Genomic DNA, 72,089 nt, shown 5'->3' with positions numbered 1-72,089 from the left:
GGAACGGCACCAGTAATCTTCCCTGATGGTGCCTAGCCCCCTAAACCCCCTGCCCAACCACTGCCTCGCCGTAATCGCTCGCCGGAGAAATCCCGTTCACGGCCACCCCCTCAAATCGCCTATAAATAGAGGCCCCGAGCTCAAACACGAACTCACACCACCCCTACGCACCACCAATACCACGCCAAGCCACTGGTAGAGCCACGAGGGAGCCTTCTTCCCCAACTCCGGCCGCCTCGACCCGCCACGGGACCCAGCTCGATTCGCTCCCATGCGTGCACCTCTACCCCTCATCTCTTGCCAGTAGCATCCTTATGCATCCCCTCTGCTGACCCGCGCTTCAATTTGGAGATTGCAGCACCCACCGGAGTTCTCCACCATCGCCCGAACCACCGTCCGCCGGAGAAAGTGTCGCCGTCGACGTGGTGCTCTCCGTCGGCCAAGTCCACCACCCACCGACGCGGAAGAACACACTGAACCTCTTGGTACCCTCCGATCTCCCTGCCTCGCCGTGGTTCGACGCCGGCGACCACCGCAGCCTTCGGGCGCCGGCGAAGTTTTAAACCTGACATGTGGGACCCCCCAGTCAGCCTCTCTTCTGTTTCCCTCTCGAACCGTTTTCTGTTGGCGCCTTCGGGCAAATGCGCTTTCCCTTCGGGCTGGCGCATTTCTTTCCGAACCGTTTTCTGTTTTCTCAGTTAAGTCCCTGGATCTTTTCTGTTTCATCACAGATTAGTCCCTGGACTAAAACCCTTATAACTTTTTAATAAAAGATGATTTTTGATTGATTCTTTTTCTGACAGTCTTATATTTTTGTCTAGTTTTTTATGGTATTTATTTGGAAAAATTTTGGAACAAGTTTTATGCACGCGACGATTTTCACGTTACTGTACGTTTTCGCTATACCGTTGGTTCCGGAGGAGGTGACGGAGCCGCGAACTTCGCCGAGCTAGACTCCGACTTCTCCGAACCAGGCAAGCATGTTTGAACCTTTGATATGATAGGTGTTTTGCATGTTTGCTTGAATGGTTGTGCATGGCATATGAGCATCGGTGAGTATCTCGTTGCATGCAAGGCAACTATCCGTGTGTTCCGAAGTTACCGTGATCTTTGATGAGAGATGACCTGATCATGTGGTGACATGAAAGGTAGTGAGGTGGTATTGTTGTAGCATGCCAGCCTTACGTCATCCGTTAAACTCCGACGTTAACGTGGACTGAGTCACGTTACCGTTCTTCCCCTTTCGTGCTACCACATGTTTTCTACAGAGAATACAGTTTAGTAAGTTGATAACCTCTTTCCGTGTACACACCAAATAGAGGGGCCGGGATGAGGGTTCCATGGCCCTGGATTAAAGCCAGTCATCCGGTCAGGGGGCATGGGTGTTTCCGGTTGGGACCGAGAGGGGGGCACCCCTTAGAGCGCGCGTATATAAATTTGATCCCATGCTACGCGAGGTTGTAGCCTCCCCGTCTCAAGGTTTTTCTTGAACGTTGCCGAGGGTGATTCCTGGCATCGGAATGTTGAATGGGTGTGTACTGGTTAGATGTGTTTCTCCTAAAACACCGTAAACGGAACTAGTCCCCGTGACTACTGAAATCCGTTGGCTGTGGTTAAAGTGCAAACTCTGCAGAGTCAAATCCTTCCAAGTCATCGTGTCCATGGTCAAGGACCATGGCCAGTATATCCATATCTATGTCAATCCTCGAGGTAAATCCCCGGTGAACAAGCTTAAGTGGTATACCCATTTGAATTGTTATTCCTGTGGATGGACTAACCTTTATTTTATCTCGTACTTAAATATTTCTGTGAACCGAATTAAATTCATGAGCTACTGAATTATTGAGTTGTGAAATATAAGCCCTTTATGTGATGTCGCTCAGACGTCCGACTGTGGCACTCTTGTCATTTACTTTCAATATAAGCCCTTTATGAGATGTCGCTCAGACGTCCGACTGTGGCATGTCCATTATTTACTTTTGATATAAGCCCTTTATGTGATGTCGCTTCAGACGTCCGACTGTGGCACGCACTGTCTTTTATATTCTATTATAAGCCCTTTATGTGGTGTCGCCTTGACGCCCGACTGCGGCATTGTTATTTCATTTTTTTTACCCTTCCGAGGAGTCTTTCAAACACTCGATTGGCCCTCAGTATTTTCTTTGAGATTTCGGGAGGACAACCGCCCGACTTCCCTTTTATTCTCCATGCATTGCTATCTCATTGTCTGAGTGCGCTTGTTAATCAGTTCATATGCATCATGTTTACATTTGTTATATCTTATGTCCGAACTGTCTTGCGAGTACTTTCATAGTACTCACCTGGCTTGTTGATTTGGCCAGATGTTGACGAAGGCGATCTCATGGATGAAGAGTTTGATAGTGAGTCCGACGCCTAGAGGAGTCCCAGTCAGTCCCGTGCGATCCTGGATATTGGTCACTTGTATTATATACGCTTCCGCCACCCACAATAAGTATCCTCGAGCCTCACTCCGACGCTCGAAGAGCTGTTAGATTCAGGAGCCATGTCACCCACTTCGCTGTGACTTTTCCACCACCGCTTTTATCGTGAGTTAGTAGTTATGCCACCCCATCCGCCTTTATGTATTATTGGCGTGTTTGTAATAAATTGTTGAGCAGTCGCCGCTCAACGTTGTATTATATTCAGTACTCTTGGTATTTTCTTCTGTGATCAAGATTTTGTCTACCAGTAAGAAGGATTCTTCTCTACTGGTCCGTAAAAGGGATCGATTTCTCAATAAATATTTTTATTGGAAAACCGGTCGTGACAACTCTTTGAAGTACTTTGTGTTGGTTTGAATAGATGAATCTGAGATTGTGTGATACATATCGTATAATCATACCCACGGATACTTTAGGTGACATTGGAGTATCTAGGTGACATTAGGGTTTTGGTTGATATGTGTCTTAAGGTGTTATTCTAGTACGAACTCTTGAGTAGATCGATCCGAAAGAATAACTTTGAGGTGGTTTCATACCCTAAAATAATCTCTTCGTTTGTTCTCCGCTATTAGTGACTTTGGAGTGACTCTTTGGTGCATGTTGAGGGATAGTTATATGATCCAATTATGTTATAATTGTTGAGAGAACTTGCACTAGTGAAAGTATGAACCCTAGGCCTTGTTTCCTAGCATTGCAATACCGTTTGTGCTCACTTTTATCATTAGTTACCTTGCTGTTTTTATATTTTCAGATTACAAAAACCTATATCTACCATCCATATTGCACTTGTATCACCATCTCTTCGCCGAACTAGTGCACCTATCCAATTTACCATTGTATTGGGTGTGTTGGGGACACAAGAGACTCTTTGTTATTTGGTGGCAGGGTTGCCTGAGAGAGACCATCTTCATCCTACGCCTCCCACGGATTGATAAACCATAGGTCATCCACTTGAGGGAAACTTGCTACTGTCCTACAAACCTCTGCACTTGGAGGCACAACAACGTCTACAAGAAGAAGGTTGCGTAGTAAACATCAAGCTCTTTTCTGGCGCCGTTGCCGGGGAGGTGAGTGCTTGAAGGTATATCTTTAGATCTTGCAATCGAATCTTTTTGTTTCTTGTTTTATCACTAGTTTAGTCTATAAAAGAAAACTACAAAAAATTGGAATTCAGGGTGCCTCATATGCTTCATCTTTTTAATATCTTTCATGAAAATAAGGACTCCGATAATTGTGCTCAATTGCTAGAGGAAGAATGCATTAGAATGTTTGGCACTAAATCTTTGAATGATGAGCATGATTGCAATGTTGTTAGTATGAACTCTTTGAATATCCATAATACTAATGATGATTGCAGTAGTCATGATGAAAATGTCTCTTATAAGCATGTCAACTTTTGTGGAATACATAGAGCTTGCAAGTACACACAAAATAGGGAAGATAGATTTTGCAAGAGGCATAAGTATTTGGAAACTAAATGGTTGCAAGAAAGGCTAGATGGTTGTGCTGAAAGATTCAATATTTATCGCCATCCTTGTGAACTTTGCAATGAACATGGTCATTTAAAGCTCCAATGCTATTTGTGTCATGATCAAATCGTGTCCAAAAATTGTGATAACTTGATTACCCTTGAGCATAATAAAGAGCTTAGTCTTCTTTTGGGGTATGAATAAATGAAACGTATAACTGAGGGTATTCCAAAATTTAATCTTGATAGATTTGTTGATTTTGATCTGGAAGAAATTTTTATGTATTGTGCGGTGAATTGCATTGAAAATCCTTATATTGACAATTACATAAAGAAAAGAAAACAAATAGAAGATGAAGAGAATACTAATGAAAGGGAAGAGACTTCCCAATATCCTCCTATTATTTCTTATGATGAATCAGGTAACGAGGAGGAGCTTTCTATTCAACCAATCTCATTAATAAGGAGCTCAAAAAAGAGGGTTAAACCCACACATAATGTGAAGAAGAAAAAGAAAAGACAGAGAAGCAAAGGTGAAAAGGTATCCCTCCCAAATGATGTTGCTCCTATTACTCATTGTGATGATGATAATTGCTATACTATTGGTGCTATCCATACTATTAATGATGAGAGTGATTATGCTTATGATATGAAAAGGCCCAAGCTTGGGGATGCTATGTTTGATGAGAATGACAAGTTTGAGAATATATTTGCTGAAATTAATGCTCGTCCCAAGCTTGGGGATGCTATGTTTAATGAAGATGATATTTTTAGCCTCCCAAGTTTTGATGAGCAAATTTATTATGATGACAGCATGCCTCCTACTTATGATGATTATATTGATGAAAGTGGGTTTGGAAGAGTGTCAGCTTTAGGAAGTAATGATCCCACTATTTTGGAGGATGTTGAATCTTATTGTGATAATTATAAAAGTGGATTTGGAGAAGTCATGACTTTATTTAGTGATGAATCCACTATTTTGGAAGAGGTTTCAATTGATTATGATGAGAACAAAGTTGCTACTTATGATGATTATTGTGATGAAACTTATGCTATAAAAAGTAGTGATGATTATATTTATAAAACTTGTCATGCTTATGATTACCATTTTTCTGAACATTACCCTTTTAATGTGGAAACAATTTATAGTATTCGAGTTTCTTATGATACTCCCACTATTCCGAATGAGAAGAATTTTGCTTATGTGGAGAGTAGTAAAAATTCTATGCTTGTAGATCATGAAAATAATGCTTTATGTGATGGTTATATTGTTGAATTCATTCATGATGCTACTGAAAATTATTATGAGGGAGGAATATATGCTTGTAGGGATTGCAATAATATCAAGTTTCCTCTCTATGTGCTTAAAGTTTTAAAGTTATGCTTGTTTTACCTTCCTATGCAAGTTGATTCTTGTTACCATAAGTTGTTTGCTCACAAAATCCCTATGCATAGGAAGTGGGTTAGACTTAAATGTGCTAGTCATATTCTTCATGATGCTCTCTTTATATTTCAATTCTTATGTCTTATGTGAGCATCATTGAAATCATCATGCCTAGCTAGGGGCGTTAAACGATAGCGCTTGTTGGGAGGCAACCCAATTTTATTTTAGTTTCTTGATTTTTGGTTCTGTTTACGAATAAATAATCTATCTAGCCTCTTGTTAGATGTGGTTTTATGTTTTAATTAGTGTTTATGCCAAGTAGAACATTTGGGAAGACTTGGGTGAAGTCTTTATGATCTTGCTGTAAAAAACAGAAACTTTAGCGCTCACGAGATTAGCTAAAACGTTTTACTGGAGAGTGATATTTAGTTGATTCTTTTTGCAGATGATTACTAGACAAATTCCTCAGGTCCACCAATTTATTTCAGAATTTTTGGAGTTAAATAAGTATTCGAATGATGCAGATTACTACAGACTGTTTTGTTTTTGACAGATTGTGTTTTCTATGCGATGTTTGCTTATTTTGATGAATCTATGAGTAGTATCGGACGGTATGAACCATAGAGAAGTTGGGATACAGTAGATATTACACCAATATGAATTTAGAATGAGTTCACAACAGTACCTAAGTGGTGATTTATTTTCTTATACTAACGGAGCTTACGAGTTTTCTGTTAAGTTTTGTGTTGTGAAGTTTTCAGGTTTTGGGTAAAGATTCGATGGACTATGGAATAAGGAGTGGCAAGAGCCTAAGCTAGGGGATGCCCAAGGCACCCCAAGTTAATATTCAAGGATAACCAAGCGTCTAAGCTTGGGGATGCCCCGGAAGGCATCCCCTCTTTCGTCTTCGTTCATTAGTAACTTTACTTGGAGCTATATTTTTATTCACCACATGATATGAGTTTTGCTTGGAGCGTCATTTTATTTTATTTTGTTTTGCTTTCTGCTTGAATAAAATACCAAGATCTGAAATTCTTAAATGTTAGAGAGTCTTCACATAGTTGCACAATTATTCGACTACTCATTGATCTTCACTTATATCTTTTGGAGTAGTTTGTCATTTGCTCTAGTGCTTCACTTATATCCTTTTAGAGCACGGCGGTGGTTTTATTTTGAAGAAATGGATGAAACTCATGCTTCACTTATATTATTTTAAGAGTCCTAAACATCATGGTAATTTTCTTTGGTTATGAAATTAGTCATAAATATGATAGGCATCCAAGATTAGTAAAAACTTTCTTATAAGTGCGTTGAATACTAAGAAAAGTTTGATGCTTGATGATTGTTTTGAGATATGGAGGTAGTAATATTAAAGTTGCCAGTTGAGTAATTGTGAATTTGAGAAATACTTGTGTTGAAGTTTGCAAGTCCCATAGCATGCATGTATGGTAAACGTTGTGTAACAAATTTGAAACATGAGGTGTTCTTTGATTGTCCTCCTTATGAGTGGCGGTCGGGGACGAGCGATGGTCTTTTCCTACCAATCTATCCCCCTAGGAGCATGCGCGTAGTGCTTGGTTTTTGATGACTTGTAGATTTTTGCAATAAGTATGTGAGTTCTTTATGACTAATGTTGAGTCCATGGATTATACGCACTCTCACCTTTCCATCATTGCTAGCCTCTTCGGTACCGTGCATTGAGATTTCTCACCTTGAGAGTTGGTGCAAACTTCACCAGTGCATCCAAACCCCGTGATACGATATGCTCTATCACACATAAACCTCCTTATATCTTCCTCAAAACAGCCACCATACCTACCTATTATGGCATTTCCATAGCCATTCCGAGATATATTGCCATGCAACTTTCCACCGTTCCGTTTATCATGACACGTTTCATCGTTGTCATATTGCCTTGCATGATCATGTAGTTGACATCGTATTTGTGGCAAAGCCACCATGCATATTATTTCATACATGTCACTCTTGATTCATTGCCCATCCCGGTACACCGCCGGAGGCGTTCATATAGAGTCATACTTTGTTCTAGTATCAAGTTGTAATCATTGAGTTGTAAATAAATAGAAGTGTGATGATCATCATTCATAGAGCATTGTCCCAAATAAAAACAAATAGAAAAAGAGAAAGGCCAAATAAAAAAAGAGGAAAGGCCCAAAAAAAAGAAAAAAAAGGGGACAATGCTACTATCCTTTCTTCCATACTTGTGCTTCAAAGTAGCACCATGATCTTTATGATAGAGAGTCTCTTGTTTTGTCACTTTCATATACTAGTGGGAATTTTGCATTATAGAAATTGGCTTGTATATTCCAACAATGGGCTTCCTCAAATGTCCCAGGTCTTCGTGAGCAAGCAAGTTGGATGCACACCCACTTAGTTTCTTTTGTTGAGCTTTCATGCATTTATAGCTCTAGTGCATCTGTTGCATGGCAATCCCTACTCCTTGCATTGACATCAATTGATGGGCATCTCCCTAGCTCGTTGATTTGCCGCGTCAATGTGAGACTTTCTCCTTTTTTGTCTTCTCCACATAACCCCCTTCATCATATTCTATTCCACCCATAGTGCTATATCCATGGCTCACGCTCATATATTGCGTGAAAGTTGAAAAAAGCTTGAGATTACTAAAGTATGAAACAATTTCTTGGCTTGTCATCGAGGTTGTGCATGATGAGAGCATTCTTGTGTGACGAAAATGGAGCATGACCAAACTATATGATTTTGTAGGGATGAACTTTCTTTGGCCATGTTATTTTGAGAAGACATAATTGCTTAGTTAGTATGCTTGAAGTATTATTACTTTTATGTCAATATTAAACTTTTATCTTGAATCTTTCGGATCTGAATATTCATGTCACAAATAAGAGAATTAAATTGAAAAGTATGCCAAGTAGCATTCCACATCAAAAATTCTGTTTTTATCATTTACCTACTCGAGGACGAGCAGGAATTAAGCTTGGGGATGCTTGATACGTCTCCAACGTATCTATAATTTTTGATTGTTCCATGCTATTATATATTCTGTTTTGGACATTTAATGGGCTTTATTATACACTTTTATATTATTTTTGGGACTAACCTATTAACCGGAGGCCCAACCCAAATTGCTGTTTTTTTGCCTATTTCAGTGTTTCAAAGGAAAAGGATATCAAATGGAGTCCAAACGGAATGAAACCTTCGGGAACGTGATTTTCGGAACAAACGTGATCCAGAGGACTTGGAGTGGACGTCAAGCAACCGACGAGGAAGCCACGAGGCAGGGGGTGCGCCCTCGACCCTCATGGGCCCCTCGTAGCTCTCCTGACCGAGTTCTTTCGCCTATATATATCCATATACCCAAAAACATCAGAGAACATAATAGATCGGGAGTTCCGCCGCCGGAAGCCTCTGTAGCCACCAAAAACCAATCGGGGCCCTGTTCCGGCACCCTGCCGGAGGGGGGATCCATCACCGGTGGCCATCTTCATCATCCCGGTGCTCTCCCATGACGAGGAGGGAGTAGTTCACCCTCGGGGCTGAGGGTATGTACCAGTAGCTATGTGTTTGATCTCTCTCTCTCTCTCTCTCGTGTTCTTGAGGTGATACGATCTTGATGTATCGCGAGCTTTGCTATTATAGTTGGATCTTATGATGTTTCTCCCCCTCTACTCTCTTGTAATGGATTGAGTTTTCCCTTCAAAGTTATCTTATCGGATTGAGTCTTGAAGGATTTGAGGACACTTGATGTATGTCTTGCGTGGGATACCCGTGGTGACAATGGGGTATTCTATTGATTCACTTGATGTATGTTTTGGTGATCAACTTGCGGGTTCCATGACCTTGGGTATCTATGCATAGGGGTTGGCACACGTTTTCGTCTTGACTCTCCGGTAGAAACTTTGGGGCACTCTTTGAAGTACTTTGTGTTGGTTTGGATAGATGAGTCTGAGATTGTGTGATGCATATCGTATAATCATACCCACGGATACTTTAGGTGACATTGGAATATCTAGGTGACATTAGGGTTTTGGTTGATATGTGTCTTAAGGTGTTATTCTAGTACGAACTCTTGAATAGATCGATCCGAAAGAATAACTTTGAGGTGGTTTCGTACCCTACAATAATCTCTTCATTTGTTCTCCGCTATTAGTGACTTTGGAGTGACTCTTTGGTGCATGTTGAGGGATAGTTATATGATCCAATTATGTTATTATTGTTGAGAGAACTTGCACTAGTGAAAGTATGAACCATAGGCCTTGTTTCCTAGCATTGCAATACCGTTTGTGCTCACTTTTATCATTAGTTACCTTGCTGTTTTTATATTTTCAGATTACAAAAACCTATATCTACCATCCATATTGCACTTGTATCACCATCTCTTCGCCGAACTAGTGCACCTATACAATTTACCATTGTATTGGGTGTGTTGGGGACACAAGAGACTCTTTGTTATTTGGTTGCAGGGTTGCCTGAGAGAGACCATCTTCATCCTATGCCTCCCACGGATTGATAAACCTTAGGTCATCCACTTGAGGGAAACTTGCTACTGTCCTACAAACCTCTGCACTTGGAGGTCCAACAACGTCTACAAGAAGAAGGTTGCGTAGTAGACATCAATACTACAGGGGTGTTTGGAATAACGTGTAATCACTCTTGACCCAACGTCTTTGTCCATAAAGGAGGTGACTTCTGTAGCGAACCAGGCAACCAGACTATGTGGCTTTAGCGCTTTCACTTAACCAGAGGAGTTTGACAGTGGGGCTAGGAACTAGCCCCTGGTGCACATGCGGCTGTCCCAGCTGGGATACTTGAGGCGTGTGACTGAACCGAAGCCAGTCCTTTGTATAAAACAGGAAAAATTGCTAAAGATTTAGTGAGTCACCGAATTGCTGACCAGCTCTCGCCGCATCATGATAGTCAGTTTTCAGCTTTCTCTACTGAGGTGCTTGACCGGATGAACCGGAAACACAATCGCAGTAGTTCTCCCTTTACTACCTTAGCCGAACAAGCGGAATGTAAGGTGGTAACCACAGGAGCCGGGCAACCCAACTATTGACCAAAGACATGATTCGGAGCCGATGCATATAATGCCATGTTCGGGACGCTGAAGTGTACTTTTAAAAGTGTTCGGACTTCTTTTGTTTGAAAAATATATGTGGCCTGATGGAGCCCCTGGCATTTTAAATCGTGCCGAGGTGTATAGGTCAATATGACGTACAGAAGGAAGACAGATTTAAGAAATAAGCCAATACCGAACAAGGTTGGGTGGAACTGTTTCCATTATAGTCTGAGTGATATGTCAAAACGTATTTTTACAGATGGTGCCATGGGCATCGAGGCTATTTTACATGCCAAGGACAAGGGAAAGCTGTATATAGGTCCTTAAAAAGGAAAAGATGATCTTGAGGATCCCTTGTACGTTCTGCCGCACGTCTGCGCCGCTTTTCACCTTGGTGTATGATCCTTTGAAGGGATTCACAATCGGGTATAGATAAGGGGCCTGGAAAAGGGGCCCTTGGTACCATCGAAAAGTGATGTGGGTTGAAAAGAACCTGAAAAAATAAGAAGAAAAGAGAAAGAAAATATGAAGGTCCGAATAGGATCGAGCCGTATTGCCGGACTTTATTTTTAGTGTGCCTCCGTCCTTGCCCATGGTATCTTTAGCGCGTAGTTATGTACGAGCCGCAATCGGGCTGGGATTTTTATGGAGGCCGAATTGCTAATCGAGCTCTGGACGAGCCAGACTGTCATTCTGCAAGGTAGACCGGACTCGTTTGACAGTGTCTGAGGGCGTGACTGTCGAGGTAGTGTTCGGCTTGATAAGGCCCTGTACTTCAGCTACGAGGGCCGCGGTATGCTCCTCAGTACGGAGGGAGCGCTCCGTATTTCCATTGACTGTTATGATGCCGCGAGGTCCGGGCATTTTGAGCTTTAAGTAAGCATAATGCAGGACCACATTGAAGTGGGCGAAAGCGGTTCTTCCGAGCAGTGTGTGGTAACAACTACGGAAGGGGACGATGTCGAAGATCAAGTCTTTGCTTCAGAAGTTGTCCGGTGAGCCAAAGACCACTTCCAATGTTATGGAGCCTGTGCAATGGGCTTCCACACTAGGGATTACTCCTTTAAAGCTGGTTTTAGTGGGCTTGATTCTTGACGGATGAATACCCATTTTGTGGACTGTGTCCTGATAGAGCAGATTAAGACTGCTACCGCCGTCCATAAGGACTCATGTGAGATGGAATTCATCGATGATTAGATCGAGGACCAAGGCCACCGAACCTCCGTGATGGGTACTGGTTGGGTGATCCTGACGATCAAAGGTGATCGGACAGGCCGACCAGGGGTTGAATTTTGGGGCGACCGGCTCTACGGCGTAGACATCCCTTAGCGCACGCTTGCGCTCACTCTTTGGGATATGCGTAACATATATCATATTCACCATTTTTACCTCGGGGGGAAATTTCTTCTGTCCCCCTGTGTTCGGTGGGTGAGGCTCTTCATCCTTATCCTTGTTGGGTGCCCCTTTCCCCTTATTTTCGGTGTTTATCTTACCGGCCTGTTTGAAAACCCATCAATTTCTGTTGGTGTGATTGGCAGGCTTGTCAGGGGAGCCATGAATCAGGCAAGGCCGATCGAGTATCCTATCCAACTGGATGGGCTATCCTTGTTTCCTTTGAATGGCTTCTTCCGCTAACTAGGTTTGGAGCCACTGAATCCGGCGTTGACCATCGTCTCTTCGGTATTTTTATTGTTGTTTCGACGCTTGTTTTTGTTGCGTCGTGGCCTACCGTTGTCGTCCCTGGTTTCGGAGGTGCCGGGGTCGCTGGTGTTGTTGCTTCTATGAGCTAGCCAGCTATCATCTCCCGCGCAAAAGCGGGTCATGAGTGTGGTGAGGGCTGCCATGGACTTTGGCTTTTCTTGGCCGAGGTGTCGGGCAAGCCACTCGTCCCGGACGCTGTGTTTAAAGGCCGCGAGGGCTTCGACGTCTGGACAATCGACAATTTGGTTCTTTTTGATTAAGAACCTGGTCCAGAGCTTCTAGGTTGCTGGACTATGTGACTAATGTCATCGGCGTCCGGAGGCCGGACATAGGTGTCGGTGTCAAAACCGGCGGATCTCGGGTAGGGGGTCCCGAACTGTGCGTCCGAGGATCGAAGGTAACAGGAGACTGGGACACGATGTTTACCCAGGTTCGGTTCCTCTCTATGGAGGTAATACCCTACTTCCTGCCTGATTATCTTGGATGAATATGGGGTTACAAGAGTTGATCTACCTCGAGATCGTAATGGCTAAACCCTAGATGTCTAGCCTGTATGGTTATGATCCTGATTGCCTCTACGGACTACGCCCTCCGGTTTATATAGACACCGGAGGGACCTAGGGTTATACGGAGTCGGTTTACAGAGGAAGGAATCTTCATATCCGAACGCCAAGCTTGCCTTCCACACCAAGGAGAGTCCCATACGGACACGGGAAGAAGTCTTCTGTCTTATATCTTCATGGCCCATTAGTCCAGTCCATGTCACATAGCCCGGACGCCCGAGGACCCCTTAGTCCAGGACTCCCTCAGTAGCCCCTGAACCAGGCTTCAATGACGATGTGTCCGGCGTGCAGATTGTCTTCAGCATTGCAAGGTGGGTTCCTCCTCCGAATACTCCAAAAATAATCCTCGAACATAGAAAAACGTGTCCGGCTCTGCAAAACAGGCACCATACATAGCCGCAAAGACTATAATATTTCACAAGTCCCGTCTACTGACAACTTTTTGTAGCGAGACGTTACGTCCCTGCCCGGTCATTATTTCGAACCATTTTTTAGCCTCCCGCTCCATGTTTCGAGATGCGGTTTTCATTGGCGCGTCTTGTCGAAGCAGAGATCGTGTCCCCTTATTGTGGGATTCTCATCAATACGGGTGTGGGTAATCCAACCGTGCCGTCTACGCGACCCTTGGGGAATATGTAACGCCCCGAGACCGACGCTTCTGAAGACTTCCTTATTTTCGTGATCTCCGCGTGTTTCTTTTGGTGCTTGCTCTTTTATTTTTGCATTGCATCATGTCATCATGTCATTAATCTTTGCATCAAAACTCAACTAAATAAATTGCATGGATCTTCGATCCATTTAAATCGAGGGAATTCACATGGTGATTTCTCTTTATAACATATCCTCCTAATATTTATGGAGCTATTATAAATATTCCATTAATTGGAGTTCACCTTAACACACGTGCAAAATTAATCCTATGCCTTTTCTGCTTTGAGTCGATCTCTCTAACCTTGCCAAATAATTCTTTTCCCATTTGTTGAGGCTCTTCCTAAATTCCCAACATTTTTGGCCACTCCTAAACCTTGTCCTAGTTCAAATCATTTGAATTTAAATCAAATGAGTTTGAATTTAAATCTTTCAATCTTGGCCTTTTCTATTTTCTCGGAACAAGCACATTTTTATGAGTCCGGGAAAATTAGCCTCTTGCCCAAATCCTTCCCCTAACCCCTTTCTTTTCTCTCATTTCTTTCATTGCGATTTTCTGTTTTTCGGAAAGGTTTTTGAAAGAATTAAGGGGGAGAGTGAGATCCAGCGCAGCCCAACTCCTCCTGACCTTTTCCCCGCTTCACCGAGATGGCCCAAGGCCCAGCCGCCGCACCCCTACCTAACCCTAGCCCGACCATCGCTCGATCCCCATCTCTCCCTTCGTTCTCCTCCTGCGCCGCCACACACCCATCGCCCGATCCCCATCTCCCTCTCGTCTCCTCCCTCGCGCTGCCTCCCACACAGAAAGAGAGAGGAGCAGAGCCTCGCGCTCCTCCCTCCTCTCGATCTCTCCCTCCACTCTCTCCCTCGTGCCCGACCCCCTCTCAGCCTCCCACGCGCCTCCCTCTGCAGCACCATGCCGCGACCGTGCCTCCTCGCCATCCCTGTTGCCCGAGCGCCCGAGGAGAGGAGCTCCTTGAGCTCCCGCAAGCCGCGACCTCCTCTGCCCAGCAGACCAACCGTACTGCGCCCTGGCCTTCTTCCCTGCCTCCTTGCCATGGCCGCGTGCCACTCAACCCAGCAGGCCGCTGCCCTGCGTCGTCGCGCCCGAGCCTCCTCGTGGCTTGCTGCAACCGCGCAAGTAGAGGAGCTCACGCCCGAGCTCCCTGCTTCCTCCCTCCATGGCGCGCGGCCTCCCGCGCCTCTGCCGAAGCAGTCTTCCCCGCCCACAAGCCGTCCGGCCGTCGCGTTGCCATCTTCCAGCGACCTCGCCGCCTTCCTGCACACGCATGCCCGCTGCTGGTCTCGTGTGAGAGCCCCTCCTCACGGTCATGGCATCCATCGTGGTTGTTCAGTGCCCGCATGTTGCTGCTGTTTCGCCGCCCGCCTCTTCGTTGACCACCAAGACCCAGACATTGTGCTGCTTCGTTTGGCTCATCCCAAGCCTCGATAGACCCGGGGCCTCACTGCACTTGACCGTCGTCGTTCTGTTGCTTCTCCGTGAAGACCGAGACTGCAAGTACATGGATACGCCAAGTTTCGCTCCGAACATGTACGACTACACCTGCTGATGCGTCAAGTACCTTGGAACGTCTATGACTACGCGGACTCGCCAAGTACCTCTTCGAAAACGAACGTGTGCCACTACTTCCACTACCGTCGCCGAAGACCCGTGTAACGGAACCGTCAAGTTCGACTACCTTCGTGTGTACCACTACTTCCCTCGGCGACACGTGAACAACTACTTCCACTACCGTCGAACCCGATCCACTCCGAAAATGCACGCTTCAAAGGTATAACCGCCGAGAACGACCGCCCGTGAACGAATGCAGGTGTTGTATGAGTTGCGCATGTGTGCACCGTTTCTGAGAGAGGACTTTGCACGTTCCTCGTTCGCCATGCCGCCGCTCCGTGGGAATCCGGAATCCGGGAGCACCCCACCATCCTTGCATGACACGCTCACGCCCACTTCTGTTGCACCGGTATCTCCGTGAGCTATCGGAACCGATATGTTGCCGTGGCATCATTTTCGTTATCGTTGCCGTGGCACCCTTTTCGTGCCGCCATGGTAACAAATGCTTCATAACATGCTCATGTCAACATTTTCACAAACTTGCTTAAAAACTTGCATATGTCATCCGCATCATGATAACAACATTTAAAATGTCTACAATTGTTGTTTGCATTAAAATTGTTAAACGACATGAGGATTTTCCGGAATTATTGTTTGTTGTTCCGGCCTCATTTAAATTGCCTAGATAGTTAGTTTACTTATGCTTCACCTCTTGCCATGTTAATCAACATTTAATATTGTTGGGTTCATAAATGAGAGAGAACTAAATAATTGATGTGGTGTTTCGTCAATATGCAACTCGTTGCATATTGAGCTCCACTTAATTTGTAGTGTTGTTTGTTGCACTTTGCCATGCCATGCCTCATTAAACCGGACATGCATCATACTTGATTGTGCATCATGCCATGTTTATGTGGTGGTTGTTTACTATGTTGTTTGTTTCTTTCCGGGTTGCTTCTCTCGTTACCTTCAGCTTTGTTCCGGAAGTTGTGAGGATTCGTTCGACTTCATCCGTTTGTTTTCTTCATGGACTCGTTCTTCTTCCTTGCGGGATCTCAGGCAAGATGACCATACCCTCGAAATCACTTCTATCTTTGCTTGCTAGTTGTTCGCTCTATTGCTATGCCGCGCTACCTACCACTTGCTTTTCAAGCCTCCCAAATTGCCATGAACCTCTAACCTTTGTCACCCTTCCTAGCAAACCGTTGTTTGGCTATGTTACCGCTTTTGCTCAGCCCCTCTTATAGCGTTGCTAGTTGCAGGAGAAGATGAAGTTTGCCCCATGTTGGATTATGTTTATGTTGGGATATCACAGTATCCCTTATCTTTTAATTAATGCATCTATATACTTGGTAAAGGGTGGAAGGCTCGGCCTTATGCCTGGTGTTTTGTTCCACTCTTGCCGCCTCTAGTTTCCGTCATACCGGTGTTATGTTCCTTGATTTTGCGTTCCTTACACGGTTGGGTGATTTATGGGACCCCCTTGACTGTTCGCTTTGAATAAAACTCCTCCAGCAAGGCCCAACCTTGGTTTTACCATTTGCCTACCTAAGCCTTTTTCCCTTGGGTTCTGCAGACTCAAGGGTCATCTTTATTTTAAACCCCCGGGCCAGTGTTCCTCTGAGTGCTGGTCCAAACTAGAGCCACTTGCAGCGCCACCTCGGGGAAACTCGAGGTCTGGTTTTAGTTGTACGTAGTGTTCATCCAGTGTGCCCTGAGAACGAGATATGTGCAGCTCCTATCGGGATTTGTCGGCACATCGGGCGGCTTTGCTGGTCTTGTTTTACCATTGTCGAAATGTCTTGTAAACCGGGATTTCGAGACTGATCGGGTCTTCCTGGGAGAAGGTTTATCCTTCGTTGACCGTGAGAGCTTATAATGGGCTAAGTTGGGACACCCCTGCAGGGTATTAACTTTCGAAAGCCGTGCCCGCGGTTATGTGGCAGATGGGAATTTGTTAATATCCGGTTGTAGAGAACTTGACACTTGACCTTAATTAAAACGCATCAACCGCGTGTGTAGCCGTGATGGTCTCCTCCGGCGGAGTCCGGGAAGTGAACACGGTTCTTGGGTTATGTTTGACGTAAGTAGGAGTTCAGGATCACTTCTTGATCATTACTAGTTGACGACCGTTCCGTTGCTTCTCTTCTCGCTCTCTTTTGCGTATGTTAGCCACCATATATGCTTAGTGCTTGCTGCAGCTCCACCTCACCACCCCTTTTCCTTCCTATAAGTTTAAATAGTCTTGATCTCGCGGGTGTGAGATTGCTGAGTCCTCGTGACTCACAGATACTTCCAAAACAGTTGCAGGTGCCGACGATGCCAGTGCAGGTGACGCAACTGAGCTCAAGTGGGAGCTCGATGAAGATCTTGTTCGTTGTGTTGTTTCTTTCATGTTGATCAGTAGTGGAGCCCAGTTGGGACGATCAGGGATCTAGCAGTTGGGTTGTCTTCTTTTCTTTTGGTTCCGTAGTCGGACCTATGTGTGTACTCTGAATGATGTATGATTTATTTATGTATTGTGTGAAGTGGCGATTGTAAGCCAACTCTTTATCCCATTCTTGTTCATTACATGGGATTGTGTGAAGATGACCCTTCTTGCGACAAAACCACAATGCGGTTATGCCTCTAAGTCGTGCCTCGACACGTGGGAGATATAGCCGCATTGTGGGCGTTACAGAATAGGCGAGTTTTAAGGCGAGTGGGGGGGGTGCTTGACATTCGCGGCCTTTATAATAGGATAAAGATCCATTCTTTCCCCCACCCCTTCTTCTTCTCTGCCCATCCGTTCTCGAGCTCCAGCGTCCAAGCTTCCATCCTTTTCGCCTCAAAAAGCAGTCCGACCATGTCCGGATCTGGAGCGCAGGGCAAGTCGATGGCCTCCTCCATCACAGAGGAGAACATCACGGAGCTCCGGGAAGCGGGGTAATTGTCCCAGGAAATCGCGCACCGGCTTCCGGCCAAGGGTAGATCGTCCCCACCCCGGAGCCCCACGAGAGGGTGGTAGTCATCCCCCACTTCATCCGAGGGTTAGGGTTTCCTCTCCACCCCTTCGTCCGCGGACTCATGTTCTACTACGTTCTAGATTTCCACGATCTAGCCCCAAAATCTTTCCTCAACATCTCGGCATTCATTTTCGTGTGCGAGGCCTTCCTTCGCATCCCACCCCACTTCGGATTATGGCTGAAGATCTTCAATGTGAAGCCGAAGGTGGTGGATGGTCAACACGCAGAGCGCAGGGGCGCTATGGTGAGCAAACTATCCAACGTCACATGGCCCAAAGGCACCTTTGTGGAGACCGTTAAAGGGTGGCAACAGCAGTGGTTCTACGTCACAGAGCCCCGTGACACCACCTGGGCCGCGGCTCCCGAATTCAAGTCTAGGGCCCCAATGCGGCTTACCTCCTGGCTAAAAAAGAGCCTGGACTGGGCATCATCGGACGAGGTGTCGGCGCTGCAGACGCGCATCAAGAGCATGGTGGACAAGAACATCAAGCTTGTCAATGTGATCCAGGTGATGCTTTTTCGCTGGATCCTTCCTTGCGAAAGCCGGACTTGCCCTTTATGGGAGTTCGATCCGGCCAAGCACCAGACCTTACAACAGTTCTTGGATGCTACGCATGAAGGTATCTGGAAGGTGCTTTTCAAGGCCAACGAGACGTGGCCGAAGACAACCGAGAACCATGGGTATAACCTGACCCATCCAGCCAGTCCGGTACGTTTTTCGTATTTTCAGGTGTATATTCTACCTGTGCTTTCAAGGAAGATGTCTAAGCTTCTCCATTCATCTTTTCAGGGCTGGACAAAGAAGGCGGAGCAGATCCAGTGTCTGGCTCCGTTGCCTGAAAACCCAGCTATCCCACTTCTAACGAAGATGCTGGTCCCGGCGCCTTACCAGGCGCCGAAGAAGAAGGCCAAGAAGAAGGGCCAGGCGGCAAGAAGCGGCCTTCGCCGCAAAGGCACTTCGGACGCAACGTCCGAAGATGCCGAAACCCACTCCTCCCCCGCCGAGAACGACGGAGTGGAGGAGGAAAGCAATTCTCCCCCCAAGGGGGGAAGGAAGAAAAGGGTGGCCTCAACAGACCTGGAGGCAGAGGTGGAGGCGTCCAAGAAAAGGAGGGTCTGTCGTGCGGACAATCCTGAATCGGACTCCGATAGCAGTTCCGAGTGGCGGCCCAGGGAGAAGCCCCTGGCCTAATCGTAAGTACTCAAAGGCACTTCCGCACACATATATCCAGCTCCTTTACTTCATGGTTTTAACGTGTTGAATCATGCGCTGCAGCCCGGCTCATTCCCACCTCCAGCGATCCTCCTCTTCGGGGAATTTGCTGGATCCAAATGTGATGGACAGCGGGTCTCTTCCGCCGGCCTCCTCCCCCAAGACTATGGACGACGCCAAAGTGTTGTCCCGAAGGACCCTCCCAGGCCAGGGAGACGTACAGGAGGCTGTCCAGGTGGCGCCAGAGGGTGATGCCTCAGCCGCCGGACACATGGGGGAGCAGATCCCCATGGAAACTGGCGATGGGGGCCATACCCACTTTGGCCCCCAGCCGAATACTATTCCAGAGGCCCATACGGCTCCAGAATCAGGTAAGCAGCCTCCTTAGAAAGAAGGAGGTGCACCTATTCCACCGGTGACCTCTGTCCATCCAGAGGCACCGGATACTCTACTGGAAGCGCTGCGAGGTGTTTCCATTGTGGAGGAACACCGTATCCTTATGGGTACGGTGGTTGAAAGGGTTCAGTCTGCCAAGAGCGGATTGACCGAAGCCTGCGCCAGCCTTCTAACAGACTTTGAGGTATGCAATGTAATTATGCAAAAAGAATGTTGTAGTATAGACAGTAGCCCTTGAGACTCTGTCCGGTGTTCGGAAAGAAAGGCCGGACAGAGGATCGAATAATTTTCGGAGGAGACTAATCATATGTGTCTATAAGAATAAGCAGGCGTCGGTGCTTTCTGCGACCTCCCATTCTGCCGAAGTCTCCAAACTGAAGTAGAGTCTGGAGCAGGCCAACGAAGAGCTCAGACGTGTCAAGAAACAACTGGACGATAAGCAAGGTATGCAATGGCCTGTCCAGATCTAAAATGATATGAATTGTTTGTGTTGATCCTGTCATTGTGATGTTTCAGAGGAGCTGCGGCCGAGGTGGAGTCCCTCAAGAACGCTCTAGCCGAGGTTCAGAAGAAAGCGGAGAAGGAGCAAGCCACCCGCAAAAAACACGAGTCAAGGGTCAGGGAGGTTCAGCAGGAGCTCAAGGATGCCATACAGAAATGTGAGTCCTTAGAGCGCAAGATTGCGGACCAAGAGTCCGAACTTGCCAAGGCATGCCAAAGCGTGCAAGATGCCCGGGTTGAAGCCCAGGGCGCCCTCCGGGAAATTCAGGAGGCCAAGCAGATTGCGGCGGGTAAGGCCTTTATTATGCAGAGCAAATTTGTGAAGAAAAGGTACCTCTTAATGACCCAGATTTGGAGTTCTCTAGGAGCGTTTGCGGATCTGCCACGTAGTGTTGCTGATGCCGCGGAGTTCTTTCGAGTCGAAGAGGGGAGCTCAACGGAGAAGCTGTTCTAGTCGCAATACCTTGCGCCAGAGCATCCGGTGCCCTTTAGCGATCAGCTGAAACAGCTGACCGAACTGCATAGGGTGGCTGAATTGGCCATGAAGGATTTGATAATCCATTTATGCCCTGCCAAAGCCATGCCCAGCAGCTACTTCGGGCTCGTGAAGCGGCTGTTCGATGCCTGCCCTTGGCTTGATGCCATAAAGCGGTCGGTCTGCATCGAAGGTGCGCAGATGGCCTTCGCCCGTGTCAAAGTACAGTGGGCGAAGATGAACGCCGTCAAGCTTGCGACCGGGGGACCGCCTGTGGGAAAAGAGCGCCGCAAGCCCAAGCTATATTTTGATGATGTCCTGGAAGGATCCCGCATTGTAGCAAGTCTGTGCGCGAAGGACATTATCTTTGAATAAATGTATTCAGGTTTATCCAGTCATGTATTATGAAACAAAGCCTATATGTAATATATTGCTTGTTGTTGTTGAAATTTTTTCCTCCTGTGCGGCCGTTTATTAAATCTGAGACTTGGCCAGTCGTCGGCTTCAGCCCCCACATAGGTAGTACGGGGGTCTTCGGGTTGGAACCTAAACACACTTGACCCAAGAGTTTGGTCCTTGAAGGAGGTGTTTAGCGCAGCGAACCAGGCAATCGGACTATGTGGCTTTAACACCCTCACTTAGCCATAGGAGTTTGACAATAGGAGTGTAGGCCTAGCCCCTAGTTAGTATTTGTTTATCCAGACAAGGGTGCTATGGACACCTGATCGGGTAAAGGCCGATCCATCACATAATGCGGAAAAAATCGCAAGAGATTTATGTTTAGCCTCCGAATAGCTGACCAGCTCTCGCCGCATCATGAAGGTTAGTTTTCGGCTTTCTCTACTGAGGTGTTTATCCGGATGAATCAGAAACACAATCGCAGTAGTTCTCCCTTTACTACCCTAGCCGATAAGACGGAACATAAGGTAGCAAGCACAGGAGCCGGGCAACCCAACTATTGACCAAAGACATGATTCAGAGCCGATGCATATAATGCTATATTCGGGGCGCCAAACTATACTGTAAAAAGTGTTCAGGCTTGTTGCAAACTAATGGAGCGTAATTGAGCCCCTGGCGATTTAAGTCAAACCAAGGTGAACGAGTGGAATCGACAATAAGAGTGAATTATAATGAAGGAGTAAGCCAGTGCCACGTATGTTGGGCCGAAGACTATTTCCATTACAGTCTGATTGATACGTCAAAGCGTATTTGTACAAATAATGCGATAAGCAACAAGGCTATTTAACATGCCGAGGCCAAGGGGAAGCTGTGCGCGGGTCTTGAAAACAGGCAAAGTGATCATCAAAAAGATCATCTAGGTATGCCGCCATGCGTCTATGCTGCTTGCCGCCTTGGTATGTTCATCCTTCGAAAGGATCAATGATCAGGTTGTCGCGAGGGACCTGTGGGAAAGAAACCTGAAAAGGATAGAAAGAAAAGGGAAAGCATGAGTGCCCGGATGAGGTCGAGCCGTATTGTGGACCGTGATCAAGTAATGCCTCCGTCTTTGCACATGGTATTTCTAATGCGTAGTTATGTACGCGCGGGACGTACGCTGCAATTTGGTCGGGACTGAGACGGAGGCTGAATTGCTAGTCGAACTCCTGATGAGCTGAACTGTCATGCTGCGGAGTAGTCCGGACTCGTTTAATAGTGTCTGGGGGCTTGGCCGCCGAATTGATGTTCTGCTTGATAAGGACGCCCTGTACTTCCGCTGCCAGGGCCGCGGTGTGCTCCTTGGTACGAAGGGAGCGTTCCATGTTTTCGTTGATTGTTATGGCACCACGTGGTCCGGGCATCTTAAGTTTGAGATAGGCATAGTGCGGCACCGCATTGAAGCAAGCAAATGCGGTTCGTACGAGCAGTGCGTGATAACCACTGCGGAAGGGGACGATGTCGAAGATCAGGTCTCTGCTTCGGAAGTTGTCCGGCGATCCGAAGACGACTTCCAATGTGATTGAGCCCGTGCAATGGGCCTCTACACCTGGTATTACTCCCTTAAAGGTAGTTCTTGTGGGACTGATCCTTGACGGATTGATGCCCATCTTGCAGACTCTATCCTGATAGAGCAGGTTAAGTGCTGCCACCGTCCATGAGGACTCGCGTGAGGTGGAATCTATCAATGATTGGGTCGAGTACCAGTGCGGCTGAGCTGCCATGACGGATACTGGTCGGATGGTCCCTACGATCGAAAGTGATCGGGCAGGATGACCATGGATTAAATTTTGGGGCAATTGGCTCGATCGCATAGACGTCCGTAAGTGTGCGTTTGCGCTCCCTTTTGGGGATATGAGTAACGTATATCATGTTCACCGTTTTGACTTGGGGAGGAAATTTCTTCTGTCCCCCTGTGTTCGGTGGACGGGGCTCCTCGCCGTCGTCCTCACTTGGCGGCCCCTTCTCCTTATTCTCGGTATTTAACTTACCGACTTGTTTAAAGACCCAACAACTTCTGTTGGTATGATTGGCGGGTTTATCGGGGGTGCCGTGGATCTGACATGGTCGATCGAGGATTCGGTCCAAGCTGGATGAGCCCGGATTACTTCTTTTAAATGGCGATCTGGTTCTTTTTAGTTAGGAACCTAGTCCAGAATTTTCTGGCTGGCTCGCCGGGCTATTGAACGATGTGACTCAAATCATCGGCATCCGGAGGTTGGACGTATGTACCCCGGAAGTTGTCGCGGAAGGCGTCTTACAAGTCCTCCCAGCTGCCAATGGAGTTTTCTGGTAGGCTGTTTAACCAGTGCCGAGCTGGTCCCTTGAGCTTCAGTGGGAGGTATTTGATGGCATGAAGATCATCACTACGGGCCATATGAATATGGCGGAGGAAGTCCTCGATCCATACTGCGGGATCTGTTGTTCCATCATAAGATTCTATATTCACAGGTTTAAACCCTTTAGGGAATTCATGTTCCATTACTTCGTCAGTGAAGCAGAGGGGGTGTGCGGCGCCTCTATATCGGGCCACGTCGCGACGCAGTTCAAATGGAGTCCGTCTGCGGTTTTCGGCCCGGACGTGGTGATGCTTGTCGCGCCCGGCTAGGTAGTTGTCCTCGCGCGTCGGGGCACGCCCCCGCGATCCGTAGATCGATCTGGTCTGACCTGATCGATTCTCCAAGTCCTATCGTAGGTCGTACGTATATCCTTGAGCTGTTGTGTCTGCTTTTACTGCGAGGTAGTATGGGCTGGTGTTCGGCTTGATTTGTCGTTTTGTCACGGCCACGTGGTGGCCGATCGGCCGCGTTATGTGCTGATGATACGGGCTCCAGCGCCTCGTCGTTGAATTGAGGTAGCAGCTTACACTTTGGGTAACTCTTGGTTGGGCGCCTGAGGCCGTATTCCTCGGCTGCCAGGGCATTAGTCCACCTGTCATTGAGCAGATCTTGGTCAGCTTGAAGCTGCTGCTGTTTCTTTTTTAGGCTCCTTGAAGTGGCTATTAGCCGGCGCTTAAAGCGCTCCTGCTCAAGGGGTTCCTCATGCACAATAAAGTCTTCGTCGCCTAGGCTCGCCTCCTCCTCGGAGAGTTGAAGATAGTTACTATCCTCCGAGTCTTTGTTTTCCACCTGTTCATCAGGGCCAATTTTCCCGTCTTCCCAATCGTCCTGTTCGGAGGTTGGCTTGATGGGGTCTTCTTGGTCTTCGGCGTCATCCGGAGTATTGTTATCTCCGGTGCCGGTATTGCTGTCTCTTCCATGGCGTGATTTAGAGCGGCGCTGCTGACGTTGGCGCTTTGGTTGTTTCTCAGGAGGTTTATCCTCAACAGGATCTTTCTCGTTGTCGATGTTACCCTCTTTGGGTGTATCCAGCATGTACACGTAATATGAAGAGGTGGCCGTCCAGCATCCGGTAAACGGCGGGTCTTCGGCCTGCTCTTCTCCGGCATCGTCGTTCATACCGTCGATGTCTTCAGAGCCGTAATCGAGCATGTCTGTTAAGTCTTCGACAATGGCTATGAAGTGGGTGGTGGGTGGGACGTAAAGTTCCCCGCACTCAGCCCTAGTCCTGGCTGGGTGTAGTTCGGATGTTGCCCCTCTGTAATAACGAGGGACCGCATTAAGTCTAGAGCCTCTCTTAAAGGCGAGGTTTGGCCAGGGGAGAAGAGTCCGTGGAGTACAGCGGGAAGAAAACTCCTCGGCCGAACTCACACGATGTTGACTCCGAGGGTTCGGAGCTAGTGTTCGGAGAAGAGTCCGGCTTCATGATGATCGCCGGTGGCGCTGCTTCCTCCGGCTCTCCCGTACTAGGCTCAATAGCCGCAGAGAGTCCGGCGGGCCCCAAAATCCCGTCTTCGGACCCGGTGATGAGCTCCGGCTCTAAGGCCAGAGCAGAGGTTGGGGTCGCGAACCCTTGGAAGATCAAGTCTCCTCGGATATCGGCGACATAATCCAGATTTCCAAAACTAATCTGGTGACTTGGGGCGTAGTTGTCGATCTTCTCTAGATGGCCACGCGAGTTGGCCCGCAGTACGAAGCCGCCGAACACAAAGATCTGGCCGGGGAGAAAGATCTCCCTCAGGGCAGCATTGTTGTAGATGATAGACGGAGCCATCGAACCTTTTGGCGACGACACAGCAGAACTCTCAATGAAAGCACCAATGTCGGTGTCAAAACCGGCGGATCTCGGGTAGGGGGTCCCGAACTGTGCGTCTGAGGATTGAAGGTAACAGGAGACGGGGACATGATGTTTACCCAGGTTCGGGCCCTCTCTATGGAGGTAATACCCTACTTCCTGCTTGATTATCTTGGATGAATATGGGGTTACAAGACTTGATCTACCACGAGATTGTAATGGCTAAACCCTAGATGTCTAGCCTGTATGGTTATGATTCTGATTGCCTCTACGGACTACACCCTCCGGTTTATATAGACAACGGAGGGACCTAGGGTTATACAGAGTCGGTTTATAGAGGAAGGAATCTTCATATCCGAACACCAAGCTTGCCTTCCATGCCAAGGAGAGTCCCATATGGACACGGGAAGAAGTCTTCTGTCTTATATCTTCATGGCCCATTAGTCCGGTCCATGTCACATAGCTCGGACGCCCGAGGACCCCTTAGTCCAGGACTGCCTCAATAGGTGCCTTGGAAGTTGTCTCCAAAGGCATCCTCCAAATCTTCCCAGCTAGCAATAGAGTTTTCTGGGAGGCTATTTAACCAATGCCGTGCTGGTCCCTTGAGCTTCAGGGGGAGGTACTTGATGGCGTGGTGAACATCACCGCGAGCCATGTGGATATGGAGAAGAAAATCTTCGATCCATACTGCGGTATCTGTCGTTCCATCGTATGATTCAATGTTTACGGGTTTGAACCCTTCTGGGAACTGGTGCCCCATTACCTCATCGGTGAAGCATAAGAGGTGTGCGGCGCCTCTGTATCGGGCGACATCACGAAGGAGTTCTGATGACGTCTGTATGCGGTTTTCGGCCCGGATGAGGTTGTGCTTATTGCGCCAGGCCTGATGGCCGTCCTCTCTCATTGTGGCGCGCCCGCTTGATCCATAGATTGATCTGGTCTGACCGGCTCTATTGTCCAGGTCCTGCCATAGGTCGTAGGTATATCCTGGAGCCCATGTCTCTCTGCCTCTAAGGCGAGGTGGTGCGGGCTGGTGTTCGGCCTGGGTAGCCGCTCTGTCCCGTTCGCACGGTGGCCGGTCTGGTTCATCAGCGCGGTCGTGTCTTGATGGTATTGGCTCAAGGGCCTTGTCGTCGAATTGTGGTAGTAACTGACCCTTCGGATAACTTCTTGGTGGGCGTTGAAGACCATACTCTTCGGCAACTAGGACCTGTGTCCATCTGTCGTTGAGTGTATCCTGTTCGGCTTGGAGCTGTTGTTGCTTCTTTTTTAGGCTTCTCGCCGTGGCAATTAGCTGGCGCTTAAAGGGATCCTGCTCAAGTGGCTCCTCTAGCACGATGAAATCTTCGTCACCGAGGCTTACGTCATCCTCGGAGGGTGGTAAATAGTTGTTGTCCTCCGAGTCCTCGTTTCCGATCGGATCGTCAGGGTTAACTTGCCCATCCTCCCAATCATCATGTTCGGATGTTGGTTCGATGGGGGCTTCGAGGTCTTTGGCATTATCCGTAGTGTTATTGTCCCCGGTGCCGGTATTACTGTCTTTTTTGTGACACGATTTTGAACGGCGCCGCTGACGTCGACGCTTTGATGGTGCCTCGACAGGATCGTCTTCGACCGGATCCTTCTTGCCGTCGTCGTCATCTTCTTTGGGTGTGTCCACCATATACACGTCATATGAGAAGGTGGCCGTCCAACGTCCGGTAAACGGCGGGTCTTGGCCTTGTTCATCTCCAGCATCGACATTCATACCATCGATGTCTTCGGAGGCGTAGTCCAGCATGTCGGTTAAGTCCTCGACAGTGGCTATGAAGTGGGTGGTGGGTGGGACGTAAAATTCCCCGCTCTCAGCCCCTAGTCCGGGTTGGGCGTAGTTCGGCAGTGATTCCTCTGTAATGGCGAGGGATTGATGACCCACAAGTATAGGGGATCTATCGTAGTCCTTTCGGTAAGTAAGAGTGTCGAACCCAACGAGGAGCAGAAGGAAATGACAAGTGGTTTTCAATAAGGTATTCTCTGCAAGCACTGAAATTACCGGTAACAGATAGTTGTGTGATAAGGTAATTTGTAACGAGTAACAAGTAACAAATGTAAACAAGGTGCAGCAAGGTGGCCCAATCCTTTTTGTAGCAAAGGACAAGCCTGGAAAAACTCTTATATAAAGGAAAGCGCTCCCGAGGACACATGGGAATTATTGTCAAGCTAGTTTTCATCATGCTCATATGATTCACGTTCGTTACTTTGATAATTTGATATGTGGGTGGACCGGTGCTTGGGTACTGCCCTTCCTTGGACAAGCATCCACTTATGATTAACTCCTCTCGCAAGCATCCGCAACTACGAAAGAAGTATTAAGGTAAACCTAACCATAGCATGAAACATATGGATCCAAATCAGCCCCTTACGAAGCGACGCATAAAGTAGGGTTTAAGCTTCTGTCACTCTAGCAACCCATCATCTACTTATTACTTCCCAATGCCTTCCCCTAGGCGCAAGCAATGGTGAAGTGTCATGTAGTCGAAGTTCACATAACACCACTAGAGGAAAGACAACATACATCTCATCAAAATATCGAACGAATACCAAATTCACATGACTACTTATAGCAAGACTTCTCACATGTCCTCAGGAACAAACGTAACTACTAACAAATCATATTAATGTTCATAATCAGAGGGGTATTAATATGCATAAAGGATCTGAACATATGATCTTCCACCGAATAAACCAACTAGCATCAACTACAAGGAGTAATCAACACTACTAGCAACCCACAGGTACCAATCTGAGGTTTTGAGACAAATATTGGATACAAGAGATGAACTAGGGTTTGAGAGGAGATGGTGCTGGTGAAGATGTTGATGGAGATTGAACCCCTCCCGATGAGAGGATCGATGGTGACGATTTACCCCTCCCGGAGGGAAGTTTCTCCGGCAGAACAGCTCCGCCGGAGCCCTAGATTGGTTCCGCCAGGTTCCGCCTCGAGATGGCGGCGCTTCGTCCCGAAAGCTTCCTTCTAATTTTTTCCAGGGCGAAAGACTTCATATAGCAAAATATGGACACCGGAGGCCTGCCAGGGGGCCCACGAGGTAGGGGGCGCGCCCCCATCCTCGTGGATAGGGCGTGGCCCCCCTCTGGTGCTTTCTTCGCCCAATATTTTTAATATATTCCAAGGCTGACTTCCGTGGAGTTTCAGGACTTTTGGAGTTGTACAGAATAGGTCTCTAATATTTGCTCCTTTTCCAGCCCAGAATTCCAGCTGCCGGCATTCTCCCTCTTCGTGTAAACCTTGTAAAATAAGAGAGAATAAGCATAAGTATTGTGACATAATGTGTAATAATAGCCCATAATGCAATAAATATCTATATAAAAGCATGATGGAAAATGGACGTATCAACTCCCCCAAACATAGACCTCGCTTGTCCTCAAGAGGAAGCCGGTAACGAAAAATATGTCCACATGTTTAAAGATAGAGTTGTCGATAAAACAAAATACGGACATGAGGGCATCTTGATGATTCTTATAACAGCAACATATATATATATATATGTATGTATGTATGTATGTATATTGGCATACAATTTCTTATGCTAAAGTAACAATCTATTCACAATGTCAAGTATGAATCAGAAACTTCATTGAAAACTAACAAACTATAATCTCAGTCATTGAAGCAATTGCAATTTATCATAACATCAGAAAGAGTCAATATAAGAGCTTTTCAGCAAGTCCACATACTCAACTATTATTTAGTCTTTCACAATTGCTAAGACTCACGCAATACTTGTGGGTATGGAGTTTTAATCGGACACAGAGAAAGATAGGGGCTTATAGTGTTTCCTCCCAACCTTTTACCTCAAGGGTAATGTCAACAATAATAGTTTATGATAACTTACATACAATTGGATATATATATCAGGATCTTTCCAACACAATGTGCTTGCCAAAGGATAAAGTGTAAAAAGGAAAGGTGAAGATCACTGCGACTCTTGCATAAGACATAAAGCAAAAATAAAAGATAGGCCCTTCGCAGAGGGAAGTAGAGGTTGTCATGTGCTTTTATGGTTGGATGCACGAAATCTTAATGCAAAAGAACGTCACTTTATATTGCCACTTGTGATAGGGACCTTTATTATGCAGTCCGTCGCTTTTATTTCTTCCATATCACAAGATCGTATAAAGCTTATTTTCTCCACACTAATAGATCATACATATTTAGAGAGCAATTTTTATTGCATGCAACAATGACAACTTACTTGAAGGATCTTACTCAATCCATAGGTAGATATGATGGACTCTCATGGCAAAACTGGGTTTAAGGATATTCGAAAGCACAAGTGGTATCTCTACTTGGTGCAAAGAATATGGCTAGCATGAGGGGGAAAGGCAAGCTCAACATGTCGGATGATCCATGACAATATACTTTATTTCGGATATAAGAAAACATAACACATTACGTTTTCTTCCTTGTCCAACATCAACTTTTTATCATGTCATATTTTAAGGAGCGCTCACAATCATAAAAGATGTCCAAGATAGTATATTTATATGTGAAAACCTCTCTTTCTTTATTACTTCCTATTAATTGCAACGATGACCAAAACTATGTTTGTCAACTCTCAACAACTTTTATTCATCATACTCTTTTATATGTGAAGTCATTACTCTCCATAAGATCAATATGATCTCTTTATTTCTTTTTATTCTTTCCTTTATTCCCTCAAGATCATAGCAAGATAGCAAAGCCCTCGACTCAAAACTAATCTTTATTATATATAGCTCACGGACTCGATTAGATAGAAGGATCATAGCAAGATAGCAAAGCCCTCAACTCAAAACTAATCTTTATTATATATAGCTCACGCCCTCGACTCAAAACTCAAAACTAGATCATACTAAAACTTTATTCTACTAGATCAAGATATTACCAAAAGGATCGAACTAAGAAAAACGGTAAAGATAGAAGTGTGATGGTGATACGATACCGGGGCACCTCCCCCAAGCTTGGCAGTTGCCAAGGGGAGTGCCCATACCCATGTGTTTATGTCTCTTTCTTCGGAGCTGGTGATGTGATATTCTTGGCGATGATGCCCCTCAGGATACGATTCTCTTCCTCGAGCTTATTGACTTGCTTCTTGAGGTCCATTATTTCCTTACGGAGGTTTCCCGTGACGGCTAAAGCTCCTTTCACCCATGGATGCTGCATAGCTGCGGGAGAACAAGTAACACTCTTTTTCATATTTTCATAAGAAAGAAGTCTAACATTGGAAGGGATGACCGAGTTTGGAATAGCTGAGCTCTGTAGTTCCCCCATCGTGAATCCGGCTCGGAAACGAGAAGTAACTTCTTGATCCTCTTCCATGGCATCTATCCTTTTAAAGTCGGCCTCCATCTCTTCCTCCGTTGATGGACCAAAGTGGTCAGCATCACTGTTTGCTCCTGGTCCCGATGTCGGGTGAGACAACCGACTCTCCCCGACTGACTCTTGAGAAGACATCTTGCTCTAATATGCGGTAGAAACAACTCAAAATGAAAAACTGAGGATATTTGCGTGGTACGATGGTCAAAACCTTCGGGAGATTATATAATGAATTTTTACCGACCAAAAGAAGTATCTGATGGGCGCAACAATGGTTGTATTATTTTTCCAGTGCAAAACACAACAGGTTTACTTGGTGCTGCTCCACATACTGAACAGAAGACACAGTCGGCCGTATATTTTGATGCAAATATATCAGGGACTTCAAGATATAATCTTCAGCATGTGTTGTAAGTTGGTTCTTTTTTGCTTTGAGGTTCCACCGATTGAACCGAAGAAGAACCTGGTGACACCCAACTTCCGTACTCCTCCAGGATGAACAAGGCTTTTCTCGTTTGGTGATCCAGACGGTTAATAGAAGTCCAAACCGTGCAAAAGTCCTTCCCTTTTATTTTAAAATATAATAAGGCTTATGTGATCAACGTGGCCGGATTTATTAATTAGTTTCTTTAATTAAAAGAGTACTACTTAGGATAGAGGTTCACGGACAAGTTTTTTACTAGCATCTAGTTTTGTTAGTTTGGGTCAGGTCGGTTAGAGTGTTGGACGCCATTATGGCTGGTGGGTCACCTATATAAACGGCAGCGTTGATCTTGTATCATGTAGTTTTTTTAGATTGGTTTTTATCAGACGTGAAGAAAATACAAAAAAGCTACCATGTTTGGGTGGCACAAAATCCTTTGATTTCCTGCGTCGCCGCGAGAGCACGACGGGAGTTGCTAGCGAGATTGATTCTCATCTATCTTGTGCTGACTTTGGTTTCTTGCATCTCGTTTGATCCATAGTATTTGTTCGTCTTCATCTTCATCATCTGTTTTCTTGTGTTTTCGTTTGCCAAGTACCTTGAAAGATCGGACCGACGAACGACTCGCCATCTAGTCGAGTCTACATCAGTATCGTGCAAGAAAACGGAGTCCGGAGGGCACACAAGGTGCCCACGAGGCAGGGGGCGCGCCCAGGGGGTAGGGTGCGCCCTCCACCCTGGTGGATGCCTCGTGTCCTTTTCGGACTACTGTTTATTTTCGTATTTTCTTAAATATTCCAAAACAGAGAAAAATTGCCATTAGAGCTGTTTTGGAGTCGGTTTACTTACCGCACCACATACCTATTCCTTTTCGGAGTCTGAAACATTCTAGAAAATGTCCCTTATATATTCCTCCGGGGTTATGGTCTCAATAACATTAGTTTCAACATTTATGGGATTACCTGAGATATAATGTTTGATTCTTTGATCGCTCACCACCTTCGGATTTGTGCCTTCAAAGTTGTTGATTTTTATGGCACCGGAAGAATAGACCTCCTCGATAAAGTAAGGACCTTCCCATTTAGATAGGAGTTTTCCTGCAAAAAAATCTTAAATGGGAGTTCTATAGAAAAACATAATCACCTACATTAAACTCACGCTTTTGTATCCTTTTGTCATGCCATCTTTTAACTTTTTCTTTAAACAGTTTGGCATCTCATAGGCTTGGGTTCTCCACTCATCAAGTGAGCTAATGTCAAATAGTCTCTTCTCACCGGCAAGTTTGAAAGCATAATTGAGCTCTTTAATGGCCCAATATGCCTTATGTTCTAGTTCAAGAGGTAAGTGACATGCTTTTCCATAAACCATTTTATACCGAGACATACCCATAGGATTTTTATATGCTGTTCTATAGGCCCATAATGCATCATCAAGTTTCTTGGACCAATTCTTTCTAGATCTATTAACAGTATTTTGCAAAATTAATTTAATCTCTCTATTACTTAGTTCTACTTGATCACTAGACTGTGGGTGGTATGGAGATGCAATTATATGATTAACGTTATACTTAGCAAGCATTTTACAAAAAGCACCATGAATAAAATGTGAACCACCATCAGTCATTAAGTATCTACGGACTCCAAACCTCAGAAAAATAACTTCTTTAAGCATCTTAATAGAGGTGTTATGATCAATACTACTAGTTGGAATAGCTTCTACCCACTTAGTAACATAATCAACAGCAACTAAAATATGTGTATACCCATTAGATGAAGGAAACGGTCCCATATAATCAAAGCCCCAAACATCAAATGGTTCGATAACAAGTGAATAGTTCATAGGCATTTCTTGACGTCTACTAATATTACCAATTGTTTGACATTCATCGCAAGACAAGACAAACTAACAGGCATCTTTGAAAAGAGTAGGCCAATAAAAACCGGATTGCAATACCTTATGTGCAGTTCTATCTCCAGCATGGTGTCCTCCATAAGCCTCGGAGTGAAACTTGCGTAGGATCTGTTTCTGTTCATGCTCAGGTACACAACGTCTAATAACACCATCTACTCCTTCTTTATAAAGGTGTGGGTTATCCCGGAAGTAATGTCTTAAATCACAGAAAAACTTTTTCTTTCGCTGGTATGTGAAACTAGGTGGTATAAATTTAGCAACAATGTAATTAGCATAATCAGCATACCATGGAGAAGTACGAGAAGCACTTATGACAGCTAATTGTTCATCAGGAAAGCTATCATCAATAGGTAGTGGATCATCAAGAACATTCTCTAACCTAGATAAGTTGTCTGCAACGGGGTTCTCAGCTCCCTTTCTATCTATAATATGCAAATCAAATTCTTGTAGTAGGAGGACCCATCTAATAAGTCTAGGGTTAGCATCTTTCTTTTCCATAAGATATTTAATAGCAGCATGATCAGTGTGAGCAGTTACTTTAGAATCAACAATATAAGGTCTGAACTTATCACAAGCAAATACAACAACTAAAAATTCTTTTTCAGTAGTAGCATAGTTTCTCTGGGCACTGTCTAGAGTTTTACTAGCATATTGAATAACATTTAATTTCTTATCAACTCTTTGTCCTAGAACAGCACCTACAGCATAATCACTAGCATCACACATAATTTCAAAGGGTAAATTCCAATCAGGAGGCTGAACAATAGGTGCAGAAATGAAGGATTTCTTAAGTATTTCAAATGCTTCTACACAATCATCATCACAGTCAAAAGGAACATATTTTTGTAAGAGATTAGTCAGAGGCCTAGAAATTTTTGAGAAGTCTTTAATGAACCTCCTATAAAAACCGGCATGACCAAGGAAACTTCTTATACCTTTAATGTCCTTAGGACACGACATCTTTTCAATAGCATCAACTTTGGCTTTATCAACTTCAATACCTCTTTCAGAAATTTTATGCCCCAAGACAATACCTTCATTAACCATAAAGTGGCACTTTTCCCAATTCAAGACAAGATTAGTTTCTTCACATCTCTGCAAAACTCGATCAAAATTGCTTAAGCAATCATCAAAAGAAGTTCCATATATGGAGAAATCATCCATGAAAACCTCAACAATCTTTTCACAAAAGTCAGAGAATATAGCAGTCATACATCTTTGAAAGGTAGCAGGTGCATTGCATAAACCAAAAGGCATACGTCTATAAGCAAAGGTACTGAAAGGGCAAGTAAAAGTGGTCTTTTCTTGATCCTCTTTTGACACAGGTATTTGAGAGAAACCAGAATAACCGTCTAGAAAGCAGAAATGTGTATGTTTGGATAATCTTTCTAGCATTTGATCAATAAAAGGTAAAGGGTAATGATCCTTTTTAGTAGCTTTATTTAGTTTGCGGAAATCAATTACCATTCTATAACATGTAACAATTCTTTGTTGAATGAATTCATCTTTATCATTAGGAACAACAGTAATACCTCCCTTCTTAGGGACACAATGGACATGACTTACCCACTGACTATCAGAAATGGGATAAATTATACCTGCCTCCAGAAGCTTTAGTATTTCATTTCTTACCACTTCTTTCATCTTAGGATTTAACCGTCGTTGGTGATCAACAACCGGTTTAGCGTCTTTATCCAATTTTATTTTGTGCTGGCATCGAGTGGGACTAATGCCCTTAGATCATCCAGAGTATATCCAATAGCAGCACGGTGCTTCTTTAGAGTTTATAATAATTTATCTTCTTCTTGCTCTGAAAGGTTAGCACTAATAATAACTGGATATATCTTCTTGTCGTCAAGATAAGCATATTTAAGAGTATCAGGTAATGGTTTAAGCTCAAACACGGGATCACCCTTGGGTGGAGGAGGATCCCCTAGAATTTCAACAGGCAAGTTGTGTTTCAAGGTCCCTGTTTAAATAATACTTCATCTATTTCCCTTCTTTATTCATAAACATATCATTTTCATGGTCTAGCAAATATTGTTCTAAAGGATCATTAGGAGGCACGGCAATAGAAGCAAGACCAATAATTTCATCTTTACTAGGCAATTCTTTATCATGGGGTTGTCTATGAAATTTAGCCAAATTAAAATCATGAGACATATCCCCTAAACCAACAAAAACAATATCCTTTTTGTAGTCTATCTTAGCATTAACAGTATTCAAGAAGGGTCTACCAAATATAATGGGACAAAAGTTATCTTTTGGGGAAGCAAGAGCAAGAAAATTAGTAGGATATTTAATTTTCCCACACAAGACTTCAACATCTCTAACAATCCCGACCGGTGAGATAGTATCTCTATTGGCAAGCTTAATAGTGACATCAATATCTTCTATCTTAGCAGGTGCAATATCATGCATAATTTCTTTATATGGTATAAGGTATTGCACTGACACTAGCACCCATATCACATAAGCCATGATAACAGTGATCTCCTATTTTAACCGAAACAACAGGCATGCCAACAACAGGTCTATGTTTATCTTTAGTATCAGGTTTAGCAATTCTAGCAGCTTCATCACAGAAGTAAATAACGCGCCCATCAATATTATCAACCAAGAGATCTTTAACCATAGCAATACTAGGTTCAACTTTAATTTGCTCAGAGGGTTTAGGTGTTCTAATATTACTTTTGTTGACCACAGTTGAAGCTTTAGCATGATCCTTTATTCTAACAGGGAAAGGTGGTTTCTCAGTATAAGCGGTAGGAACAATAGGATCAACATTATAAGTGATAGTCTTTTCTTCAACTTTAATAGGTTCAACTACTTTTACTTCAATGGGAGGATGATATTTAAACCACTTCTCCTTAGGGAGATCAACATGAGTGGCAAAGGATTCACAGAAAGAAGCTACTATCTCAGAGCCAAGTCCATATTTAGTGCTAAATTCATGAAAAACATCGGTATCCATAAAAGATTTAACACAATCAAACTTAGGTGTTATACCTGACTCCTTACCTTCGTTGAGTTCCCAGTTTTCAGAGTTGCGTTTAATTCTGTCCTATAAATCCCATCTGAATTCAATAGTCTTCATCATAAAAGAACCAGTACAAGAAGTATCGAGCATGGAGCAATTATTGAGAGAAAGCCGAGCATAAATTTTTTGAATAATAATTTATCTTGAGAGCTCATGATTGGGGCATGAATTTAACATTGACTTATGAAAGTGCGTTATATCAACTAGAGGGGGGTGAATAGGCGATTTTTATGAATTCTTCACTGAGGAATTTCAGAGTGAGGAAATTCCTAAGCAAAGAACTACTTGCAGCGGAATAAGTACTCAGATGCAAACATAACATAACATAAGCACGGTCATCATGATGAAATGAAAACAAGCACAGAGTACAGAAAGCGTAAACAGAGGATACACAGGATGAAGACAAACATACTGAAGAAATTGAACTGAGGAAATTGAGAAAGTCTTCAGTCAAAGTCTTCAAACAGATATGAACAAGCACACAACACAGTAATGAGGAAATGAAAGAGTTGAGGAAATAGAACCAGTAGGCTTGGTGAAGACAGTGATTTGATAGACCAATTCCAACTGCTGTGACAGTTGTACGTCTGGTTGGAGCGGCTAGGTATATAAACCTGAGGACACACAGTCCTCACCGTATTCTCCTTGAGCTAAGTTCACACAAACCTCGCCCAATCACTCGTGGTAAGTCTTCAGGTGACTTCCAAACCTTCACAAACTCGGTCACTCTGCGATCCACAATTTCCTCTAGGATGCTCTAGACCATGACGCCTAACTGTCTGGAAGATGCACAGTCTTCAAAGGTAACAAGCGTCGGATCCACGCAGGATCAATCTCTTCAGTGATGCTCAATCACTTTGGGTTGTAGGTGTTTGGGTTTTGGTTTTCCTCACTTGATGATTTTCGCTCGAAGTCCTCGGAGGATGGGATGCTCTCAAATGACAAGTGTCAGTTTCTCTCGGAGCAGCCAACCAGCTAGTGGTTGTAGGGGGCGGCTATTTATAGCCTAGGGAGTAGCCCGACATGATAAGACATAAGTGCCCTTCAATGATATGACCGTTAGGTGGGTAGATATTTTGGGATAGCTGGCGCGTAGCACAACAACAGACGGAAATTTGAGGCTCAAATTCCTCAGGGCTATCATGTTCCTCACTTGTAGGCAATCCACACTGGCGAATTCCTAACTTCTCAGTCAGAACAAATTCCTCAGAGACCAAAAGAACTTCATCTCTGTCACTGAAGAAATTGACTGAGTTGCATGAGATTTCCAATGGCTTCACTCGAAAGGATTGGTAGGTGTAGGATTTTGAGTTGAGCATCACTTGGAAATTTTTCCTTAGTATTTCCTCGACCCGCTTTAACATTACGATGTTTCCTATGACTCAAGAAAGAGAAAATGAAACTACAAAAACAAAAGTCTTGACGCTTCATGTTCCTCGTATGAATACCAAGTCTTCATGGTCACACCAATTTCTTCACTTAAAGTCTTCAGAAATCCAAAGTCTTCAATCGAAGACATTCATTTTTAGGGGTCGACTTTCTCTGTAAATATCAAACTCCTCATAGACTTATAGACCTGTGTACACTCACAAACGCATCAGTCCCTTAACCTATAAGTCTTCAATACACCAAAATCACTAAGGGGCACTAGATGCACTTACAATCTCCCCCTTTTTGGTGATTGATGACAATATAGGTTAAGTTTTCAACGGGGATAAAACATATGAAGTGTAAATACAGATGTTGAGGAATCTGATTGCAAGATATAGAGGAACTGCCCCTGAAGATGTGCATAGTGAGGAATTTGCTTTTGAAGCAATGCACACTTGAAGAGTAGAATCATGGAGATCTCCCCCTATATCTTGTAATTCATACACGCATTTAACATATGATATGAAGAATTTGGAATGCAGGATGAAATATGGTGACTGATGTGATTCAGCATGCGTGCATTAACATATATGAGGAAATAGCATGAAGAAGAACATAGCAAAAGTATCAGACCACCATCGGGTTTAAGTTGACAACTCGATCCAACAAATTCTTCAAAAGAGCGAGAGTTGTAACTTTTCAAAAAAACACCCATGAATAGACCCGCTTGAAGACTAACTCAAATTTCTCCCCCTTTCTCATCGAATGACCAAAAGGGTGGAAAAATGAGGACTAACGCCCCTGAAGAAAATCATGTCGATGGAGGAGCGCCAGCGTTGTTGGGGTCGGTTGTTGTAGTAGGGCCTACCGCAGTGTCGTCCAAATCTTCATGCCCGTCCGTGTCGCGCGATGAATAATATGAGCTAGCCACCAAGGAGGGGACTTTGACTTTCTTGAATTTCTTCGCTGGAGGCTGAGACCAGTCAAAGTCCTGCTTGAGACCCATTTTCTTCAGATCTTCTTCACCATACAGATGAGATAGAATAGCCCAGGTGCGACCGAAGACTTCATGGAGGTAGTAGTGGTTCTTCACTGCATTGTGTGTAGCAGTCATGTTGTGAAGAATTGAACCAAACTGACGCTTAACCCATTTGTGGTTGCGATCGACCTTCTGGTGAAGACTGAGGAGAAGTTCACGATCAGTCATCACCCTTGGAGCTGTCCCTTGAGGATTTTTCTTTAAGCATTGGAGGTAGAGTCATCATTGGTGGAGTAGGATGTAGCTTTGCGAAACTGACCATCCAATGGACGAATGCCTTCATCAATAACAGCAGTGGCCTTGCCCTTTTCATCAGCTGAGGAAAATGTCCGTTTGAGGACTTCAATGGGGGGCAAGTAGCTGAGATGATTTTGAAAGTCAGCCTTGTAGTTGAGTGAAGACCTTGTTCTGAGGAATCTCATAATCCAGGGAGCATAAGGCTTCAACTCAAATGGAGATAATGCAACATTTGCCAGAGTCCTCATGAAGAAATCATGGTAGTTGACAGGAATGCCATGCATGATATTGAATAGCAGATTCTTCATGATGCCAACGACTTCTTCATCATTCGAGTCGTGGCCTTTGATTGGACTCAATGTCTTCGATAGAATGTGATAGACAATCCGAGGCACATACAATAAGTCCTTCACGAGGAATTTTGTCCTTGGGGCTTGATCGGGCTTCAGTGGCTTCATCAACACTTGCATGTAGTGATCTGTAAGCTCAGGTTCATGATATATACAACAAGCACCTTCAAGGGGAGGACTGACAGGCAGGGCATGAAGCAATTTAGAGGCCGGTGCTTTGAAGTGAGTATTTTCAATCATCCAGTCCAATACCCAAGAGTTCACATCTTCAGCATTTCCTGTGATGTGCAGCGTTGCATAGAATTGAAGAATGAGTTCTTCATTCCAATCACATATATCAGTGCAAAAGTTGAGCAGTCCAGCATCATGAAGAACACTGAGGACTGGGGCAAAGGAAGGCAGTGATTCCATGTCCACGTGAGGAATATGCTCATGGTCAAAGACTTTGTCCTTGTTGAAAAGCAGTGAAGAATAGAAGTTGGCTTGGCTGGCGGTCCAGAGACGATTCCTTCTAAGACGAGCAGAGTCATATGGGTTGTAATCCGTGAAGAATACATGCTCATGAAAGAAGTCACCAGCCTTGAATTTTTGCTTCTTTGAGAAAGGATCCTTTGGCTTGGGCTGGGGAGTGTCTGTCAATTGCATCAGAACCTCAGGAATCGCAATCTCAGGATCCACAGGCTGAGGAATTTCAGTTCCTTCGTCAGTGGCAGCCTGGGTCTTTAATTCTTCAGCAGCAATTTCATCAGCACTAGTGGCTGGAATTTCTTCATGAATAGACGGAGTGGTGCGAGGTTCTTCAGAGCCCATTTGAACTTCAGTATGCATTGGGGACTGAGGAATTTGTTGAAGTGGCATGAACAAAGGAGAGTTGGGGTGCTGACTATCCCAAAAGTGGTGTGGTGCTTCCAATGTCCACGTCCACATCTTCTTCATTTAATTCTTCAACGCCTGCCTCTTCAGCTGTGAACTGAGGCACTGGCGATGAGATAACTGGGGTTGAAGGGATAGCATCCACTTCAATTTCTTCATCCAACTTCTCTGAAGAAGCAGCAGAAGGAATATCTTCATCAGATCCGCTTGGGATCGCATAGTCTTCACCAAAGGGAATGAGTTCCTTTGATGGCATGCATGAGACTGGAACAACATCAATAGGATTCTCAAATGAGCTTGTCAATTTCTTCATCTTCTTCAGAACTGAAGATTCTGATGAAGTTGATGCTTTCCTTTTCTTCACTGTTGCATGCTCCGCAGCCTTGGTCTTCTTAGCTTCTGATGCAGAAGGAAGAATTGGACTTGATGTAGGTGCAGGAGGAGCAGATGAAATTGGTTTAGTTTCTTCAGGCACAACTGATGCAGTTGCCCTGGCATGGTCAGTTTCTTCAGGCACAGCGGTTGAAGCTTCAACTGGCTTGGCTTTTTCTTCAGGCGCAACACTAGTGGTTGCCCTGGCAGATTCATCGGCGCCTGGAATGCAGTCATCAGCCCTGGTACTAGCAGTTTCATCAGCAGCCTGATTTTCATCAGTGGTACTGGCATGCTCTTCTGTAGGCTGAGCAGATGCATCAGCCTGGGGAATTTCTTGTTGCGATGGTGCTGCAACATTGGTAGTGAATTTCTCAGTTATCTTTACAAATCTGACCTTGGCTCCGAGCCAGTCAGCATAGTAGTGATCAAATTCATCACTTAGATTCTTGATCTGTGATTGCAGAGCTACAAGTTCTTCAGGTGAAAGCTTCAAGATGTTTTGCTTCAGAAAGCGCTCTTTCTTGTACTGCGCTTTCTTCACCTTCATCCCCTATTCATATTTCCATTTCTCTTCATAAATGAAGGTAGTCAACACATGACTTTGACCAGGAGTGAGGTTCATCTCAGGCAGAGGTGTGTTGGGGTCCTTGTGCCATAAGTCGATGAAGTCGAGGATTAACTTTGGATCCAATATCAATGGCACATTATGACCTTTGGCTCTAGCGGCCCTGTGCTGCCTGTCTCTGATGATTTCAGCGAGTTCTTCATCATCAGCTTCGTCATCATCAGACGGTACTTGGAAGGCTACCTGCTTCTTGTGAGGACTTGGTCGAGAACCTTGTCCAGCAGTGGCCTTAGTCTTCAGCAGAGTGGGGCCTGTTGAGGAATTTGGAGGAGCTGAAGAACTTGTAGAGGCTCCTGAGGTAATAGAGATGCCTGTTGTCCTTTGGCACGAGGCGAGATGCGCAGGTGCTGAGGATTTGGAAGGAGGAGCTGAGGACTTTGGTGGAGCTGGTGCAGCTTGAGGAATTTGCCGTGAGGGATTTGCTGAGCTGGGCCGAGAGGGCATTGAAGTTGAAGCACTAGGCTTGTGAGCAGGCTTCTTGGGCATAGCCTTCTTAGGCTTGCTAGCAGAGGCCTCAGCAGTGGCAGTAGCAGAATCTTCATTAAATTTCTTCACTGCCTCTTTTTCCACTTTGGCCAGCTTGGCTTGACACTTAGCCCATTCCTTGGGAAATTCCTCACCTCTTCTGATGCTAGAGGGATCAGCAACTTGGCCAGGTGCCAATGGAGGTCTTGGACATGGAGGGTGTACAGCGAATTTCTTCATGTACTTTGGAGTCACATATCTGTACTCCCTCCACTCTCTGGCCCATCTCCTTTCAATCTTCTGAATGCGCACTTTGCGCTCATTCTTTGTTTCCTCAGGGGGTGTGCAGTACCCTGCATATATCATCGGGAATTTCAAACGCAATGTTGACTTCAGGTTTCTCCCCTCCCTTCAGAGGTTTCTTGCCATCAGCCATATTCTTCAGCTGAGGATTTTGAACTATTGAGTTCTCTGACGAGGTATGTAACTTTTCTTTGAGGAACGCTGCAAATGAGTTAAGTTGATGAGAACCTAGTGATTCAGCAGTGGACATGTGTACCTGTGAACAGAGTATGGGTGCGAAGAATTTGGGGAGGTCATATGCGTTCTCAGAAGTTTTTGCAAAAAGAACAAGTTTGAGGAATTTGACTAGATGAGTCTTGAGGAATTTCACTAAGCGTTCTTTGACTTAGGTTCCAGAGTTGTATAGATTGAAAATCCACACAACTAAGGAATCTTGAAGAAAAAAGTTGCGTAGGGAAACAGATCAAGAACAGATGTTGTGTGAGGTGTTTAGTGTATCAAGATTTGAAGAATAAACACCTTTTTGAAGATTTTGTAAAAGACAACAGAATCAACAAGGGCAGTAAAAGTAACTTTTAATTACCCTTGACGAAGAACACGACGAACTGTTAAGTATAGATTTAGAAGCTCGTTAGTTCGGATCTTCCATGCCCTAACTTGGCATAGGAATATAGCTACGGCAGCGGCGGAGTGAAGAAATCCGCGGCCGGCGCGAGTATGACGGCGACGAGGTCGAGGCAGCAAAGCTCTTCCTCACCGACGACGATGGAAGTAGCGGCGGCGCTAGGGTTTGAGAGCTCGAGCGAGGGAGTGAGGTCGAGCGGAGTAAAGACGAAGTGAGGAGGGGAGGGGTATTTATAGCCGAGGTGAAAAACCGCTCGTCCGAGGAAATTGGACGAACGTGCCCCTGACCCTTCTCATTCGCATGACATGTGTCACCCACGTACTGAGAGGTGGCGATCGTTCGAGATCGTGGGTGAATAGATAAATCCATCGTGGAATGTGGAACGGTTTGAGCGGCAAAAGCCGAAAATTCAGATATGATTACTTTAGTGTTTCATTGGCAACTGCTTCAGCTGACAAGGACACAGTGAAGATTTTGAACAAGTTTCAACTAGAACGCATATGAAGAATTTGTGAACAGACTAGGTTGAGGTTAGCATAGAGGGGGAAGGGTCCGATCACATTCACTTAACAGAAAAGGCAACATGGAGAATTAGCAATAAGTGAATGCTGTAGAGGACATAAACTCATATATAATATATAGCCAATGAAGAACAACAACGGAAAGAGCGAAGACTTGAAAAGTTGAAGAAATTGAACAACTGAGGAATTTCAAAAATGAAGAAAAACTCAAATTGAAGATTTTCAACTTTTGGTGGTGGCGTAACCCACCATATAAGAATGATGATTTCAGACACCGCGTACAATTGTCGTAGGGCTCTGAGAATCAAATTCTTTGTTAATTTCTTCACACTTAGAGTGTTAGTCTTCATTGATTGAAGACAAACGTTTCTTCGTGTGTTGCACATCTAAGTCATCAACTTTGCATAAGCGTTAGATTCTAGGATATTTAGCTCACACCACAACTTGCTAAATCTCTTGTCATCCAAGGGCTTTGTGAAGATATTGGCTAGATGTTCTTCAGTATTCACATGCTCAATAGAGATGTCGCCCTTCAACACATGATCACGAAGAAAATGATGACAAATCTGAATGTGCTTTGTCTTCGAGTGCTGAATTGGGTTATGAGCAATCTTGATAACACTCTCATTGTCATAGTAGAGAGGCACATTATTCATGTTGACGCCGTAGTCCTTGAGGGTTTGCTTCATCCATAGCAATTGAGCACAGCAAGAACCAGCAGCAATGTACTCAACTTCAGCAGTAGACAGTGATACGCAGTTCTGTTTCTTCAAGGACCAACAGACCAAGGATCGTCCGAGGAAATGGCATGTGCCTGATGTTGACTTGCGGTCCACACGATCACCAGCATAGTCAGAATCTGAATATCCAATGAGATCAAAAGCCGAGCCCTTGGGATACCACAATCCAAGTGTTGGTGTGTGAGCTAGATATCAAAGAATATGCTTCACAACGTTATGGTGTGATTTCTTCGGTGTAGCTTGAAATCGGGCACACATGCAAACACTAAGCATAATATCTGGCCTAGATGCACATAAATACAATAAAGAACAAATCATGGAGCGGTATACCTTTTGATCAAAGTCAATACCATTTTCATCAGTGCATAGATGGCCATTTGTGGGCATAGGGATTTTGACGCCTTTGCAGTCTTGCATGCCGAATTTCCTCAGTACATCCTTGAGGTATTTCTCCTGAGATATGAATATGCCATTGCGCTGTTGAAGAATTTGAAGACCTAAGAAGAATTTCAATTCTCCCATCATAGACATTCGATATTCTTCACTCATCATATAGGCAAATTCATCACTGTAACGTTGGTCAGTACAGCCAAAGATGATATCATCGACATATATTTGGCACACAAACAATTCACCATCATAAGATTTAGTGAAAAGAGTTGGGTCAAGTGAACCGGGTTTGAAGCCTTTCTTCATGAGGAATTCCTTCAAGGTGTCATACCACGCCCGAGGAGCCTGCTTGAGTCCATAGAGGGCCTTATTGAGTCTGTAGACTTGATCAGGATGCTTTGGATCTTCAAAACCTGGTGGTTGAGCAACATATACTTCTTCCTCAAGCTTACCATTGAGGAATGCACTTTTCACTTCCATTTGGTATAAGATGATGTCATGATGGTTAGCATAAGGAAGTAATATGCGAATAGCCTCAAGTCTAGCAACAGGTGCAAAAGTTTCATCGAAATCAATTCCTTCAACCTGTGTGTCAGCATTTTCTTCAGCACCATTTTCCTCAGGTGCATCAGCATGATGTTCTTCACGTTCTGGAATGACTTCTTCAGCAGATTCTTTGGTAGGAATGACATCCTCAGTGGCCTTGAACTTGATGGTTTCCTCAGGTGACTGTTCATTTAGCACAAGAGGTAGGTGCTCTCTTTGCGAGCCATTAGTTTCGTCGAACCACACATCTACGGTTTCAACAACTTTGTGGTGAACATTGTTGAAGACTCTGTAGGTGTGCGAGTCCTTTCCGTAACCAAGCATAAAACCTTCATGTGCTTTCGGTGCAAATTTAGAATTATGATGACGATCTCTAATCCAACATTTAGCACCGAAGACTTTGAAATAACTCACATTGGGTTTCTTGTCAGTGAGGAGTTCATAGGCAGTCTTTTTGAAGAATTTGTGAAGATATACCCTGTTGATGATGTGACACGCAGTATCAATTGCCTCAATCCAGAAGTGACGAGGTGTCTTGTATTCATCAAGCATAGTGCGAGCCATCTCAACAAGAGTCCTATTCTTGCGCTCCACGATGACGTTCTTCTGAGGAGTATAAGGAGCAGATAACTCATGAGTAATACCAAGTTCATCAAGATAGTCATCAAGACTAGTATTCTTGAACTCAGTTCCATTGTCACTCCTGATGTGCTTAATATTCACACCAAAGTTGGTTGAAGCCCTTGAGGAAAATCGTTTGAAGACTTCCTGCACTTCACGTTTGTAAGTGACAATATGCACCCATGTGTAACGAGGGTAATCATCAACAATAACAAAGCCATATAGAGATGCTTCATTAGTGAATGCAGAGTAATGGTTAGGACCAAAGAGATCCATGTGAAGCAATTCAAATGGTCGAGTGGTAGTCATGATAGTCTTCGCTAGATGCTTGGCCTTGGTCATCTTTCCAGCTTCACAGGCTCCACACAAGTGATCCTTGAGGAATTTGACATTCTCAATGCCAATGACGTGCTTCTTCTTCGCGAGAGTGTGCAAGTTCCTCATGCCAGTATGACCTAGTCATCGATGCCATAGCCAGCCTTCTAAAGCTTTTGCAAGTAGACATATAGCTGGTTGTGGTCCTATAGAGAAATCAACAATATACAGATCTCCTCTCCTAAAGCCTTCGAAGACTTTGGAATTGTTAGCTTCCATAATCACAACACAACGATACTTGCCAAAGATAACAACCATATCAAGATCATAAAGCATTGAGACTGACATGAGGTTGAATCCTAAGGACTCGACAAGCATGACTTTGTCCATGTGTCGATCCTTTGAGATCGCAACCTTACCTAGACCCAATACCTTGCTTTTTTCCTTTGTCAGCGTAGGATATGCTTCAGATGCGATGGAGATAAGGAAGCATCCATCAATAGATTCTTGTCACCAGTCATGTGATTCGTACATCCACTATCGAGGACCCACTCAGTGGCTTTGGGTAGATCATCCTGCAGATGAATTAGTGCAACTTATGAACTCATATACTTCATCAGTGAAGAATATGACATCAATTTCATCAGATCAATTTCATCAAATCAATAGAACAGATAAAGCAGTATGAGGACGTGAGAAATGAGGATTCATTTCTTCATAATTAGCCTACGTCCTTTCAGGCATATTCAGGTCTCCAGCAAACTCTTCAGACGTTTAAGTTCGTCTGGAGACCTGACCCTGCATAAGAGATTAGTTCTTTTTCTTCACCACCCACATCTGAAGGGGTGGCAAAGAGTTCATCATTCTGCGAGCTCCATAAGAGAATGGTGGCATAGAAGCCAGTCCACTTCGTTTCACATAGGAGGAGTTAGGATAAGCATATGAATAAGCAGAGAAATTCTTCGAGGACTTATGAAAAAAGTGGTTAGAAGAATAATGAACATATTCATAGCCCTTAGATCTTCCCTGCAAAACAGAAGTGTCAGCACGATGATGATCATATGAGGATTTTGATCCTTTTGAGGAATTTGATCCTTGTGAGAAAGTCGGTCCATATGAGGACTTGGATCCATATGAAGAATTTGGTCCATATGAAGAATTTGATCTGGGGTTCCTATTCTTCACAGGTGGTGTCATGATGACATTCACCTGAAGATTTTCAAGGCACCTTTTGGGAACCCAGATTTTCTTCATAGAAGAACCGTTCCTGCAGTTAGTGCCAACATATCTAGCAAATACTTCACCATTCTGATTTTTGAATAGCTTATAGTTTGAGTCAAATGACTCATCAGTAGAATGAGGAGATTCACATGTAAAGCCAGATAAAGTAGATGGATCTACTGGAGGTCCCTTTGCAGCAACCCATGAGGTTTTGGGGTACTGCTCAGGCTTCCAGTATGTTCCATCAGCGTTGAGTTTCCTCTCAAAGGCAATACCCTCTTTCCTAGGGTTCCTGTTGAGGATCTGCTTTTTAAGCACATCACAAAGAGCCTGATGCCCTTTGAGGCTTTTGTACATGCCTGTCATATACAATTCCTTCAGCCCTGCATTGTCAGTGATACTAGCAATATCCCCAGATGAGGAATTAGTGATAGCAGAGACAGGTGAAGAATTTGTAGCAGTAGAAGCATTTGAACATTCAGGTGAAGAATTACAGATTCACGTTCAATGCACTTCAAACATGGAGGAATGAATACTTCCTGAGCAGCGCTGATTTGTTGAGCAAGTAATGAATCACGCTCCTTCTGAAGATCTTCATAACTCACCCTTAGCTTTTCAAGATCTTGCTTTCTTTGAAGAGATTCATAAGAAAGCTTCTCATGATCAGATAAGAGAGTATTATGATGACTTTGAAGATTATCAAACTTAGTCTGAAGTCTGTGAAGACTTTCAGCCAAAGCTTTCAACTGATCCATTTCTTCACCCAACATATCATCGCTCTTGTCCAGCATGTATTGAACTTTTTCCAAAGCTCTTTGTTTTTTAGTGGCAAGGGAAGCAAGTTTGGTGTGGTCCAAATTCATCACCAGATTCATCATCACTGGACTCGGATAGGTAGCATTCAGTTACCTTAGCACCTTTTGCCATAAGGCATGGTGTAGAAGATGATGATTCTGGTTCGAATGTCATAGCTTTGAGTGATTCCTTGAAATCCTCAAACCAAGGATCATGACGAGTTCAATGACCTTCATAGACCTCCGAGAGTCGGTCCCAGATAAGCTTCGCATGACTGAGATGCATGATATTCCTGAACTGATTTTGAGACAGACAGGAGCAAATGACGTCCTTCGCCGTGAGGTTGAGAAGAGTGTACTTGCGAATGTCATCAGCTTCCGCCATCTTGCACAGATCGGTAAGACCAATCTCAGTGACGGTCCACAACTCGCTATTCATCGCCAAGAGGCGCTTCTTCATCATGGCTTTCCACTTGGGATAATCGTGACCGTCAAAGATGGGGCATGACACGGTCTTCATTCCTGCGGTCGACATAACTAAAACTCCAGGCGGTTAAACCAAAATCACATAGAACAAGGGAGTACCTTGCTCTGATACCAATTGAAAGTGCGTTATATCGACTAGAGGGGGTGAATAGGTGATTTTTATGAATTCTTCACTGAGTAATTTCAGGGTGAGGAAATTCCTAAGCAAAGAACTACTTGCAGCGGAATAAGTACTCAGATGCAAACATAACAGAACATAAGCACGGTCATCATGATGAAATTAAAACAAGCACAGAGTACAGAAAGCGTAAACACAGGATACACAGGATGAAGACAAACATACTGAAGAAATTGAACTGAGGAAATTGAGAAAGTCTTCAGTCAAAGTCTTCAAACAGATATGAACAAGCACACAACACAGTAATGAGGAAATGAAAGAGTTGAGGAAATAGAACCAGTAGGCTTGGTGAAGACAGTGATTTGATAGACCAATTCCAACTGCTGTGACAGTTGTACGTCTGGTTGGAGCGGCTAGGTATTTAAACTTGAGGACACACAGTCCCGGACACACAGTCCTCACCGTTTTCTCCTTGAGCTAAGGTCACACAGACCTCGCCCAATCACTCATGGTAAGTCTTCAGGTGACTTCCAAACCTTCACAAACTCGGTCACTCGGCGATCCACAATTTCCTCTTGGATGCTCTAGACCATGACGCCTAACCATCTGGAAGATGCACAGTCTTCAAAGGTAACAAGTGTCGGATCCACGCAGGATCAATCTCTTCAGTGATGCTCAATCACTTTGGGGTGTAGGTGTTTGGGTTTTCCTCACTTGATGATTTTCGCTCAAAGTCCTCGGAGGATGGGATGCTCTCAAATGACAAGTGTCAGTTTCTCTCGGAGCACCCAACCAGCTAGTGGTTGTAGGGGGCGGCTATTTATAGCCTAGGGAGCAGCCCGACATGATAAGACATAAATGCCCTTCAATGATATGACCGTTAGGTGGGTAGATATTTTGGGACAGCTGGTGCGTAACACGGCAACGGTCGGAAATTTGAGGCTCAAATTCCTCAGGGCTATCATGTTCCTCACTTGTAGGCAATCCGCACTGGAGAATTCCAAACTCCTCAGTCAGAACAAATTCCTCAGAGACCAGAAGAACTTCGTCTCTATCACTGAAGAAATTGACTGAGCTGCATGAGATTTCCAATGGCTTCACTCGAAAGGATTGGTAGGTGTAGGATTTTGAGTTGAGCATCACTTGGAAAATTTTCCTTAGTATTTCCTCGACCCCCTTTAACAGTACGATGTTTCCTATGACTCAAGAAAGAGAAAATGAAACTACGAAAACAAAAGTCTTCAGGCTTCATGTTCCTCGTATGAATACCAAGTCTTCATGGTCACACCAATTTCTTCACTTTCAAAGTCTTCAGAAATCCAAAGTCTTCTGTCAAAGACATTCATTTTTAGGGTTCAACTTTCTTTGTAAATATCAAACTCCTCATAGACTAATAGACCAGTGTACACTCACAAACGCATCTACCCCTTAACCTATAAGTCTTCAATACACCAAAATCACTAACGGGCACTAGATGCACTTACAACTTAAGCCTCCCCCAAGCTTGAGCCATGCTTTCTCCTTCACGAGGCCTAAAATTATATATGTAATTACGATCATGATGAACCAGATGCATAGGATAAAACTTCTGATGAAATTCCAATTTCAATCGGTTGTAGTTCCATGATCCAATATCATCGCATAGCCTAAACCATGTCAATGCCTTTCCCTTCAAAGATAAAGGGAAGACATTCTTCATGATAACATCCTCGGGCATACCTGCAAGCTTAAATAATCCACAAACTTCATCCACATAGATTAGACGCAAATCGGGATGCAATGTTCCATCTCCTGTAAAAGGATTAGCTAGCAGTTTCTCTATCATACCCGAAGGAATTTCAAAGTAAACATTTTCAGTAGGTTCGGCAGGTTGAGGAGCAACTCCTTGCTCTACTGGTCGAGGTGAAGATACCCCGAACAAGCCCCTCAAAGGATTATTTTCCATAGTAACAAGTGACAGTAAATTTCAGCACACTGTATAAATTTTCCTTACCAAATTCCACTTACCAAAGGCGCATCACTCCCAGGCAACGGCGCCAGAAAAGAGTCTTGATGACCCACAAGTGTAGGGGATCTATCGTAGTCCTTTCAATAAGTAAGAGTGTCGAACCCAAAGAGGAGCAGAAGGAAATGACAAGCGGTTTTTAGTAAGGTGTTCTCTGCAAGCACTGAAATAATTGGTAACACATAGTTTTGTGATAAGGTAATTTGTAACGAGTAACAAGTAACAAATGTAAACAAGGTGCAGCAAGGTGGCCCAATCCTTTTTGTAGCAAAGGACAAGCCTGGACAAACTCTTATACAAAGGAAAGCGCTCCCGAGGACACATGGGAATTATCGTCAAGCTAGTTTTCATCATGCTCATATGATTCGCGTTCGTTACTTTGATAATTTGATATGTGGGTGGACCGGTGCTTGGGTACTGCCCTTCCTTGGACAAGCATCCCACTTATGATTAACTCCTCTCGCAAGCATCCGCAACTACGAAAGAAGTATTAAGGTAAACCTAACCATAGCATGAAACATATGGATCCAAATCAGCCCCTTACGAAGCAACACATAAACTAGGGTTTAAGATTCTGTCACTCTAGCAACCCATCATCTACTTATTACTTCCCAATGCCTTCCCCTAGGCCCAAATAGTGGTGAAGTGTCATGTAGTCGACGTTCACATAACACCACTAGAGGAAAGACAACATACATCTCATCAAAATATCGAACGAATACCAAATTCACATGACTACTTATAGCAAGACTTCTCACATGTCCTCAGGAACAAACGTAACTACTCACAAATCATATTCATGTTCATAATCAGAGGGGTATTAATATGCATAAAGGATCTGAACATATGATCTTCCACCGAATAAACCAACTAGCATCAACTACAAGGAGTAATCAACACTACTAGCAACCCACAGGTACCAATCTGAGGTTTTGAGACAAAGATTGGATACAAGAGATGAACTAGGGTTTGAGAGGAGATGGTGCTGGTGAAGATGTTGATGGAGATTGACCCCCTCCCGATGAGAGGATCGATGGTGATGATTTCCCCCTCCCGAAGGGAAGTTTCCCCGGCAGAACAGCTCCGCCGGAGCCCTAGATTGGTTTCGCCAGTTTCCGCCTCGAGACGGCGGCGCTTCGTCCCGAAAGCTTCCTTCTGATTTTTTCCAGGGCGAAAGACTTCATATAGCAAAGATGGACACCGGAGGCCTGCCAGGGGGCCCACGAGGCTGGGGGCGCGCCCCCCACCCTCGTGGACAGGGAGTGGCCCCCTCTGGTGCTTTCTTCGCCCAATATTTTTAATATATTCCAAAACTGACTTTCGCGGAGTTTCAGGACTTTTGGAGCTGTGCTGAATAGGTCTCTAATATTTGCTGCTTTTCCAGCCCAGAATTCCAGCTGCCGGCATTCTCCCTCTTCGTGTAAACCTTGTAAAATAAGAGAGAATAAGCATAAGTATTGTGACATAATGTGTAATAACATCCCATAATGTAATAAATATCGATATAAAAGCATGATGCAAAATGGACGTATCAGGGATCGCATTAAGTCCAGAGCCTCGTTTAAGAGCGAGGTTTGGACGGGGAAGCGAGAGTCCATGGAGCTAGCCGGGGCAAGAGTCTCCTGGCCAAGCTCACGTGATGTGGGCCTCGAGAGTTCGGAGCTGGTATCCGGAGGCGAGTATGGCTTTCCGATGACGGGGCAAACTTGATGTGACTCCAGGCCTGCCGGTGATGCAGTCCCCCCCGGATCTTCGGTGGCAAGCTCCATAGTGGCAGAGGGTCCGGCGGGCTCTAAACTCCCATCTTCGGACCTGGTAATGTGCTCCAGATCTAAGGCCAGAGCGGTGGTCGTAACCGCGAACCCTTCGAAGATCAAGTCTCCTCGGATATCAGCGACATAATTCAGATTTCCAAAACTGATCTGATAAACAGGGGCGTAGTTGTTGATTTTTTCGAGGTGGCCAATCGAGTTGGCATGCAGCGAGAAGCCGCCGAACACGAAAATTTGACCGGGGAGGAAAGTCTCCCTGGAAACAGCATCATTGCGGATGATCAATTGAGCCATCGAATCCTTCTGTCGACGGCACAGTGGAACTCTCAATGAAAGCACCAATGTTAGTGTCAAAATCGGCCGATCTCGGGTAGGGGGTCCCGAACTGTGCGTCTCAGGATCAAAGGTAACAGGAGGCAGGGGACACGATGTTTACCCAGGTTCGGGCCCTCTTAATGGAGGTAATACCCTATTTCCTGCCTGATTGACTTTGATGAGTATATGGGTTACAAGAGTTGATCTACCTCGAGATCGTAATGGCTAAACCCTATGTATGATTTGTCTTAGCCTCTACGGACTAAATCCTCCGGTTTATATAGACACAGAGGGGCCTAGGGTTGTACAGTGTCGGTTTACAGAGAAAGGAAACTACACATCCGTACGCCAAGCTTGCCATCCACACAAAGGAGAGTCCCATCCGAACGCGGGTGAAGGTCTTTTGTCTCGTATCTTCACGGCCCATCAATCTAGCCCACGTAATATAGGCTGGCTCCCCGAGGACCCCATAATCCAGCACTCCCCCAGCGGGGCGGGGGGAAATAAGGGAGAACCATGTTTCAGTCTAGGACGCGCTTGTTTTTGGCTTTTTTGAACAGATGGGACGCGCTTGTTTGAAATTTGGGGAAGTACAAACTTTGCCCCCCTCTTAAATTTCGGACCTACTGTGGGTAGGGGGTAGGATGGTAATCCCAGGTGTCCCAAATAGTGGGCAGGAGCGATTTCGGCCGCGTGCATGTGTGCTTAGGCAGCCATTGTATATGAATGTTTTTCGGAGGCGGTTGTGTGGCGTCTAGATAAAGCTACAAACCTACCCCGGTTTAGACCTTTGGACGTCGGGCCGGCAGGTGTCACGAGTCGAAGTTAGAAAAGTAATTTCCTTCTACTACCAAACATTGGTCTCACACGGTTTCGGGCGTGTAGAGGCTCTTTTGGCACTTCGTTCGAAATTTTGAAACAGAAGCATTCACGTTTAGAGTACTCTTGAACTTTGAGGATTGACCTAAATAGACAACGTTAAATTTGACCTTGTATGTTTGAAAACCTCATTAAATTATCCGCTTCTTTTTGAAATTTTGACACTTGAAAATCCTATAACTACGATTATTTTGGAATGGAGGAGCTAAATTTGAATCTATTTTGTACACGACTATATATGTTATTATGTACAAAAGCAGAGCAAAGATTGGTGCCCCCATAATTTAGGTATGATTTACAAATGCCATGATATCGAATTCAGATAATTGAATGGACATCATGTTGAATTCAAATTTTTTAAACCACCTTAAGTTGAATTCAAATGTATGCTAGTTCATAGCTAGCTATTTATAATGTTCATTGTGTAACTTTCTTATGTATAATGTGCTTTACACACACAACATGAACTATACTCACGTTTATATTCGATTGCTAAAGCGATGCATTGTCTGGAGTTCAAAATACTATGTGGATCAATTATGTTGAATAATAACACAGACATGCTCAAATTCGATAGAATCTAGATGTCTGGTTTATCAATGACTGTTCCTTACGCGAATTGCAAATATCATGATCCCATCCTAATATTTGGATACAATTTATATTTTTAATCAATGTGTACATCAGTCTTTTACGTGTAGTTTCACTCTCCATCAATGGTCTCTCACACATGCTCACACACTCTCTCCCGAGGTGTCTTTCTCGAAGACATGCTCTCGATATAACCCTCCCTCCCTCTCGTAACCATTTACGACTGTTTTCACTAACCGTTATCACAAGCACTCTTCCTCTAACAAGCATACACACGCATAATCCCCATCGACCCTTTCTATACATAGACCTGCCTACGTGTCTCCCATACGCACATTATCTTTAGGCCTGTCTCTCACGCATTGTCTCACACCTCTCTTCCTAATCAACGAGTATGATTCTAGCAGAGCATTCTGTAGGATGCCCCTTAAAGTTAGGTTGGATGAATAGTAATATCAGAGATAAGGGGTTACCTTAGTCCGAGGACCTAGGGTTACAAATCCTAGTCGGCTTTGTCCGTGGACACAGAGTCCTTCACGATTCTGCTATCTTTGTCTTGTACGACTAGTCATCCATGGGTCTCCCTAAATGCGTCACGGGCCGACCAATGTGGCGCAGGACGGAACCGAACCAAGGCCCTCACCTCGGCCCACCGAACCTCACGCGGTGACACACCCTCTGCCCCCAGGTCTCATTATCTTCTCACACCCACACATACCAACACAGACACCACACACAAAAAATTCTCCTCGTGCCTCTATCCCCCCCTTGCATATACACACTCAAGGGCATATCTCGTCATGACATCATATTCGTCTCTCTGTCTCTAGACCTCTCTCATTTCTCATGCTATCTCTCCCACGTCACCCCCTCCCCCGCCGGCCCCTCTATCCATGCCTATCTCGAACACGTAATACACACACATACCTCTCTAGGCCCTGCCAAATACATCAACTACACATTCACACATGTTACATCATGTACCCCATTGATCTAAAAATCCCTCTCTTCATTCGCATACAACATTCCTTTTGAATAAAGTGTGGCCAAAAAATTATTTTAGAATTTCTACATATATACAACATTACAAAGTTATATGGTGGAGTATGAACGGATTTGCATTGCATGGTGCCCACAATGATATTTATTACGCACTGTGAATTTTTATATTTTTATACTATATATAAAGTTAGTCATAACAAAGAGAAACGAAGAGCATCTCTCTCCATCGCATACACCCCCTCTACGCCCCTTCCACGTATGCACACAAACTATCTCCAGGTCCTCTAAAAGTACGCCCCTAGCACATTCACGCATGTTTCATCTTTCTCTTGCGATATATACAGTGACGATCATTGTATTTAAAGCGAAAGCACGATACGTACATTGGACTTAAGAATCCACTCATTACGGTCACCATTTACATTTTGTGGTTATCATACAGTCACGGGCTCACTGTACAGCTCTGTATTTGCTCAAGACACGACTAGTTTACCAGTTAAACGCTCCACGTGGCACCTCTAGTGTTGCATCACATTATCTCACAACCATTGGGCCCACCTATCGGCGTGTATCTACTCTACATCTCTACTCTTATAAAAAACAGAGTTGGTGATGATGGTGTGCCTGCCATCCTGCAATATAGTCCATCCGATTTATATCCGACAGATAGGAAGGAAACTATGGCAATTTTGCAAAAAGATACCCACACCCCTCTCCACATTTGCAAATAAGGCATTCCCTCGTTCATCCTCTTCTCCCACAAGATAAACTACTCATACAAATGCATCTTGATTTTCCGTGCAATGCATGGGCATCTTGCTAGCCCTTATAAAAAATAGAGTTGGAGATGACGGTGTGCCTGCCATCCTGCAATATTGGTCGTCCAATTTATATTTGACAGATAGGAAGGAAACTATGGCAATTTTGCAAAAAGGTACCCACACACCCCTCTCATTTGCAAATAAGGCCTTCCCTCGTTCATCCTTTTCTCTCACAAGATAAACTAATCATACAAATCCATCTTGATGTTACGTGCAACGCACGGGCATCTTGCTAGTAAGAATGAAAACAAACGACAAAAAAATATTGGACGGTGGTTCGAAGTCATGACCGCGGGCACAACGGACAAGGTGGCCTTGTATTGGTATGCTGAGCCGTCTGTTTTAACACACAGGAGCTGGTGTGGTGAATATACACACATGCACGCATGCACACGAACTGCATGCACGCAACACTCACATGAACACATGCAGCCACGCACGCACGCAATACTCACACGTACACATGCAGCCACGCACGCACGCAACACTCACACGCACGCATGCATGTACACACCACATGACCAACACACACTCTCACGCTCAAGTGCTCAACCTACACGTGCATGCGCACACATCAGGCCCTGACAGACAAATACACAACCAGGTGGTTCCCGCACACAGGTTGGAGTGTTGTTGCGCCTGCATAAATTTGTGTTTATCTGACCTTTTTCCTATGCGAACTGACAGGTGGGACCCACAAGGAACATCGTCAATTTAACTAGTCAACATGGTGCCACACAGACTATTTGGCCGGTCAACAGAGTGCAATCCGATGCTGAACGGTGAGCAAGTGACCGTATAATCACCGCAAAATGTATATAGTGACCGTAATGAGCGTATTCTGAAGTCCGGTGACCGTATTACACTTTTCTCTCTGTAGGCCCTCCAAACCTACATCTCTACACATTCTCACATGTTACATCTTAAAACTATACAATACAACACTACTACTACACTCTAACACAATAAATCATATGTGTTTTTAGTTTTACTAGATATCATATTGTTACTTAATTATTCAGTTTGCATACATTAAATTTTCCTTTGAAATGTATGGCCAGTATCATCTACCGCGCGGGAAAAATCCCGCCCTTTCCTATTTAATCGGGTTTGTATCGATGGATCGTGCGAAACAGCAAAACTATAGTACTATAGTACTACAGTACAAGTAACAGTTCACTGGGCCGCCGTGTCGTGTACTCCTCCGTCATAAGAGTGGAGCGCTCGCTTTCATAAATGTTCTAGTCCCTTTTGCTGACATGTGGGACATCAAGCTACTGGGTCCACGTGCCATACCGAAATACAATGCAGAGCAGCAGGAGTGAAGCACCCCAGTCATGGCGCCGACATAGTAATGAGTAATGAGGCATCAAATCACAAAGTTGCACGTTAAAAAAAGAAGTTAAGTTGGAGGGACGAAGTAATAATGCTAAAAAAAGAAGTTGGAGGGACGAACCAACCATCATTTCACTCGTTGCTCAATCCGCTTCTCCGTCATCTTCTTCAAGTTAACCACGTGTTGCTTCTGCCGTTGTTCTGCCTCATGTGGGACGCGTACCGGCTTGGTAAAGCACTGACACGTGGGACTGCATGTTAGCAAACCGCCAGGCCAACGTCCTCTAAAAATAAGAAACCTCCCCCGCCATCCGCGCAGCAAAATCACCTCTTTTTTACTAATCTTGATTCTATAATTTTTTAGATCAGTATAATTAAGATTTGTGTAGATAGCACACTGGAGCAAAACCAAGTGGTATGGTTAAGGGCATCCACAATGTGTAGCCAAATGTGAAAATAGCTTTTGGCATCGATGGGAACCATTGTGGACGATGATGCCAAAGCCAAAAAGATGGAACCGAAGCTCCCTGATTGATTGATTGATTGAAGGAATAGAAAAATGCAACGTCTCTCCTCTTTCTCCCGTGCTTGGACGCATGTACAGTATAGAGCACAGAGTCTACTCCCTCTAACACAAATCACAAAGCAGTGAGGCATCAAATCACAAATCACGGACGAAGCAACCATCATTTCACTCTTCCCTGACTCCGCTTCTCCATCATCTTCATCGAGAAACCACCTCACTGCACTAAGCTGGACGAACGACGCTATTGTGTACTAGTACTAGTACATTTATGCGTCCTTTGGTTCAATGGACTTCCTAGATGCAAATAAGACGGCACTTGCGAACGACTTACCATGGTCTCCCTCAATGGTGTTCTCCGTCGAACGCTCTTCGCCAAACCACAACGTTCGAGATATCGTCGACGTCACCGCAATGGGGAAGGAAGTCAAATAGTTACTACCTCCATTTTTTTGTATGCAAGGCCAGTATATCAAAATTACAATTTGCAGAAGGCCACTAACACTAATCGAGGCAAAATTGATGGGGTTTGCCTCGTACTAGCAACCAAGGACATTAATATACCCTTGCATGCATGCGGAAGTGAGAAGGTTGGTTTGCATGGTGCTGCATTAATCAAGAGATGAGGAGTGAGATGGTTAGCTCTTTGGGCTTTGGAGAAAAAATACACATTAATTGACACGTCAAACGAGGATTTGTATCGATTAATCCCGTGAAGGAAAACCCTGCCTTTCTTGTTTAACACTAGTACTCCTACATATGTACTTGTATCCTGTTTGGGTCTAGGCCTTGCATTGCCATACTTCACCACACATTTTTTCCAAGCTTGCCTAAAGTTTTCAAAATGAAAAGGAGGTACACTTGCGCATGGCTATCGCGGTCGCACTGCACCCTCACATAGTCGCTCCTGCATGCCGCAAACCCAACCTAAGGGAACGCACCCTCACTGACACGTGCTACCGCATGTGATCAAACCAAACTCAGCCATCCTACCGCTGACACATAATTTTCATTCATACAGTATGTTTATCCAACCGCATGTTGGGGAAGACACGTACAGCTCGTGCAGTGGTCTGTTGGGGAAGAAGAAGTGGTGAGGAAGAAGGGTTAGGAGACGTAGGATATTCATCCAACCGCCTGAAATGGTCAACTGACCCAAATGATGAAAGTCAGGCGACTTACATAAATATATGTTTTTACACGGCAAAAGATCCCTAAAAACAACAACATAAAGAAAAACTATCACTGCTCACGGAACGAGACGGCCTCGTCGTCTTTGGCTGCCGGCGCAAACCAGCCGTAGCTGCAGACGTGTGTCTCCGCACCGTGGTTGTCCTCGGCCTCCAGCTACTCGTTCACGCGGAGCGTGCGGGCGCTCTGCATGGAGAGAGCACCGCCTGGTTCAATTCCAGGACGTCCGGTTCCGCCTGCAGGAGGGCCTCGATGGCAGCGGCATCTGCGCGCTCCGCGTCAAGTTGAGCCTCCGCCGCCCGGTTCAAGTCCAGGACGTCCGGTTCCACTTGCAGGAGGGCCTCGATGGCAGCGGCATGTGCGCACTCCACGTCAAGTTGAGCCTCCACCGCCCGGTTCAAGTCCAGGACGTCCGGTTCCGCCTGCAGGAAGGCCTCGATGGCGGCGACATCCAGACGCTCCGCGTCAAGTTGAGCCTCTGCTGCCTGATACGTCTCCAACATATCTATAAATTTTGATTGTTCCATGCTATTATATATTCTGTTTTGGATGTTTAATGGGCTTATTTATAGACTTTTATATTATTTTTGGGACTAACCTATTAACCGGAGGCCAAGCCCAAATTGTTGTTTTTGCCTATTTCAGAGTTTCGCAGAAAAAGAATATCAAATGGAGTCCAAACGGAATGAAACATTCGGGAACGTGATTTTCGGAACAAACGTGATCCAGAGGACTTGGAGTCCACGTAAAGTAATCAGCGAGGAGAGCACGAGGCAAGGGCACGCCTACCCCCACCAGGCGCGACCTCCACCCTTGTGGGGCCCATGTTGCTCCACCGACGTACTTCTTCCTCCTATATATACCTACGTGCCCCCAAACCATCAGAGGCATCCATGAAAACCTAATTCCACCGCCGCAACCTTCTGTACCCGTGAGATCCCACCTTGGGGCCTTTTCCGGCGTCCTGCCGGAGGGGGCAATGATCCCGGAGGGCTTCTACATCAACACCATAGCCTCTCCGATGATGTGTGAGTAGTTTACCTCAGACCTTCGGGTCCATAGTTATTAGCTAGATGGCTTCTTCTCTCTCTTTGGATCTCAATACAAAGTTCTCCTTGATTCTCTTGGAGATCTATTTGATGTAATCTTCTTTTGCGGTGTGTTTGTCGGGACCGATGAATTGTGGGTTTATGATCAAGATTATCTATGAACAATATTATAATCTTCTCTGAATTCTTTTATGTATGATTGGTTATCTTTGCAAGTCTCTTCGAATTATCAGTTTGGTTTGGCCTACTAGATTGATCTTTCTTGCAATGGGAGAAGTGCTTAGCTTTGGGTTCAATCTTGCGGTGTCCTTTCCCAGTGACAGCAGGGGCAGCAAGGCACGTATTGTATTGTTGCCATCGAGGATAACAAGATGGGGTTTATATCATATTGCATGAGTTTATCCCTCTACATCATGTCATCATACTTAAAGCATTACTCTGTTCTTATGAACTTAATACTCTAGATGCATGCTGGATAGCGGTCGATGTGTGGAGTAATAGTAGTAGATGCAGGCAGGAGTCGGTCTACTTGTCACGGACGTGATGCCTATATACATGATCATACCTAGATATTCTCATAACTATGCTCAATTCTATCAATTGCTCGACAGTAATTTGTTCACCCACCGTAATACTTATGCTCTTGAGAGAAGCCACTAGTGAAACCTATGGCCCCCGGGTCTATTCTCCATCATATTAATCTTCCAACACTTAGCTATTTCTATTGCCTTTATTTTACTTTGCATCTTTATTTCTCTTTATCATAAAAATACCAAAAATATTATCTTATCATATCTATCAGATCTCACTCTCGTAAGTGACCGTGAAGGGATTGACAACCCCTTTATCGCGTTGGTTGCGAGGTTCTTATTTGTTTTGTGTAGGTGCGTGGGACTCGAGCGTAGCCTCCTACTGGATTGATACCTTGGTTCTCAAAAACTGAGGGAAATACTTACGCTACTTTACTGCATCATCCTTTCCTCTTCAAGGGAAAAACCAACGCAGTGCTCAAGAGGTAGCAAGAAGGATTTCTGGCGCCGTTGTCGGGGAGTCTACGCAAAAGTCAACATACCAAGTACCCATCACAAACCCTTATCCCTCGCATTACATTATTTGCCATTTGCCTCTCGTTTTCCTCTCCCCCACTTCACCCTTGCCGTTTTATTCGCCCTCTCTTTTCCGTTCGCCTCTTTTTCGCTCGCTTCTTGCTCGTGTGTTGGATTGCTTGCTTGTAACGATGGCTCTACCTAGATTTGGTGATCTTCACCTTAAAAGGTAGAAGAGATCGAAAGCAACGTCAGGAGTTTTATGACTTTACAATTTGAGCATAATAATTTCTTTAGGAACGAGCTTAAGGAACAAAAAAGCTTTATGGGTTATATGAATAAAGAGCTCGATGATATGTCTAAAGAATTTTATGGTTTGAAATCTCAGATTGCTCATCTCGAAAAATTAATAGCTGAAGTTTCGGATAAGCAGGCCACCTTAGTTAATAAGATGGCCGCTAAGCCAGAATTTTTTTGTGAGAATAAAGATGAAGATCTAAAAGTTATTGATGAGTCCCCTATTAAATCTTTGTTTTGCAATATGAATCTTGATAATGATGGGACTGGAGATGATCCACCTTTACCTAGAAGGCGTTCCAAAAATTCGGAGTTTTTAGATCTTGATGCAAAAATTGATAAAAGTGGGATTGAAGAGGTTAAAACTTTAGATAGCAATGAACCCACTATTTTGGATTTCAAGGAATTTAATTATGATAATTGCTCTTTGATAGATTGTATTTTCCTTGTTGCAATCCGTGCTAAATTCTCCACATGCTTATAGTCAAAATAAAACTTTTACTAAACATATCGTTGATGCTTTAATGCAATCTTATGAAGAAAAACTTGAGTTGGAAGTTTCTATCCCTAGAAAACTTTATGATGAGTGGGAACCTACTATTAAAATTAAAATTAAAGATCATGAATGCTATGCTTTGTGTGATTTGGGTGCTAGTGTTTCCACGATTCCAAAAACTTTGTGTGATTTGTTAGGTTTCCGCGAATTTGATGATTGCTCTTTAAACTTACACCTTGCAGATTCCACTATCAAGAGACCTATGGGAAGAATTAATGATTTTCTTATTGTTGAAAATAGGAATTATGTGCCCGTAGATTTTATTGTTCTTGATATAGATTGCAATCCTTCATGTCCTATTATTCTTGGTAGACCTTTCCTTAGAACGATTGGTGCAATCATTGATATGAAGGAAGGAAATATTAGATTCCAATTTCCGTCAAGGAAAGGCATGGAACACTTCCCTAGAAAGAAAATTAAATTGCCATATGAATTTATTATGAGAGCCACCTATGGATTGCCTACCAAAGATGGCAATACCTAGATCTATCCGTGTTTTTATGCCTAGCTAGGGGCGTTAAACGATAGCGCTTGTTGGGAGGCAACCCAATTTTATTTTTAGTTTTTAGTTTTTTCCTTCTATTTAGGAATAAATCTTTGATCTAGCCTCTGGTTAGATTTTTTTTTATGTTTTAATTAGTGTTTGTGCCAAGTTAAACCTATAGGATCTTCTTGGATGATAGTTATTTGATCTTGCTGTAAATTCCAGAAACTTTCTGTTCATGAAAACAATTGTTAAAAATTACCAGAACGTGATATAATATTGATTCCAATTGCAACAGATCAATAAACAAATTATTTAGGTCGTCCTATTTTGGCAGAAGTTTTAGAGTTCCAGATGTTTGCGTTAGTTACAGATTACTACAGACTGTTCTGTTGTTGACAGATTCTATTTTTCGTGTGTTGTTTGCTTATTTTGATGAATCTATGGCTAGTAAAATAGTTTATAAACCATAGAGAAGTTGGAATACAGTAGGTTTAACACCAATATAAATAAAGAATGAGTTCAATACAGTACCTTGAGTGGTGTTTTGTTTTCTTTCGCTAACGGAGCTCACGAGATTTTCTGTTAAGTTTTGTGTTGTGAAGTTTTCAAGTTTTGGGTAAAGATTTGATGGAGTATGGAACAAGGAGTGGCAAGAGCCTAATCTTGGGGATTCCCATGGCACCCCAAGATAATCTAAGGACACCAAAAAGCCAAAGCTTGGGGATGCACCGGAAGGCATCCCCTCTTTCGTCCTCATCCATCGGTAAATTTACTTGGAGCTGTATTTTTATTCACCACATGATATGTGTTTTGCTTGGAGCGTCTTGTATGATTTGAGTCTTTATTTGTTAGTTTTCCACAATCATCCTTGCTGTACACACCTTTTGGGAGAGACGCACATGATTCGGAATTTGTTAGAATACTCTATGTGCTTCACTTATATTCTTTGATCTATATAGTTTTGCTCTAGTGCTTCACTTATATCTTTTAGAGCACGGCAATGGTTATATTTTATAGAAATTTTTGAACTCTCATGCTTCACTTATATTATTTTGAGTGTCTTAAACAGCATGGTAATTTGCTTTAATCGTGAAATTCATCTTCTATATTGAGTCCGTTAAATATCATGAGAAGTTAGATACTTGATAAGTGTTTTGGGATATAAAGGTGGTAATATTAGAGTGTGCTAGTTGAGTAATTGTGAAATTGAGAAATACTTGTGTGAAAGTTGGCAAGTCCCGTAGCATGCACGTATGGTAAAAGTTGTGTAACAATTTTGACACATAGGTGTTCTTTTATTGCTTTCCTTATGAGTGGCGGTCGGGGACGAGCGATGGTCTTTTCCTACCAATCTATCCCTCTAGGGGCATGCGTAGTAGTACTTTGCTTCGAGGGCTAATAAACTTTTGCAATAAGTATATGAGTTCTTTATGACTAATGTGAGTCCATGGATTATACGCACTCTCAACCTTCCACAATTTTCTAGCCTCTATGGTACCGCGCATTGCCCTTTCTCACATTGAGAGTTGGTGCAAACTTGCCGGTGCATCCAAACCACGTGATACGATACGCTCTATCACATATAAGCCTCCTTATATCTTCCTCAAAAAAGCCACCATACCTACATATTATGGCACTTCATAGCCATTCCGAGATATATTGCCATGCAACTTTCCACCGTTCCGTTTATCATGACACGTTTCATCATTGTCATATTGCTTTGCATGATCATGTAGTTGACATCGTATTTTGTGGCAAAGCCACTATCCATAATTTTTTTCATACATGTCACTCTTGATTCATCGCATATCCCGATACACTGCCGGAGGCATTCACATAGAGTCATATCTTGTTCTAAGTATTGAGTTGTAAGTAATAAAAGTGTGATGATCATCATTATTAGAGCATTGTCCCATGCGAGGAAAGGATGATGGAGACTATGATTCCCCCACAAGTCGGGATGAGATTTCGGACTAAAATAAAAAAAGAGAGAGAAAGAGAGAAGGGACAATGCTACTGTCCTTTTCCACACTTGTGCTTCAAAGTAGCACCATGATTTTTATGATAGAGAGTCTCCTATGTTGTCACTTTCATATAATAGTGGGAATTTTCATTATAGAACTTGGCTTGTACATTCCAATGATGGGCTTCCTCAAAATGCCCTAGGTCTTCATGAGCAAGCAAGTTGGATGCACACCCACTTAGTTTCTTTTGTTGAGCTTTCACATATTTATAGCTCTAGTGCATCCGTTGCATGGCAATCCCTACTCCTCTCATTGACATCAATTGATGGGCATCTCCATAGCCTATTGATTAGCCGCGTCAATGTGAGACTTTCGACCTTTTTGTCTTCTCTCATAACCCCCATCATTATACTTTACTCTGCCCATAGTGCTATATCCAGGGCTTGCGCTCATGTATTGCGTAAGAGTTGAAAAGGCTGAAGCGTGTTAAAAGTATGAACCAATTGCTCGTCTCGTCATCGGGGTTATGCATGATGAGAACGTTTGTGTGAAAATATTGAACATAGCCTAACTATATGATTTTGTAGGGATAAGCTTTCTTTAGCTTTGTTATTTTGATAAGACATAATTGCTTGGTTAGCATGTTTGAAGTATTATTGTTTTTATGTCAACATTAAACTTTTATCTTGAATATTTCGGACCTAAATATTCATGCCACAATAAAAAGGATTACATTAAGAAGTATGCCAAGAAGCATTCCACATCAAAAATTCTGTTTTTATCATTTACCTAATCGAGGACGAGCATGAATTAAGCTTGGGGATGCTTGATACGTCTCCAACGTATCTATAATTTTTTATTGTTCCATGCTATTATATATTCTGTTTTGGATGTTTAATGGGCTTATTTATACACTTCTATATTATTTTTGGGACTAACCTATTAACCGGAGGCCCAGCCCAAATTGCTATTTTTTTTGCCTATTTCAGAGTTTCGCAGAAAAAGAATATCAAATGGAGTCCAAACAGAATGAAACCTTCAGGAACGAGATTTTTGGAACAAAAGTGATCCAGAGGACTTGGAGTCCACGTAAAGTAATCAGCGAGGAGAGCACGAGGCAGGGGGGCGCGCCTACCCCCCTGGCGCGCCCTCCACCCTCGTGGGTCCCATGTTGCTCCACCGACGTACTTCTTCCTCCTATATATACCTAGGTACCCCCAAACCTTCAGAGGCATCCACGAAAACCTAATTCCACCACCGCAACCATCTGTACCCGTAAGATCCCATCTTGGGGCCTTTTCCGGCGTCCTGCCGGAGGGGGCATTGATGACGGAGGGTTTCTACATCAACACAATAGCCTCTCCGATGATGTGTGAGTAGTTTACCTCAGACCTTCGGGTCCATAATTATTAGCTAGATGGCTTCTTCTCTCTCTTTGGATCTCAATACAAAGTTCTCCTCGATTCTCTTGGAGATCTATTTGATGTAATCTTCTTTTGTGGTGTGTTTGTCAGGACCAATGAATTGTGGGTTTATGATCAAGATTATCTATGAACAATATTTGAATGTTCTCTGAATTCTTTATGTATGATTGGTTATCTTTGCAAGTCTCTTCGAATTATCAGTTTGGTTTGGCCTACTAGATTGATCTTTCTTGCAATGGGAGAAGTGCTTAGCTTTGGGTTCAATCTTGCGGTGTCCTTTCCCAGTGACAGCAGGGGCAGCAAGGCACGTATTGTATTGTTGCCATCGAGGATAACAAGATGGGGTTTATATCATATTGCATGAGTTTATCCCTCTACATCATGTCATCATACTTAAAGCATTACTCTGTTCTTATGAACTTAATACTCTAGATGCATGCTGGATAGCGGTCGATGTGTGGAGTAATAGTAGTAGATGCAGGCAGGAGTCGGTCTACTTGTCACGGACGTGATGCCTATATACATGATCATACCTAGATATTCTCATAACTATGCTCAATTCTATCAATTGCTCGACAGTAATTTGTTCACCCACCGTAATACTTATGCTCTTGAGAGAAGCCACTAGTGAAACCTATGGCCCCCGGGTCTATTCTCCATCATATTAATCTTCCAACACTTAGCTATTTCTATTGCCTCTTATTTTACTTTGCATCTTTATTTCTCTTTATCATAAAAATACCAAAAATATTATCTTATCATATCTATCAGATCTCACTCTCGTAAGTGACCGTGAAGGGATTGACAACCCCTTTATCGCGTTGGTTGCGAGGTTCTTATTTGTTTTGTGTAGGTGCGTGGGACTCGAGCGTAGCCTCCTACTGGATTGATACCTTGGTTCTCAAAAACTGAGGGAAATACTTACGCTAATTTACTGCATCATCCTTTCCTCTTCAAGGGAAAAACCAACGCAGTGCTCAAGAGGTAGCAAGAAGGATTTCTGGCGCCGTTGTCGGGGAGTCTACGCAAAAGTCAACATACCAAGTACCTATCACAAACCCTTATCCCTCGCATTACATTATTTGCCATTTGCCTCTCATTTTCCTATCCCCCACTTCACCCTTGCCGTTTTATTCGCCCTCTCTTTTCCGTTCGCCTCTTTTTCGCTCGCTTCTTGCTCGTGTGTTGGATTGCTTGCTTGTAACGATGGCTCTAACTAGATTTGGTGATCTTCACCTTAAAAGGTTAGAAGAGACCGAAAGCAACGTCAGGAGTTTTATGACTTTACAATTTGAGCATAATAATTTCTTTAGGAACGAGCTTAAGGAACAAAAAAGCTTTATGGGTTATATGAATAAAGAGCTCGATGATATGTCTAAAGAATTTTATAGTTTGAAATCTCAGATTGGTCATCTCGAAAAATTAATAGCTGAAGTTTCGGATAAGCAGGCCACCTTAGTTAATAAGATGGCCGCTAAGCCAGAATTTTTTTGTGAGAATAAAGATGAAGATCTAAAAGTTATTGATGAGTCCCCTATTAAATCTTTGTTTTGCAATATGAATCTTGATAATGATGGGACTGGAGATGATCCACCTTTACCTAGAAGGCGTTCCAAAAATTCGGAGTTTTTAGATCTCGATGCAAAAATTGATAAAAGTGGGATTGAAGAGGTTAAAACTTTAGATAGCAATGAACCCACTATATTGGATTTCAAGGAATTTAATTATTATAATTGCTCTTTGATAGATTGTTTTTCCTTGTCGCAATCCGTGCTAAATTCTCCACATGCTTATAGTCAAAATAAAGCTTTTACTAAACATATTGTTGATGCTTTAATGCAATCTTATGAAGAAAAACTTGAGTTGGAAGTTTCTATCCCTAGAAAACTTTATGATGAGTGGGAACCTACTATTAAAATTAAAATTAAAGATCATGAATGCTTTGCTTTGTGTGATTTGGGTGCTAGTGTTTCCATGATGCCAAAAACTTTGTGTGATTTGTTAGGTTTCCGCGAATTTGATGATTGCTCTTTAAACTTACACCTTGCGGATTCCACTATCAAGAAACCTATGTGAAGAATTAATGATGTTCTTATTGTTGAAAATAGGAATTATGTGCCCGTAGATTTTATTGTTCTTGATATAGATTGCAATCCTTCACGTCCTATTATTCCTGGTAGACCTTTCCTTAGAACGATTGGTGCAATCATTGATATGAAGGAAGGAAATATTAGATTCCAATTTCCGTTAAGGAAAGGCACGGAACACTTCCCTAGAAAAATATATTAAATTGCCATATGAATTTATTATGAGAGCCACCTATGGATTGCCTACCAAAGATGGCAATACCTAGATCTATCCGTGTTTTTATGCCTAGCTAGGGGCGTTAAATGATAGCGCTTGTTGGGAGGCAACACAATTTTATTTTTAGTTTTTTGCTTTTTCCTTCTGTTTAGGAATAAATATTTGATCTAGCCTCTGGTTAGATTTGTGTTTATGTTTTAATTAGTGTTTGTGCCTAGTTAAACCTATAGGATCTTCTTGGATGATAGTTATTTGATCTTGCTGTAAATTCCAGAAACTTTCTGTCCACGAAAACAATTGTTAAAAATTACCAGAACGTGATATAATATTGATTCCAATTGCAGAAGATCAATAAACAAATTATTTAGGTCGTCCTATTTTGGCAGAAGTTTTAGAGTTCCAGAAGTTTGCGTTAGTTACATATTACTACAGACTGTTCTGTTGTTGACAGATTCTATTTTTCGTGTGTTGGCTGCTTATTTTGATGAATCTATGGCTAGTAAAATAGTTTATAAACCATATAGAAGTTGGAATACAGTAGGTTTAACACCAATATAAATAAAGAATGAGTTAAATACAGTACCTTGAAGTGGTGTTTTGTTTTCTTTCGCTAACGGAGCTCATGAGATTTTCTGTTAAGTTTTGTGTTGTGAAGTTTTCAAGTTTTGGGTAAAGATTTGATGGAGTATGGAACAAAGAGTGGCAAGAGCCTAATCTTGGGGATGCCCATGGCACCCCAAGATAATCTAAGGACACCAAAAAGCCAAAGCTTGGGGATGCCCCGGAAGGCATCCCCTCTTTCGTCCTCATCGATCGGTAAATTTACTTGGAGCTATATTTTTATTCACCACATGATATGTGTTTTGCTTGGAGCGTCTTGTATGATTTGAGTCTTTATTTGTTAGTTTGCCACAATCATCCTTGCTGTACACACCTTTTTAGAGAGACACACATGATTCGGAATTTGTTAGAATACTCTATGTGCTTCACTTATATTCTTTGAGCTATATAGTTTTGCTCTTGTGCTTCACTTATATCTTTTAGAGCACGGCGGTGGTTATATTTTATAGAAATTATTGAACTCTCATGCTTCACTTATATTATTTTGAGAGTCTTAAACAGCATGGTAATTTGCTTTAATCGTGAAATTAATTTTCTATATTGAGTCCGTTAAATATCATGAGAAGTTAGATACTTGATGAGTGTTTTGAGATATAAAGGTGGTAATATTAGAGTGTGCTAGTTGAGTAATTGTGAAATTGAGAAATACTTGTGTTAAAGTTGGCAAGTCCCGTAGCATGCACGTATGGTAAAAGTTGTGTAACAATTTTGACACATAGGTGTTCTTTTATTGCTTTCCTTATGAGTGGCGGTCGGGGACGAGCGATGGTCTTTTCCTACCAATCTATCCCTCTAGGGGCATGCGTAGTAGTACTTTGCTTCGAGGGCTAATAAACTTTTGCAACAAGTATATGAGTTCTTTATGACTAATGTGAGTCCATGGATTATACACACTCTCAACCTTCCACAATTTTCTAGCCTCTATGGTACCGCGCATTGCCCTTTCTCACATTGAGAGTTGGTGCAAACTTCGCCGGTGCATCCAAACCCCGTGATACGATACGCTCTATCACATATAAGCCTCCTTATATCTTCCTCAAAACAGCCACCATACCTACCTATTATGGCACTTCATAGCCATTCCGAGATATATTACCATGCAACTTTCCACCGTTCCGTTTATCATGACACGTTTCATCATTGTCATATTGCTTTGCATGATCATGTAGTTGACATCGTATTTTGTGGCAAAGCCACTATTCATAATTTTTTCATACATGTCACTCTTGATTCATCGCATATCCCGGTACACCGCCGGAGGCATTCACATAGAGTCATATCTTGTTCTAAGTATTGAGTTGTAATTGTTGAGTTGTAAGTAATAAAAGTGTGATGATCATCATTATTAGAGCATTGTCCCATGTGAGGAAAGGATGACGGAGACTATGATTCCCCCACAAGTCGGGATGAGATTCCAGACTAAAATAAAAAAAGAGAGAGAGAAAGAGAGAAGGGACAATGCTACTATCCTTTTCCACACTTGTGCTTCAAAGTATCACCATGATTTTTATGATAGAGAGTCTCCTATGTTGTCACTTTCATATACTAGTGGGAATTTTTATTATAGAACCTGGCTTGTATATTCCAATGATGGGCTTCCTCAAAATGCCCTAGGTCTTCATGAGCAAGCAAGTTGGATGCACACCCACTTAGTTTCTTTTGTTGAGCTTTCACATATTTATAGCTCTAGTGCATCCTTTGCATGGCAATCCCTACTCCTCTCATTGACATCAATTGATGGGCATCTCCATAGCCTATTGATTAGCCACGTCAATGTGAGACTTTCTACCTTTTTGTCTTCTCTCATAACCCCCATCATTATACTTTACTCCGCCCATAGTGCTATATCCAGGGCTTGCGCTCATGTATTGCGTAAGAGTTGAAAAGGCTGAAGCATGTTAAAAGTATGAACCAATTCCTCGGCTTGTCATCGGGGTTATGCATGATGAGAACGTTTGTGTGACAATGTTGAAACATAGCCTAACTATATGATTTTGTAGGGATAAGCTTTCTTTGGCTATGTTATTTTGATAAGACATAATTGCTTGGTTAGCATGTTTGAAGTATTATTGTTTTTATGTCAACATTAAATTTTTATCTTGAATATTTCGGACCTAAATATTCATGCCACAATAAAAAGGATTACATTAAGATGTATGCCAAGAAGCATTCCACATAAAAAATTCTGTTTTTATCATTTACCTACTCGAGGACGAGCAGGAATTAAGCTTGGGGATGCTTGATACGTCTCCAACGTATCTATAATTTTTTATTGTTCCATGCTATCATATATTCTGTTTTCGATGTTTAATGGGCTTATTTATACACTTTTATATTATTTTTGGGACTAACCTATTAACCGGAGGCCCAGCCCAAATTGTTGTTTTTTGCCTATTTCAGAGTTTCGCAGAAAAAGAATATCAAACGGAGTCCAAACGGAATGAAACCTTCGGGAACGTGATTTTCGGAACAAACGTGATCCAGAGGACTTGGAGTCCACGTAAAGTAATCGGCGAGGAGAGCACGAGGTAGGGACGCGCCTACCCCCCCCCCCCAGGCGCTCCCTCCACCCTCGTGTGGCCCATATTGCTCCACCGACGTACTTCTTCCTCCGATATATATCTATGTCCTCCGCCATGAACATTGGAGCTTGCAATAATATAATTTTCACATTATACATCTCATGTACTATTAATCTTCTCAACAGTCAAAGGCGGTTTTGAAAAACGCGAGCATGGTTGTCGGTTGTTGGCTATAAAGAGATGCCACCTCACTTAGAGCCATCATAAAAAAATACTCATATAAGTAATAGGTTGGCTCTTAGGATGGCTATTAGGTTGGCTCTAAGCATTTAATATTTGCACGAGCAAGGTATATGATTGGAAGAGAGTTGCATGCATACTATTTTTTCTTGGTCTATGTGTTATAGTCGGACTATAGAATAAGAGCCCGCTTCACTCACTCTCCTCTCTTCTCACTCCTCCATGTAGGATTTTAATGACATGACAAGTCTTATAGCCTGCTGACTAGGCCTCATTAGACTTGCTCTTAGGCCCTATATAAATGGAAGGAGGGAGTACTATGAGCACTGCATACTCTACTACAGATGTTGTCAGTACTCCACTAGTACTATTGGACAAGGTGCTTAAAAAAGTTACTATTGGACTTGCTATACATGGCGAAATCCTAGTAGGAAGAGCATGCGCGAGAACAAGCACATTCATGTGGTTAAAAACAAATTGGAAACCATCTCTGTTTGAATACAAATCTAGGAGTACGTACGAATCTAACAATATTGATTGGGCGCTGTTGAATGTTGATACTTTTTTCTGTAAGTTTAATCAAAGTAGAGATACTTTGACTACACATAGAACTTATATGTAAACTAGAAAGGATCGGAGGGAGTATATTATACCTTCAAAAGTGAACAAACATTGAATACCATTTATATATGATTTGCGGATGCTATGATCACCGGTTCAAAATTTTGAATCCGCCTTAGGTATCACACATGCACCCACTCATTCTCTCTAGATTTCATCTCGGGGTCTGGAGATCGATTGAAAGAGAACTAGGGTGGGTACAATACGTTTGTTTCGCTTATGAACGTACAATATACTCCCTCTGATCCCCACAGACCCCCCTCCCCGTGGGTCATTTCTATCATAGAAATAGACCAAACATTTATCTCCTTGCACGACACGCAATAGATCTCTCAACATCAATCGATCTCGTCAATATGTGTCGGGGCATGAACCGAATGGGATGTCAAAACTAAGATAGGAAGCGACACGTAGTGGAGGCAAAGTGAAACTTTAAACGAACCGTTTGTTTGTATGCATGTCGGACAAATTACAACATTGGAAATACAAGCATGGTCTAGGCCCACATGCGAATGATACTCGGCGGAATGTTCGAATGAGGCATGTGGGAGGATGAACTCGACCGGAGGGCGGTATGATCGACGGAGAAGAGGGTTGGAGAGGAATGAGAAATAAGCAACGCCACATGATTATACTTGAACGGCTCAAATAAACAATAAGTTGTCTCGTTTTCCCTTCTGTCTTGGTCACGGAGTAAGATACTCCCTCTGTTTTTATTTACTCTGCATATTAGATTTGATTGAAGTCAAACTTCATAAAATTTG

The 72,089-nt window shown here is 43.6% G+C and overlaps 1 pseudogene; it reads right to left on the bottom strand.

The window, feature by feature from the left end:
• Positions 1-21,806: 21,806 nt before the first annotated feature.
• Positions 21,807-47,676, bottom strand: LOC123076275 (uncharacterized; annotated as a pseudogene).
• Positions 47,677-72,089: the final 24,413 nt, after the last annotated feature.

Source organism: Triticum aestivum, chromosome 3D (genome assembly GCF_018294505.1).
Source record: "Triticum aestivum cultivar Chinese Spring chromosome 3D, IWGSC CS RefSeq v2.1, whole genome shotgun sequence".
NCBI lineage: Eukaryota > Viridiplantae > Streptophyta > Magnoliopsida > Poales > Poaceae > Triticum > Triticum aestivum.
This window is presented reverse-complemented; position numbering and strand designations above follow the sequence as displayed.